The sequence below is a fragment of the Lolium perenne genome, chromosome 5, assembly GCF_019359855.2.
Source record: "Lolium perenne isolate Kyuss_39 chromosome 5, Kyuss_2.0, whole genome shotgun sequence".
Lineage (NCBI taxonomy): Eukaryota > Viridiplantae > Streptophyta > Magnoliopsida > Poales > Poaceae > Lolium > Lolium perenne.
In genome coordinates, this window is record NC_067248.2 from 82,791,746 (window position 1) to 82,863,834 (window position 72,089).

General features: G+C 42.3%; 4 protein-coding genes across 4 annotated transcripts; 2 read left to right on the forward strand and 2 right to left on the reverse strand.

Moving 5' to 3' along the window:
* The first annotated feature begins 15,594 nt into the window (after positions 1 to 15,594).
* Positions 15,595 to 19,654, forward strand: LOC127300702 (serine/threonine-protein kinase D6PKL1). Its single transcript, XM_051330856.2, has 3 exons — positions 15,595 to 15,752; positions 16,323 to 18,066; positions 18,667 to 19,654. Exons 2-3 carry the CDS (start codon positions 16,532 to 16,534, stop codon positions 19,499 to 19,501), a joined length of 2,370 nt encoding a protein of 789 aa, XP_051186816.1. The 5' UTR covers positions 15,595 to 15,752; positions 16,323 to 16,531; the 3' UTR covers positions 19,502 to 19,654.
* Positions 19,655 to 32,343: 12,689 nt separating this feature from the next.
* LOC139831534 (uncharacterized) lies at positions 32,344 to 36,809 on the forward strand. The gene is made up of 4 exons (XM_071820830.1): positions 32,344 to 33,799; positions 33,938 to 34,177; positions 34,789 to 36,007; positions 36,548 to 36,809. The coding sequence occupies exons 1-4, from the start codon at positions 32,344 to 32,346 to the stop codon at positions 36,807 to 36,809; spliced, it is 3,177 nt and encodes a 1,058-aa protein (XP_071676931.1).
* Positions 36,810 to 39,077: 2,268 nt separating this feature from the next.
* Positions 39,078 to 39,946, reverse strand: LOC127300704 (light-harvesting complex-like protein OHP1, chloroplastic). The gene is made up of 3 exons (XM_051330858.2): positions 39,724 to 39,946; positions 39,400 to 39,522; positions 39,078 to 39,290 (listed from the first exon to the last, which is right to left on the reverse strand). The coding sequence occupies exons 1-3, from the start codon at positions 39,862 to 39,864 to the stop codon at positions 39,222 to 39,224; spliced, it is 333 nt and encodes a 110-aa protein (XP_051186818.1). The 5' UTR covers positions 39,865 to 39,946; the 3' UTR covers positions 39,078 to 39,221.
* A 441-nt stretch (positions 39,947 to 40,387) lies between these two features.
* Positions 40,388 to 46,666, reverse strand: LOC127300703 (uncharacterized). The gene is made up of 15 exons (XM_051330857.2): positions 46,432 to 46,666; positions 45,386 to 45,480; positions 45,179 to 45,292; positions 44,267 to 44,371; positions 44,117 to 44,188; positions 43,706 to 43,818; positions 43,464 to 43,598; positions 43,317 to 43,385; positions 43,115 to 43,202; positions 42,949 to 43,020; positions 42,770 to 42,870; positions 42,433 to 42,550; positions 42,281 to 42,340; positions 41,142 to 41,252; positions 40,388 to 40,722 (listed from the first exon to the last, which is right to left on the reverse strand). The coding sequence occupies exons 1-15, from the start codon at positions 46,598 to 46,600 to the stop codon at positions 40,615 to 40,617; spliced, it is 1,530 nt and encodes a 509-aa protein (XP_051186817.1). The 5' UTR covers positions 46,601 to 46,666; the 3' UTR covers positions 40,388 to 40,614.
* Positions 46,667 to 72,089: the final 25,423 nt, after the last annotated feature.

Consider the following 72,089-nt stretch of genomic DNA (forward strand, 5'->3'; position numbering starts at 1 on the left):
CATCAGTACTGCATTAATTTAAAAGAATTAAAATGTGAAAAAAAATTTAATTCTAAGGGAAGATAGCCATACAGATATTAAAAAATATGAAACCCAAAATTAGCATAATATCTATAGATGCATATATTACAAACTTAAAAGTACACCATGTATATAAGAATTAAGACAAACAGAGAATTTTATATGCACACATACTATTGATATTATGTCATTTCCTGCGTTTCTTGCAGGTGAATTGGGGCTGGGAAGAGAATTTGTCCTTTTTGGAGATGTTCTTGTTCCAAACAAATCAACCATTCGAGCAGAAGGTACATGAACAGCATGGAAAGTTGATTGAGGATCTTGGAATGCTTCTTCATTTATACTTACAGACTGCCTTTGTGCTAACTTTCTCATATATTCATGTCTAAGCACCTGACAAAAACCAATCCATGTTAAGTGAGTGTGATACAGAGAGGAAAGAAAATCATACTTGATTGTATTAAAAAAAAAACTAGAAAAACAAATCACCTGTCCTCTTGGACTTGCAAGCCAACTTTCCCTGAATGATAATGATGGTCTACCATCATCAATCTATTATACAGAAAATAGATAGTTCAGATGGACATATGTAAAATAAAAATGTGAAAAGCACACACAAGCAAGTGCAAGTGGACCTATGATTAGTTGCATATTACTTGAAGAAATGTGCAAGTGCACAAACAATACAATAATTATATACGACAAGCAAGTCAAATTGGAAAAACTAATGATCACAACAAATGTAGAAGGGAACCCATATTTGAGTTGCATGCTCCTTGAAGAAAAGTGCAACTCAAATATGTGCAACTCTTATTGGGTTGCACGTTTTTTTGAGAAACGTGCAACCTGGGGTTGAGTTGCATCTACCTCGACGAAAGGAGTAACCCAATGTAGACACTACACACACATAATTCTCAACAATAAAAAGAAAAAGTGCAACTCAAATATGTGCAACTCTTATTGGGTTGCACGTTTCTTTGAGAAAGAAGCAACCCGCGGTTGAGTTGCATCTACCTCGACGAAAAGGAGTAACCCAATATAGACACTACATACACATGATTCTCGACAAATAAAAAGAAAAAGTGCAAGGAAACCTATGATTAGTTGCATATTTCTTGAAGAAATGTGCAAGTGCTCAACAATAAAGCAAGTCAAAATTGGAAAACCTAATGATCACAACAAATGTAGAAGGGAACCCATATTTGAGTTGCATGCTCCTTTGAAGAAAAAGTGCAACTCAAATATGTGCAACTCTTACTGGGTTGCACGTTTCTTTGAGAAAGAAGCAACCCGGGGTTGAGTTGCATCTACCTCGACAAAATGAGTAACCCAATATAGACACTACATACACATAATTCTCGACAAAATAAAAAGTGCAAGGGAACCTATGATTAGTTGCATATTTCTTGAAGAAATGTGCAAGTGCACAACAATAAAGCAAGTCAAAATTGGAAAACCTAATGATCACAACAAATGTAGAAAAGGGAACCCATATTTGAGTTGCATGCTCCTTTGAAGAAAAGAGCAGCTCAAATATGTACAACTATTATTGGGTTGCACGTTTCTTTGAGAAACGTGCAACCCGGGGTTGAGTTGCATCTACCTCGACGAAAGGAGTAACCCAATATAGACACTACATACACATAATTCTCGACAATAAAAAAGTGCAAGGGAACCTATGATTAGTTGCATATATCTTGAAGAAAAGTGCAAGTGCACAACAATAAAAGCAAAGTCAAAAATTGGAAAACCTAATGATCACAACAAATGTAGAAAAGGGAACCCATATTTGAGTTGCATGCTCCTTGAAGAAAAGTGCAACTCAAAATATGTGCAACTCTTATTGGGTTGCACGTTTCTTTGAGAAACGTGCAACCCGGGGTTGAGTTGCATCTACCTCGACGAAAGGAGTAACCCAATATAGACATTACATACACAAAATTCTCGACAATAAAAAAGTGCAAGGGAACCTATGATTAGTTGCATATATCTTGAAGAAAAGTGCAAGTGCACAACAATAAAAGCAAGTCAAAAAAGGGAACCCATATTTGAGTTGCATGCTCCTTTGAAGAAAAGAGCAGCTCAAATATGTGCAACTCTTATTGGGTTGCACGTTTCTTTGAGAAACGTGCAACCCGGGGTTGAGTTGCATCTACCTCGACGAAAGGAGTAACCGTATATAGACACTACATACACATAATTCTCGACAAATAAAAAAGTGCAAGGGGACCTATGATTAGTTGCATATATCTTGAAGAAAAGTGCAAGTGCACAACAATAAAGCAAAGTCAAAAATTGGAAAACCTAATGATCACAACAAATGTAGAAAAGGGAACCCATATTTGAGTTGCATGCTCCTTGAAGAAAAGTGCAACTCAAAATATGTGCAACTCTTATTGGGTTGCACGTTTCTTTGAGAAACGTGCAACCCGGGGTTGAGTTGCATCTACCTCGACGAAAGGAGTAACCCAATATAGACATTACATACACAAAATTCTCGACAATAAAAAAGTGCAAGGGGACCTATGATTAGTTGCATATTTCTTGAAGAAATGTGCAAGTGCACAACAATAAAAGCAAGTCAAAATTGGAAAAACTAATGATCACAACAAATGTAAAAAGGGAACCCATATTTGAGTTGCATGCTCCTTGAAGAAAAGTGCAACTCAAATATGTGCAACTCTTATTGGGTTGCACGTTTCTTTGAGAAACATGCAACCCGGGGTTGAGTTGCATCTACCTTGACGAAAAGGAGTAACCCATTATAGACACTACATACACATAATTCTCGACAAATAAAGTGCAAGGGGACCTATGATTAGTTGCATATTTGTTGAAGAAATGTGCAAGTGCACAACAAATAAAGCAAGTCAAAAATTGGAAAAACTAGTGATCACAACAAATGTAGAAGGGAACCCATATTTGAGTTGCATGCTCCTTGAAGAAAAGTGCAACCCAAATATGTGCAACTCTTATTGGGTTGCACGTTTCTTCGAGAAACGTGCAACCCGGGGTTTTTAGACAGTAGTTACACATTTCATTTGTTTAGTTGCACAAAAATCTTCAAAAAGAAAATATGTAACCCTGTTAGGGTTGCACTTTTCTTCAATAAAAAAAAGAAAGAGGAACTATACCCTGCATTGGCAAAAACAGAACAAAAATGTAAAAAATACCTCAAAATCATCAATGCCGATATTCTCAAACCCATCATAATCATGACTCGAGTAACTTTGAATTCTTGACTCATAACTTAATTCTATATTGTTGTTGGTTGCAGATAACTTGTTGTTTAAGTTTCTGCCTGACAATAACTGGGCTTCATAGTTATGTGTTCTCTGACCACATTGGATGGAACTGCTCTTGCGACCAGATGAATTGTCTATCAATGTTGGTGAATTTTCTTTTCCTTCTTATAAAACAAAAAATGAAATAGTTAGATAGAAGTATTTGGGATAAATGTGGTCAAATTCAAACCAAGTAGCAAAACTGAAAACACATGTTATCTCTTACCCATGTTATTGATTCCTGTAAACATTGCATGAAGTTTGTGTGGAGTTGTAAATTCTGAGTTGACAGCTTCTTCCGCTTCGTCCTTCTTGTGCGATAAGACATGATTTGTGTGAACTGGATAAAAAGAAATGAAAAATATAGAAGTTATGAGGTTAGTTCAAAGAGAAGATAAAAGAAAAAAAGCATGGCTTAAAAAAAATAGAAGGTTTGGCACATCAAAAAGTACCTTCGGATGTGTGTGCATCACAATTCAACCCTACAACATCTTTTCCATTGTTCAACATGTGGTCTAAGCTAGCGCTATTACCATATGATTGTTCAGCAACAAATTTTTCTTTGCATTCAACCTAGAGATAATAAAAGAAAAAATAAACATGAGATATGAACATAAAAAAGAATTATTCAGAAAAGAAAATAAAAACATATGTTCTTCCAACCTTTCTTGTTTGATGTGGTAGCTCTGGGTCTTTTATTTGTAGCTTAAACAATGCACTATTAACATCGTGCATAGGTTCAACATGAATTTTGTCAACATTTCCAGGCTCTACAAGTCGTGAAATTATCTGTATTCATTTATTTAGAAGAAGGACAACATATTAAAAAAAGCTATTAGAATGAAGAAATATTTGAAAAATATACAGATAGTAGTATGGAAAGATAACTAACCTGATCTGTTGTAGCAATGATTGGATCGTTTTGAAGTTGCTTGGTCTCTGGAAGTTTTTCTTCGTGAACCAAATTAGTTGCATTTGCTGAATTATTAGACTGTTGGCTGCCAGAACATCTAACAGAGTTGCCTGTGATGATGAAAAAACAGAGAGAAGAAAAAACGTTTAGGCATAGATTAGCTCAAATGTGGTAGCTCTGTGTCTTTTATTGACAAAACCAACCTTGATTTCCTTCCTGGTTTTTGCTTGTATCAGTTGAGGGCAGTTTCAAAGTGTCACCAGACTCCAAAATAGTACCAACTGATAAGTTTTCATCTTGTGAAGAGCAATTCAACTTTTCTGTGCTTTGTGAACATATGCATTTATTCTCTACCAGGCATTGTAGTACATTAATCAGCAGATCTTGAACTTTGGAACAATTTGAGTGTGTTTCATTTTGTGCAAATTCCTCAAATAATGAGGATATACTGGTTTTTACCTGCTTCAAATATACACCAGAATAAATGTAAGTGCACGAAAACAATCAAGTAATGAAATCATTTTAGAGAAAGGCAATGTGTTGTAACTATTAATAAAGAGGGAGAAAATAGTAACCTTATCACCCAAAGTGGATTGTTGGAAAGAATCAAGAGACAATCTAAAATGCTCAATAGAGAACCCACTGGGAGCAGCACTGGACAAAGAAGCTTGTGCATAACATGTATCCTTAATATCATTGATCTTTTTCAAGGAAAGAAAAAGGAAAAGACAGATTAATTTCTCTTACATATATACAAGAAATACATTTAAATTGATAAGAAAATTATAAGCAAGCAGTAACATATGAAGTTCCTAGTTGTTTGATGTACAAGCAGTAACATATGAAGTTCCTAGTTGTTTGATGGACAAGCAGTAACATATCAAGTTCCTAGTTGTTTGATAAGCAAACAAAAAATCATCTCATTCCTATTTGTTTGATGGACACAGATTTATACTTACTTGCAGCTTGCCATAAAAGTTGTCCTCATCCATGTCCCACTTGATGTATTCTTTAATCATATCTCCTTTCCACACTGATATTCTTGGCAGAGAAGATTGAATTTGGACAGATCCAAAGTCTAGAAAATCAAGATATCGCACCTGATGAAGGCAGATTTACAAATGTTATACTTGAAATGAAAAACTAGAAATAAATGAAATAAGATAAAAATAGTACAAATAGAACATCTGAGAGGCTCACCGCGATATAGAAGTTGCATACAGCTAAGGTTGATGATGAGTTCTGGTATTTCTTGATATACCATAAATTCCACTCTTGAAAGTATTTTGCCCAATTGTAAGTCTTGATGTTCTCAACATCAATGAGGGCAGCAAGATAAGCTGTGCTCGGCTTTGTACTTGAAGTTGGACAGTAGAAAGATGAAAGGGCTACAATCATGAAGCACCTTATGAAGTCAACCTTCTCTTGGCCCTTTTTTATCTTATCGCGAAAGAATTTGATTGTTGGCATTTCTGATAATCCAAATAACTGGAGGAACTCAGCTGTCGTGAACTTGGATTCTTGAGGGACAGGAATACCTATGGCTGGAACACCAAGGACATGACCAAATGATTCTGGACTGATTGGAATAAATTTCTGCTGAAAAGCAAATCCTTCTTTCTTTATATCAACATGATCAGCTAGCCATTGAACAAAGGACCATGGAACAGTGCCACTGGTGAGATCAAGTATGGCTCCAAAATCTATTTCTCTTAGATACCCCTTCTGGTTTTCATCAAAATCTTGCATAATCTGAACGAGCGAGGTCACATTATATCTGCTTTTTGCTGATAAAACATCTTTGTCAACAACTTGTCTTCCTTGTCTTCTATCTCGAACAATTTTCTAATATATTAAAAATACAACAAAGAACCTATAAGTTGCATGGTACAGATCATAAAACAGAAAATCAAAAAGGAAAATAACTGCAAATATTAAAAAATAAATTAAGAACAGATTGACAACTCACCGTCCTTTTCTGCTTGTGAATATTACTAGGTCTGCGCTTTCGTTTTAGACTTCTTTTTATCTAAACAAGGTTATATTAACATGAATAAGGTTATTCTTTTCATATATATATATTTTGACCAATAGATGAACAATAAAAATTATAAAAAACAAAAGTGGATGAATCTTACAATTGAACTCACAGCCTCTAGTACAATTATTTCTTCTTCAGAGTCACATCCATCCTAAGAAGTTTCAGAGAAAGTATAAATTGCATGAACAAAACCAATTGAATGGCAGAAACAAATAAAGTAAATAATAAGCAGAGTTATAAAAAATTTCTTACCTCATCGCTACTATCAGAGTTACGGTTTCTCTGCACAAGATGTGTGTCATTCTGATTGATCATAGAAATCCCTTGTTCTGAAGCTTTTTCCATTGTTCTAGTCCAATTCAAAAATAGAAACACAAAATAAGGTCTTCTACATACTTTTCTGGATCAGTAAACCACATGATAATTAAAAAGAAAAATACAAAAACAAAAAGATGTAGGTCATGAGGAATCAGCTAGATATCAGTCATGAAAAAAATAACACATAGAAAACATGCCACAGACAAAGTCACCCCCATCATAAAACTACGATTCTAAGTAGTTGGCTAGCCTCGCAGACACATAAATCCTAAGGATTGCAGTTTAAGAACAAGTAGACAGTAGGAATCCAATATGCATGTTTCTTGAGAAGTTGGTGCTCATATATGCATTCTCATATAAGCTATTGTTGTGTCCCTGTAATTCTAGTTACATGATGTGTACCAACTACTCAGAAGACAAACAAAATTGGTCACATAATATGTGCCAAAACAAAATCATGGTTACTGAGGCATGCTATGGTCACTACCTACTCTTATAGCATGCTATGGTACTGACAAGCAAACACTGTCACATGACAAGAGCAAAATACACAAAGGAAGACATAACACAATCAATTTTGGTATCAATTTTTCATGATGGAGAAGTAGTGAGGAATCCCACACACTCAAAAAGCAACAGTCAAATCACGACTACACAAACCCCTCCTATGGTGGACAAAAATGGGACACATGCACACACAAATCGTCCCCCATATCAGATCTCCGATGCTTCAAATCATCAAGTTATGGAGCATCCACAGTCAAAAATGCCTAGAGAATTCAAACGCGCGCTCGAATCGGGAACCCTAACACGCGGAGAAGCTCGAATCGGGAACCCTAACACGCGGAGAAGCAAATCGACGCAAGCTAGGCGACAGGTCCGTGCAGACGACGGCGTACCTGATTCGGCCAGACACGTACGGCGACGGTGACGCGGACGGCGACGGCGACGGCGAGGGGGAGGCGATGGCGAGGGGGAGGCGACGACGACAGGGAAGGCGACTGCGACGGGGAAGGCGACGGCGACGGCGAGCTCGCCGACCGCCTTGAGACCGGAAGGGGAATGCTTATCTCCACCGCTCGGCGGAAGTGGAATGCTCCATTGAAAATGAAACGACGACAAAAAAAAAACAGAGGCCCAGACAGGCAGACAGACAAAGCCCAACAGGCCGATGTGCGTAACGGACACTGTGACCAGCGCGAATCTTAAAGCAGGATCCAACGGTGGAAAAAATCGACTGAGACATAACATATTCTCAGTCACCTGAGACATAGCAAATCCGTTATATATGAGGTTTCCGAGAACTAAGTTCTCTATATCCATGGAAGCTTTAATGTAGGCAAACAATGCTTTAGTCAGTTAGACGTTTTCCTGATTTGTAGGAAACAGATTTCATATATTCCAATGGTCCAAAGGAAACTTTAAGTACATATTGCTAGCAATATTTCCTATACATGAGTTATACTAGTTCCATATTACACAACTGTATTAGAAAGGTCCAACATGGCACACCATTCTTTCTATCATATTTTCCGAATGTAAATTATGGTATATTTTGTGATGATTAATTTGTGCAACATGGTAGGCCAAAGAAATATTCAACTGGAAAGCAAAAGGTGAAAACTTCCCGTTATTGAACACTTACACTTCTGCAAGCTACTTTTGGTTACTAAGCTTTTGTTGTGCAGTGGTATAAATGAAGGTTTTGAACACGTATTACCAGAAAGAATTCAGGTATGTCTTAAATAAGTAAATCTGAGAAATGTAGACAAGGTAAATGACACCATGTTTAGAAACCATCTTTTACTTGTTCCAGTCCTTTGTACATAAAACAAGTTGGATGGCTAATCTATCTAAATTCAATGTTGGAGAGAGGTGAAGATATCTAGACAGAGAAATAAATTCAGGAAGATCTTTCGATTCCCATGATGAAACCTAAAGAGGCGAGTCCTCTACATGAAGAGTTCGAGCTGGACAACATCATACACATTGTTCATTCTACTAGCAACAACTAAAATGATTTTCATGACTAAGAAGTAAAATGGTGGTGGTGGTGACTATAAGCACAATAACAACAATGCTTAAAGAGGTGTTTTCAAGAGGTTGGCTAAAAAGAAGAAAGGATGATAGTTGCGTCTTATATTTATGAGAGAGAAGAGAGAGAGGGGGAAAGAGATAAGTAACCCAAATTATATCCATTTTCCCTTAACTAGATTGTGTTGCTATTAAAATGTTCAAATATTTACGCGCATTATATTTATATTTTTTGTGTGAAGAAAAACTAACAATACGATCCGTAGCAACGCACGGGCATTCAACTAGTCGTTGTTAGTTATTCACCCAATGGCAAATCAAATTTATTGCACTTCCACCTCTTAACTATAACATTTCTGCTAGAGGCTCATAGTCGTACTTCTCTCCTCCACCACTATTTTAAGTAGGACCTACTATCTATCTCTTCCTTTTTTCGATAATTATTATGAAAAGGCATATAACACTACTAGGAAACAGCTAGCTCCAAGATTGCTTGTAACATTGGCGCACCACTAAGACGTGCGCCACTGCTACGAGATTACCAGTGGTGCCCCACGAAAAGATATGCGCCACTGCTATTCTTGGGCCTAGTTGACCCACTCCCCCACACATACCAATGGCGCACAACACCTACGTGCGTGACTGCTATACCATAGCAGTGGCACACCTACATGTGGTGCGCCACTGCTAAGTGAGGACCAAAATCCTCCCCTCTCCCCCCATGGATCGCCTTTTCTTTTTTGGAAAAAGAAATAAAAAGATATAATTTCAAAAAATAAAATCATTCGAGATGTTCATGTGTTATGTGTTCTAGTTGTTAGAGAAATTAACAAACATGGGTTTTGTCATATTTTGCAAAATGGCGCCATGTTTCAATAAAATAGCTCTGGATTTTGCATACGACATACGATGAAAAAGTTTTATATGAAAATTTATCTACAGAAAAAGTTACAATCTCTATGGACTAATGTTTCCTTGAGTTATATTTGTATGATTTATCCATAGGTAATGGTTGAATCATATGTTCGCTTCAAGGTTGCAACACGAAGAAAATGAAGAAGATCAAGTGACAAGTATGTCTTGAAGAATAAGATGGAGTGAGCTCTCATGTGTATCTTCAAGACATCAACGATGAAGAAAGAAATAATGAAGTGCAAGCTCAAGATGATCCATCTCAAAGAGATCATATGCTTGAAGCTTGCTATCCATACGGTGATCATGGATATATGAAGATATGTCGAAGAAGTGTCTCTCTCATATTGGAGTATGCGGGAGCAATCCATAAGACTTCATCAAGCAAGCACAATCAATAAAGGCAACCCACCTTGTTGCGGTTAAGATCATCATCATTTAGATCAATTGGAATGTGCAAGGTTAAGATTTATTCTTGATAAGGTTTCTTTCTTATCAGTCTCGTGGCGTCGCGAAGCTGAAGTAAGAGACACAAGGAAACAAAAAAACTTGTCCGAGGCAAAGAAAGCCTCATAAATTAATAAGAAAATTATTATGTCTGTTAGGGATAATCCTACTTTAACAATATCCCTCGTAAAATGCTTCTATATTAGAGGAAGAAAGCAGTTTTCGATAACACATAGAAATATGCCACATACTGATTACAGTAATCCAGTTGAGATACTGGAACCAACTTCTAAGTGTGAGTGCGAGATCGGTTTATAGGATAGGTGGCCGTACTATCAAGAAGACTCTTGAATGAGTAACTTGATCGTATCATTCGAAGAGAGCTCGAACATTTGCATCCTTGGCATCATTTAATGGTTTTATTTGGATCTTATCCATGTGGTGATTTACAGCTTGTGGTGGTTTCCACGAAAAGCTCTAGTTCGTCCAAAATGGATTCCACATGAATTACTTGTTGTGTTTTCGACATTGCAGTTTTTATTAGATCTTCGTGTTGAGAGGTTTCACCTCTAAATTCATGGAAAAATATACCCCACTAGTTATGGGGCAGCTCTTGTCATTATCTTTCCAACAAAATTGGTTCACTTTAATCGGAGTTTCGAAACTCAAGATAGTGTAGCTTGTGTTTTAATTGTCGGGGGAGCTCCAGACCGGAGACTCCGTTGTGACTTGGACCGGAGATTCGTCCCTCAAAGGCCGGAGATTCCTCGGAAAGTCTACAGACCATGGATTTTGGGCAGAGTTTCAACTCTGCCTCACATGAGACTTTCGTTTCCCACATGAGAGAGTCGGTCTGGAGACTCCGGTGCTCCAAGGCCAGAGACTCCGGGGTAAGTTACCTGCAACAACTAATTTTTTGAGGATGCTATATAAAGCTCCCTTCTTCACCAAGAGGAGGTCGCAGTTCCATTTTCTCTCTCCTCCATTTTTGACCTTGTGGAGCTTGCCCTGGCTCACCATTCCTCATATGCTTCTTCAATCTTTTTGAGGGAAAAGTGAGAGGAGATCTAGATATACATTTCCACCTATCAATATCCTCTCTAAGGAGGGGTGATGGTGCTGCCGTGGAAGTTGGCAATCTCGTTGGGGAATCCCAAGAGGAAGGTGTGATGAGCACATCAGCAAGTTTTCGATCCCTCAATAAGAAACCAAGGTTTAATCGATCATTAGGAGAAAGGCGTGACTTCTGAAGGTGTTGCTAGCTGACTATTGGCAGGGGCACTACCAGCGTTAGCAACAAAGTGGAACCTGCACACGGCACAACCAAAATACTTTGCCCTAACTTACAGTGAGGTTGTCAATCTCACCGGTTTTGCTGAACACAAACGATTAAACATATCGAGTGGAAAGAGATGTTTGCAGTAATTAAAGAGAACAATGCTTGCAGAAAGTAAACAGAATATGATTGCAGTAGGTGAATTTATTAGTGTAAAGGAAAAGGATCGGGGTCCACAGTTCACTAGAGGTGTCTCTCCATAAAGATAAATAACATGCTGGGTGAACAAATTACAGCTGGGCAATTGACAGAATAAAGACCATACATGACAAGATGATTACTATGAGATTCGTTTGAGCATTACAACATAATACATAGACCGTAATCCAACTGCGTCTATGACTAATAATCCACCTTCCGTTTATCGTCCGAACCCCTTCCAGTATTAAGTTGCGAGCAACATATTATCGCATTTAGCAATGTGTGTAAAGTAAACAATAGAATTACCCTTGGATAAAACATTGTTGTTTTCTCCCTAGTAGCAACATCACATCTACAATCTTAGAAGTTATTGTCACTCTTTCAGAAAACTAGAGGCATGAACCTACAATCGAGCATAAATACTTCCTCTTGGAGTCACAAGCATTTACTTGGCCAGAGCAACTACTAGCAACGAAGAGCATGCAAGATTATAAATAACATATGACAAGTATATATAATCAATCTCAACATAGTATTCCATATTCATCGGATCCCAGCAAACACAAAATGTAACATTACATAAGGATGATCTTGATCATGTAGGGCAGCTCACAAGATCTAAACATGAGGTACAAATTGGAGAAGACAACTGCTATGGACCCATAGTTCAGGGATGAACTACTCACGCATCACTTCGGAGGCGGGCATGGCGATGTAGAGGCCTCCGACGATAATCCCCCCCTCCGGCAGGGTGCCAGGAAGAGCTTGAGAACCCTCCCGAGCTAGGGTCTACGATGGCGGCCGCGACGGAATTTTTCGTGGATGGAGGCTCGGGTGTTTAGGTTTTTCCCGAGATCGTGAATAAATAGGAGGAAGAGCGAGGTTGGTGGCTGCCTTACGGTAAAATATTGACTTCGGCTTTTGTTTCTTCCAATTCCGAGAATATTTCATGTACAAATTTTCTGAAATACAAAACAGCAGAAAACAGGAACTGGCACTGTGACATCTTGTTAATAGGTTAGTGCCGGAAAATGTATAAAAAGTGCAACGAAGTGTAAACAAAACATGTATAAATTGGTGTAAAACAAGCATGATTCATAAAAAATTATAGATACGTTTGCGACGTATCAGCATCCCCACCTGCTCGTCCTTCAATAGGTAAGTGATAACAAAATAATTTTTGAGATGACATGAAGCCAACACAGTCTTGATCAAGTTATTCTAAAGTATTGTGAGCTGGGATCAAAGTACTCTAAACATAGGCATGATAGACATAATTCTAACAATAGAACTTAGCAACTATGTTATAACATGAGAAATAACTCAAACAAAGGATCATGAACAATTATGCATTGAAAGCAACTGTTTGTTTATGAGCATAGAGAAAACATAGCAAAGTGGTACTCAACATGTCCTTTATGAAGTTGCAAAACATAAATGCTAGGACACCTTTAAAGTTCAAATGGTGACTAGATACAAGTAATTTAAAAACAAGCAATAGCATAATTATGAATCAATCAATGCACATTATACTAAGAATGACAACTATGCTCTCTTAATTGGTGCGTAAAGCAAGAAGGTGAAGACTCAACATAAAAGTAAAAGAAAAGTCCTTCATAGAAGGAAGCGAGCAAATTAACAAGTTTTATAAACCTTCCAAAAAGTATGGTAGTCATTATCTTTGAGCTCTCATTACCTCTATCATAAGCATCTTGAATGGTTAAAGTTATTGTGGGGGAAAATATGAGTTATATGCTTGACAAATCACAAGTTGAAAATCTCGTGCCCCTTGAATACGAGTACCTAAACATCATGCTACTCAACTTAGGTCCCAAATAAGTTCTTGTCATTGTAAGTATACATGTATCATCAAGAACGCCAACGGGGTACCTCCTGCCCCATGATATAGAAGTACGTACTCCTGCCTAGGAGCAATCCCATGCCAAAATGACAAGACAAACATGCAATGAGCATCTCAGCAATCCTTTTATTTACTATGGGCATAGCTTTTTATTGAAGATGTTTCATAGAATGCTCACTATGGTTCGCTGTAAATTTCCACCATGAATGATGCATGTCATATGTTGGTGGCAAACGACATGAAAATATGATTCAACTTTTGATGATTCCTTTTATAGTTTGAGGTTGATGGAGAATTAAGTTAGTTCTAGAACAACTCATAAGATTTGCATCGAGGTTCGTGCACATTAAAATTGTACATAGGTGTAGAAGTACAATTACACGTTGTATGCATTTGCACATTTTTTTTCCAATTACACTTGAATCGCACATGAAATTGGGTGATTTACGATATTCATGTTTTTTTTGCCTTTTGCCTTTCGCCTATTTTTTATTTTTTTTATTTTGTTAAACTTATGTTGCTATGTGTATCTTAGTTATGCAGAGACCTGGTGTAAGCTTTGAATTGTATCGTCGCGATACTGACTTATGAGTAGTAAAACCCTTTTATAAATAGGTGAATTTCCGGTTGTGATATTGCCTTGGATGTTAGAACTTATAATTTTGTGCCCCACTCTGAATGGCCAAACATTTTCCATGTCCAGATCTTGATTTGTCCTGTGTTCGTGGCATGAAAGTGTGATTCAAATTTTGACTATTCCTTTTATAGTTTCATGTTAACCGAAAATTAAGTTCGTTATAGGTCAACTCCAAAACCATTAGATTTTTGTTGATATCCGTGCACATTGAAATTACACATAGGTGTAGAATTACATGTGGGTATGCAATTGCACATCATCTTTTCAATTACACATGAACTGAGCATGAAATTGGGTGACCGAGAAAGTTAGTTCTAGATTGACCGAGTACTAGTTAGCGTCATCTGATTATTAATAGAAAAAGGTGAGGTTTATTGTGTAAAACACGAGGGCCTTCTGTTGAATTGGTGAGGTAGATAGTTCACCCAAATGTCCGAGCTCTGGGACAAAGGCACCCCACGTTAAGGATGGATATAGGGAAATACCGTAGCCCTGGAAAGATCTTGGACATGGGAGCCGGCATGAGAGCAACATACGGAAAGACAGTAGATGTGTGATCGAAAGGCCCAACTATTTTAGATTAATAATGCGGGCCAGGTCTTGAACTTAAGGGCTACTGACTCTAATATCACATACAGTACTGAATTAGTGAGCCGGTAGTTCACTTAAAAGTCCAAACTGTTAAAAAAGGGATGGTAATATATTTATTTCAACAGAGACGATACATTTTGTAAAATATTAATGTTGAATTGCATTTTCGGTCTAATGGTGGACATACTTGCTTATTGCTAGAGCATGAATGAATGAGTAAAAAAGAAGTAATACCCCACGATTATTTATTAATGAATAACACTCTAGCCATTTTTACATGTTAAAAACTATCACTAATACACCTCTAACTCAGCAATGTCACTTTCATATAGTACATGTCACCTTCTTCTACTAAATCTCATGCGTGTATGAATATGACACGTCCTCATTCCTCACCAGACGATGGCAAATTATTTGATTCTTCACCTCAACTTCTTCTTTGCCCCATTGAAGCATCTTCCTTACAAAGTCTACCAAAATCTAGTAATCCGTGCAGATCTTTTGCCACCATGGTAAGTAACTTGTTTTCCTCGAAAGAGACACTTGCAAGTAACTTCACATTCTCTAGAGTGATCTGATCACCATAAAACATGAGGTGCAAGATTGGACATTTGCCCAAAGATATTTGATTTTCAGTGTTGTTTCATTTGTGAGGAAAGCGATCTGTGACCACTTTAGCGGTGCTCATGCGTAATGTTGATTCACATAGCTTCTTTTGCGGGAACCCTACTGAAGATGCTTTGAGTAAAGTTTACAAGATTTTGAGCGAGAGATAACAAGTACTGCACCCGACGCCAAAAATCTCAATCTGTACGAGCTCGGTGGCAGCTGATCCAACGAAATACGGCGCTTCCCTTCACACGGTCAGAATGGACACCACAAGGTGGAACCTTCCGCGGTAGATAATCCCAACCGTCCGTTGCAAAATCTGACGGCTGCGGAACCGCCGATGGCGGCACACGACGTGCTCCATCCGTGGTCTCTGCAGAGAGGATCCAGGCCGATTCCGTCTTCGTGGGGCGCATCCACCCTCTTCTTTGTCTAACCTCTCTCCCTCTCTCCCCCGAGTCTCTCTCTTCACCTTCCCCGAAGCCGCCATTCCCAAGATTAGCATTTCAGCGCCGGAGCTCGACCTCCCAGAACCCACCCAACGCCCGAGCTCCACTCCGCTCCGCTCCTAGTCACAGCTTCGAGATCCGGACTGGCATTTTTCCAGGTAAGCGTCGTCGCTCTGGAGTAACTTGTATGCTCTCAAATCCGGCTCCTCTTTCGTTGTTCACGGCTGTGCTCGAATTAGTCGCCAAATTTGCTGCTGCAGTGGAGCTCGTGGAGGCTCCTGCGGAATGTGGCCTCCACGGTTGCCGGATCTGGAAGCCAGTTTCCTCTGCTCATGGAACGCAATTTTTTATTTTTGTTTCCTTTCCTCGAAATTTCGCAGATTTAGCTGCATCCATTCGCGCAATTTTTTTTCCCGTTCTGGGTTGTTGGTTGCGTCTTATGTTCCGGGAGAATTGAGCTGAAATGAGGAGTAAAAATGGCTTCTTGCTGGAAATCTGGCCCTCTTCCCCCAAAATGTTCGCTTCCAGCGTTCTTGATTTGAGCTGCCTATGTTCCCCGGTTGTGATAGGAACGCTTCTGATTGCATCTGTACCTTTCTTCTTGGACTCTTGCTTATCAGCTGCCTTTGGATTTTTCCTTTCCTTTACGAATTTATTTATCAGCAGTTTCGGAGATGTAACTATTGCCATGTCTCGATCACTAACTCTGGATCTCATCATCTTTGCAGGGTGGTCACTGCCCAAAATATAATAATCATTTTTTTGGTTGAGTCTCCGAGCTGCGGAGGCTTTCCATCCTAGACGACCACTTGGTAAAAGGCACAAGTGTAGTTGTATCACCTGCCTGCCTGCCTTCCATGGCTTTGCCTGATGTGAGCTAGATAAGCCGGCATACTGTCTGTCTGTCTGTCTGTTGAATCTGTCTACTTGGAGGGTGATGGGGTCGTCTGGTTGCAGCTCTGAGATAGTCGAGTCCAACGAAGAATTGGACAAAGCGCCTGTTTCTGGCTCCAGCTTGCTGCATGTTAAAGTCAAATCTGAGGACAAAGATGGAAGGTGCCGTGGTTACGCTGTCGAAGATGAGCTCGACCAGCTTCTTAAGGCAATTGATAGCAGGACATACCGTCGAGCCCTTAGTCCTGGTCAGGCCGGTGCGGATTCTTTTCTCAAGAATGCTCAAAGGAAAACATCTAGGTCAGCTTCATCTCAAACTGCTGGCATCGGGATATGCTCTAAGCCTGTTAATATGAAGCAGGCGCTGAGAAGGCTTTGCATTTCCCAGGCATCAGAAATGGCTGCGATGAAGAGGCTGTCCATGTCGCCTGGGTCATCCAGTTCATCAGAAGCTGGAACTATCCAAAGGCTTTATGCCTCGTTGATGGTCCAGAGCAGTGATGGAAGCCTTGTGCATGATGATGACAAGATGAACTTGATTGAAATATCAATCACTCCACAAAATATCAGTAAGAATTCATCCAGAGGAACAAGTGACTACAGTGAAGACTGTGATTTCGAGACAGCTGATGGAAGTGCAGTCACCTCCATGCATTCTGCGTCTTCTACCTCAGCTGATATACGCAAGGTCAGAATTCAAGATGTTATCAGTGGTGACACTAGAGAAAGCGAGAGCTCTGTTGTGCAAAATGGAAAATTGGGTGGAAAAGTTTCTGCAGATACTGATGATACTTCTCCCAGACTCCCTATATTGAGCAAACCCATCACAACATCCCGGCTTGTGAAGCCAGCTTTTCGATGCAAAGCCAGCAGTAAGAGTAAAATGAAAGAAGAACAATCTTCACTTGGTAATTCCTCCAATAGTACTAAATTCTGCTCTTCAAAGGAGTCCATTTCCCTTGCATCAACCAGCTGCTCGTCGGCATCCAGTGTTACAAATCCTACCAGCTGTGTGGAACAGGAGACAAATCCAGGCCCAGAAGAATCTGATGAGAGATCATCTGAATGGTTGAGAACAGAGGAAAAAGGCGAGTGCTCCCAACATTCGAAGAGCAGTGTTAGTGAGTATGGATGTAGCACTAGTATCAGTGATGAGAGTCAATTTGGCTTGTGCAACTATAACAACAGGCCCCATATGGCGAAGGATCTCCGTTGGATAACCATTCGCCAGTTGGCATTGCAACAGGGATCCTTAGGACTTGATAATTTCAAGCTTCTGAAGAGGCTTGGATGTGGGGACATTGGGACTGTGTATCTTGCGGAGTTGGTTGATTCGGATTGCTTGTTTGCCTTGAAGGTTATGGATATTGAGTACCTGATTAGTAGAAAGAAGATGCTGCGAGCACAGGCTGAGAGAGAGATACTTGAAATGCTTGATCATCCTTTCCTTCCCACTCTTTATGCCCATTTTACCACAGACAATCTCTCATGCTTGGTCATGGAGTACTGTCCAGGTGGTGATTTGCATGTTCTTCGTCAAAGACAGCCCGGTAGAAACTTTCCAGAGCCATCTGCGAGGTACATGTCATTGAGTACTTAGAGCTTACTAACATATCGATATTTACTACTCTGGAAATGTACATGATTAGTGTATTTCCTTTCATTACTTCGATCAATGAGTTTGCAAATCGGAACTTGACTAGTGCTTACAAGTTCAAATGTTCTGCCAATGCACCACCTTATGTTGTCTAAGTTTACAAAAGCAGTTCTTGATGTTCCAAAAATTTACTTTGCTACTATGCATGCTAAAAGTTTGAAAACAAAGATCTCTTTGTAGTTACAGCGTAAACGCATGTTGATGTTCATCTGAATAAAAGCTGTTTTAGTCTCAATATACCTGATAACCTGAATAGTCTTAAATGTACCATTACTCCACCATAACATCCTTTACTAGTTTGTTGTTTTTGTCAATCTTATGTGACCAGCTTTGCTTTTTTCGGTGCCAAGGATCATATCATGTGTTAGATTCCCATGAAATGTTACCTACTCACGTGCTACATCTCTTATTCTTAGCGTCTATTATCACTTCATCTATGATTGTACATACTTGTGTGCCACTCTCCAGATAAGTAATTAGTAATGCATCTGTTGTGTACTAATAAAATCATTGGCTTTCAGGTTTTATGTTGCCGAAGTTCTCCTTGCGCTGGAATATCTTCACATGCTGGGAGTCATATACCGTGATCTTAAGCCAGAGAATATCCTAGTCCGTGATGATGGTCACATCATGCTATCAGACTTCGATCTCTCTCTGAGGTGCTCTGTTAGCGCCGTGCTCCTCCGATCATCGTCTGTAGCAGCAAATCACCAACCAAAGAAACATGCAGGACCTTGTGCTGAGAGCAACTGCATGAATTCGTCATGCCTCCAGCCCACCTCTTGTGCCCAAACATCTTGCTTCAGGCCACGTCCCTCGATACCTAAGCCACGGAAGCCTAAATCTTCCTTGAAGAGACTGCCTCAACTTGTTGTAGAGCCTACAGAAGCACGCTCCAATTCCTTTGTTGGCACACATGAGTATCTCGCACCAGAAATCATCAAAGGGGATGGCCACGGGAGTGCTGTTGACTGGTGGACTTTCGGTGTCTTCCTATATGAACTTCTATACGGTAAGACACCCTTCAGAGGTCCTGGAAATGACGAAACATTGGCAAATGTTGTTTCCCAGAATCTCCGGTTCCCCGATAACCCAGTTGTCAGCAGCAATGCCAGAGATCTCATCAGAGGGTTGCTAGTCAAGGAGCCAGAGAACAGACTGGGAACGTTGAGAGGAGCAGCCGAAATCAAGCAACACCCTTTCTTTGAAGGCTTGAATTGGGCCTTGATACGATCTGCTGCCCCGCCAGAGACACGACCTTGCGACGTTGTGACTCTTGCGACAGTACGGAAGAAGAAAGAAGGCAAATGCCTAGACTTCAGTAATGCCGAGGAGGTGGAATTTGAAGTTTTCTAGTGAGGTCTTGGTACAGTTTAGTAGAATTTCCGCCGTTAGTCTACAAATTTTCTATTGAGTAGCCAAAGGCTGGGGGTGTACATGTACATTCTTGTATGTTCATTGTTCAGTTACTACTATGTTCCTGTTAATAGATCACACAATCAAAAGGAACGATCAGAGCCCATCACATCATTGTTGCTGCATAAGGTAAGGGTTGATCTGCTTCTGTTGTGCAGTCAAACACTGACGGAGCATGTTAGTCTGCTGCTTTGCTGTTTTGTGCTAACGGCAAAAGAGAAATCGAAAGTGGAAGAAAGTATGAAAGCACCGCAGTTTCATCTTCAAGATAAAAAAGCTTAGGAAACCAGAATGAGAAATGTAGTAAACCAATTTAACAGAAACAGCCTACTTTGTGAAAGTTCTTGCAAAGATCTCAGGTTCTTTCGTGCAGAAACTGATTTTCGAGTGAAGAGAAAAACCTTAACGACGACCACAAAGCAATAAAATTATCTGCATTCCCTGCAGTGTGTATGTTTGTCTGTTCCTCCCTAGGATCCCATCTTCCAAGGCATCATCTCCGCATGGACCCCATCATCAGATGCTTGTGCGCCAACCACATGTGGTGTTGGATCCAGAAACTTTCAGATGTAAACAAGGGGGGCTGGACACATGAACTTCAGTTAGTTAATTCCTGAAGTTCGCATTTCCAGCAGAGCTGGGAATACGATGTGATTCTGAACTTTCAACTCGTTCCACATCCTTGGTGAGGTTTACATTGCAACTAACCGCCATGAACGGTCGGAAGAGCCCCAATGGCATGACAAGGACGCTGTCTTGTGGCTTTGGAAGCTATAATTTTCTGTAGGCATGACCGACACTGCCATGATTAGCGTAACAACTAACCATACAGTAATCGAAACGGCAACTGCATTCTTTGACAAGATATGTCAGATCTAGGGGGCACATAGGGTTGGGGGCAAGGTTCCCTACTTAGTATATCTGATTAGGTGTTTCGTCTCAATCGATCCGATGCATGTTTAACCAAGTAAATCATCCTCCTCTATTATTTGCAAATGATAGTAGCTTCAGCTTCTTTTATTGTATATATGTCTCATAGTGAGAGAAAAGCGAAATTTACTACCACTGTACACCCTTACTATACCCTTTCATCTGTAGGAGTAGTACATAAGTGATCAACTCAGCTCGAAGGCAGATCTGAAAGTTGAAAGGCCTCACTTACCCTTTTTTGCTTTAGGCACGGAAACGTGTACAAAGAAAGTGGACGCCATGAAAGCCTTGAGAAGGTTCAGTTATGTTCCTATCAAACTGTCCAGGCAGATCACTTTGTAGCGTCCAATGGAATCACTAGGCAGTTAGGGAAATATCATATATCCACTCCGCTTTGAGGATTCTTTAAGAGTGTGTTGAAGTACAAGTCTTGTAGGGGATTCAGCACCCATGTTCTTGCAATGATTAGTCCCATCCACCCCTACAAGAACTGTTGGTACGCTCCACACCAGAATGTATTCAAGCAAAAGGGGGAGCTTTCATCTAGAAGATGGGGTTCAGAAGAGTGGGCCATCTGTTTTAAGACTGTCACCGTGTGAAGTTCGTACTTCACTCATTGTTCGCAGCGTGTTGTAGTTGCTTTGTACTTGCAATCATGTCTTCAATACAAGTTATGGTGCACCTTGATAAACTCTTGAAAAAAAAAGTGGACCATTGGATCTTCGCGGAGGTGGATTCATGGATGGTGGATTGTAGTGGAGGTTGCAAGTTTGCCTTGTACGTGATGGTTGGGCCGGTAGCAATAACCAAGCCACCGGCAACAATGGTTGAACGGGGTTCACCCAATTATTTAGTCTTCTCGGTATTCTTCACCGAAATAGTTTTCTCATTGATTCAACTGTTTTATAGTACATATATGGTCTCAGCTGATTGATTCAGTAGAAGGTATATGTAATCTTGATCTTTTCGTTGTTTCGGTTGGCATATCAATCTTGTAAACCCTAGATTAGGTAATATAAATCGTAGCGTGAGTATATTCATGTTGTTCTTGTGATTGGTCTGAATTTTCCACGCTTAGGCTTATCAATTGGTATCCGATTGTGGTTCTCGGAGGCGGTATGGATCTTGAGCGCTGAGTAGTTGGGTTCTCTCGTAAAATCCTTCTCATATGTTCATGGTTTCGGCAGCGGTGTAGTGTTATAGGATGCGGCTTAGCGGCGGTGGCAACGTTAGAGTGCAAACATGTCAATTGGGCTGGTTGCTGCAAAAATTTATGTGATAGAAAAATTCCTCACTTGACCCCTTTTAGTGCATCACACGGAGGCGGGAGGTGCTGGCGGCGGTGTTGTTGATTGTAGGATCTGGTAGAATTTGGTAAAAAAAAATGCCACTTGTTTTGCCAGATCATCTTGTAGTGAGGTTTGTCCGTTCCTTGCGAGCTTGAAAAATCCCTCACTTGCATCGTGGAACCGAAATAGTCTTAGAATTCATCCGCCCTTGCGATAGCTTCCCTTGCATCATGAAACCACCAAAAGAGTCTTAGAATTCATCTGCCCTTGCGATAGCTTCCCTGCAACTAGATGTCTGCACTCTACAAAGGTACAAAGAGGAAGACAAGGAGTACTTTGAGTTTACACAATTTTTCCAAGAAAATTTTGAAAATATACAAGAAAATTTTAAAAATACACAAGGGTAACTGCCCTAAGTGTGTTTGTGGTAATTATTGACAATTCTTAAGGGGTAATGTCTTCACTCAGTTTTATATGAAGGAATATTCCATAGGTATTGCTTGAAGACCATGTGGCCACTTCATAGTGGACTTGCCCAACTTAAGTCCCAACAGTGGTGTGGGCTTTACAAATCTTGCTAACCCTCTTCTTGGTGTTCAAGGTTCCAGCTGCCAGGCCATGTTCATCAACAAGCAGCGACTGCATGGGGGGCCGTCGGCTTCATATCCGCATCCTGTGTGTAAGTGGGTGCTAGCTAGGTCTCAGGAACTAAGGACATATTGTCATGGGTATCAATCAGGTCTGGTCGAAGTCATCGAGGGTGTACACCTAGGTAGGGGTCAGTTACAAAGCCGGCATAAATCAGTCGAGGTAGAACGTTAATACAATACACAGTTGCAATATTATATGTAAATGTAGCACACAAGCATGTACATTACCAAAATTACGACTAGATCTACCATGAATACTTACTAATATGACACACGTAAGGTTGATTTCGTCCAGATCTACATATTAAGTACTGAAACAATAGATGGAATAGCTATCTTCAAGCACAACAATAGCTACACGAAAAGAAATCGTGCAAATAGAGCAAAATGTACATGTACTAAGCAAGATTGAGTAAAGATTACTATCTACAACCTACAATCTGGCTCAGATACCAAATCAACTACTCCGATCTACAACATGCTCACAGATTATACATAGCTAGGGTTAGGAGACTCACCGTCATCGGAGAGGAACCGCTTGCCAAGCTTGGAGAAGACGTGGAAGCCCGCGTCTCCGCCTCTTACCTGGCCATCGGTGAACCTCTGCCGGCACGGAGAGCTCAAATTGGGGGGGGGGGGGGGGGGGGGGGGGTGTGGAGACGATATTTTGGGCGGTGATCCGTGTGGTGATATAAGGGGTTCAAATCAGCGGGACGTGACGAAATTTCTCCCGCCATTTTTCGTGGTTGCGCGCGTGCTCGCGCCATCTCCAAGCTTGCATGGGTGGAGCGAACCTTTTCCCCTTTTCGGCCGTGTCGAGTTTGGCTCGCAGGAAACCGTGAAATCAAGCGTTCATCCGTGTGCAAGAAAAATTGTGTTTGAGAAACGTGCCGGCCAAAGTTTTGAGACGAACCAGCTTATCAATCAGCCATTTTTTAAAACTCGTTGGAAGCGAGAAAATGCATTGTGAGCAACCAATTAGGCTCTCAGTTTCTTCTCTGGTCATCCTTGTTCCATACCGGGCGATCTCATGGTCACAAAGTCCGACGGCGCCCCCTTGTAGGATCGCGCCCAGGGCCAGCGCCAAGGAGCTGAGCTGCTGATTCTGCTGCGATCAGAACCAGACAATCACCGATTCAACATCTATCAGGTGCATCATACCTCCGAGTTGTAGCCATAATACTCCATGCTGAAGCGGACCGGCCAAGCCTTATTTGATATACTCTCTATCTTAATTTACTAGACATGCACATGTACCTAGATCATCAATTTGATCCATATAATATAAATTAGGTAACACAAAATATATCATTAGAAAGTATAAAAACTAAAGTTTCTACTAAAGTTTCTAATGGTATATTTTTGGCAATATATATCTTATGTTAAATTGATTAAATCGACGATCTAGTAATACGTGTAGGACTAGTAAACTGAAACAGAGGGAGTAGTGTACTTTTAATCTCCATTGAATAGTTAATTACATTGAAGAGCATACTTTATATAAAAGTGCATCCATTAAATTTGTTATTTTCATATTTTTTGTGCTTATGTACCATATATTGTGTACTTGCAAACCATGTCTTCTACAAAATCGGGTTAGAAAGACTTTGCATTGACTAGACAGCTCTTGAGAGTGACAAGATGGAGAAGATTGATTATGAATATATCACTAAAAAGAACACTAAAAGAAATATTTAATTCTTGGTTATTCAAAAGATCATTTTATGGGCCTCTTATTTAATTTCGCACCGGGGCCTCCAATTCCTGAAGACAGCGCTGTTCATGGATCCTTGGTCTACTGGCGCCAAGAGGCAAGCCTATGTATGCAATAGGAAAGGATTCCACAACCACAATGCAGCCAAAGCCATCAGTAGGATGAGTGACCACATCATCAGATACATTGATGGGCAGCATGCAGGACTTGTTGTAGTTCGCGGCCCAACCAGTAGATTTGCTGAAATTCTAGAGTAATTTTTTTAGAGCATCCAACTGACTAACCCCAACAGGTAAGATTTATAATACTCCATCGGCATATTATAATATAGATTTTTTAGATTAATAACAGGGGCTTACTCCTAACTCCATTGCATGAAGCCCATGCATACAATAAAATTAGGAAATCAGGGTCCCGTATTTGAATGGGCACCTGGGTGTCTCCTCTGGCAGAATATTTGATTGCGGACTGAAGAAGATCAGCAGACAAAACAAACATAAGTGCGGATAAGGGGTTTGCTTGCCCGACCCCTCTCTTGCACATAAACTGCTTGCTAAGAACACCTTTGAGGAGGACAAAGGAGGAACCAGTTGATTGGAATGAACTGGTTCAGCGGTTGGATTCCTTGATCTTCTGCGGTTGGATTCCTTGACTAGTTGCTTGGAATGAACTGGTTCAGCGGTTGGATTCAATCCGGTTGGTTCAAGGGATTGATGTGTTTCGTTGAAGCCTCACTAAGAATGGTGTATTCTCCGTAAGCTCCATATACAAAGTATTATGCATTCCGATTCAACCAGTCGTAAATAATAGAAAAACATTTGGAAGATGAAGAACCGCTGAAAACAAAGGTCTTTGCATGGTATCTTCGTCGAGGGGTGATTCTTACTAAAGATAACCTTGCAAAACATAACTGGCAAGGTTGTACGAAATGTGTGTTCTGTCACAAAGAGACAATAAAACATTTTTCCTTCAATTGCCGGGTTGCTAGGTCTATATGGTCAATCATTCAGATAGGTTCTACCTTGTACCCACCTCGTAGTATTGCAAATATTTTTGGTAATTGGCTAAATGAGGTGGATTGTACAAAACGATTATCAGAGTGGGAACGCTTGCAGTTGCATGGTCGTTTTGGCTATGTAGAAATGACAAGGTTTTTGATGACAAAAATTCTTCTATTATGCAGGTCATTTACCGGTGTACAGCTCCGTTCATGGGCGCCACTTCATCGTTTGGAGGATAGCGACCTCTTTATGGAGGTGTCTTCGCGGTTGGAGAATACGGCCAAGAAGTTTATTTCCCAACATGGGTAGCTGCATAGCCGCAGGATCGAAGCCAATGGAGCTTTAGACTAGTTGGTTTTTTTTCCTTTCGCTTTCACTTTATTCTTTGCTACATACTAGACTATCAAACGGCCATGTGCATCCTGGTTATGCAGAGACTGGATGTAATGCTTAAAACTTTTTGAGTAATAAAGCGTCCTTTATCGAAAAATTCCCTAGTTCATAGCCTCACAAAAACTTTCTCCAAAGTTCTTGCAAGAAGACTAGCACCGGTTCTTCCAAATATTATTGGGGAAAATCAAGGAGCTTTTCTGAAGGGCTGTTCTTTGCACGATAATTTTAAGCTGGTTAGGGAGCCGACCAAGTTTTTGAGGAATAATAAGTACAAAAGTATATTGCTCAAGATTGATATTGCGAAAGCCTTTGACACAGTGGCTTGGACGTTCCTGCTAGAAGTGCTTCAAAGGAATGGTTTTGGGTTTAGATGTAGGAATTGGATATCCATTCTTCTAGCATCAACCTCTACAAGCATTCTTTTAAATATGACCCCAGGGCCGAAAATTTGGCATGCAAGAGGTTTAAGGCAAGGTGATTCCCTCTCACTGATGCTCTTCATTATCATAATGGATGCTCTCAGCCTTTTGTTTGCAAACGCTGAAGCTTTAGGCATCATATCTCCTTTTCCAGCCGGTCGTGAAATACCCCAACGCCTCTCGGTTTATGCCGACGATATGATAATTTTTCTTCAAGGCTCGGCCTCTGAAGCAGAAGCAAAAATGTTCAAGAGCTCCATCTGTCAGATTCTTGGCGGTCATGAGTGTTAGAATACATGTACATGACCCGTTTGACTCTAGGTACGGTGTAGTACACCGACCTAGGTCAACCTTGTATGACGCCACGGTTGGGGCTCTTCCAACCTATATAAACATGGAACCCGGACCCTAACGGGCACACCGGTTAAACCCTAAACTTAATATGGTATCAGAGCCCTCCTCTCCCATGGCCTAGCCGCCGCTCCAAAAATCCTCCACGATCCTTGATCGGAAGCCAAGATCTCCTCTACGATCTCTTGATCGGAAGCCACCACAACCTACTCTACGATCTCTGATCGGAAACTCAAAGCCATACCCACGATCCCTGATCGGAAAATCCTCAACCCACGATCCCTGATCGGAAAACCCTCAAAAACCCCTCTACGATCATCAGATCGGAAGACACACTCTTGTCTCAATGGCGTCGTCGTCGTCGTCATACACTGGCCCGGCCCTCGCTACCGCCTTGGGTCCTCCTCCCTCCCAGAAGCTCACACGGGCGAACTTTCTGTTCTGGAAGACCCTGGTGCACCCTGCCCTTCGCGGTGCGCAAGTGCTCAATCTTCTGGACGGCACCGATGCTGCACCGCCAACACATCTGGAGGTTGAGGACAATGATGGCAAGAAGAAGATAACCCCAAATCCCGACTATGCGTCGTGGGTTTCACGGGACTCTACGGTGCTCGGGTGGATTCTCAACTCCCTCTCGCCGGAAATCCTTGCCCAAACTATCGGCGTCGATTCGACCGCCGCCGTCTGGGCCACAATCACCAAGGTCTGCGGCTCCAGCTCCCGCTCCAAGATCAACCAGCTGCGGGGCGCCCTTGGCAGCACCAAGAAACTGGAGTTGACCGCCTCTGCGTTCTTCGCCAAGATGAAGGGGTTCGCGTCCGAGCTCGCCGCAGCCGGGAAGCCAGTCCCAGAAGATGAGATGATCGGCTACATCGTCAACGGCCTTGACGGCTCCTACAACGATGTCGCAGCCTCCGTCAATGGTAACAATGACATCACTCTCGATGAAGTTTATGATCAAATTGTTGCACATGATATGCGACAGGATATGCTCTCTGAAGCTGGACAAAACGCGGGGTTTACCTCCTCCGCCAATGCCGCCTTGCGCCGTGGCCAGGATACTGGGCGCGGACGCACACGCTCGCCAGATCGTGGTGACCGCGGTGACCGCGGTGATCACGGTGACCGTGGGCGCAAACAACGTGATGATCGCCGTCGTGATGATGGCCCGGTCCGTCGTGATGGTGGACAGCGATGGGAAGAGCGTCGCCCTGTGCGGCGTGACGATGGCCCTGTGCGGCGTGACGATGGCCCTGTGCGGCGTGACAATGGCGGCCCTGAGCGTCGCCGTGACAATGGTGGCCAACGCCGCCGCGGGCATGGCCGTGCTCCCACCCCGTTTGTGGACGTCACGTGCCAAATCTGCACGATCCACGGACATCCTGCCTCCGATTGCTGGTGGCGCTACAAGGATGATGACACTGATGATGAGGATGACACTGGACGTGGGAAGAAGAGTGCACATGTTGCATCCTATGGGGTGGACAGCAATTGGTACACTGACACGGGAGCCACTAACCACATTACAAGCCAACTGAACAAGCTCACCACCTTTGACAAGTACAAGGGCCAGGGCCGTGTCCACACCGCAAATGGAAATGGTATGGCGATATCACATGTTGGTCATTCTATGTTGCATACTTCCCATAGTACATTGCACTTAAATGATGTTCTTCTTGTTCCAAATGCATCCAAAAACCTCCTGTCAGTCCATAAACTTTGCCTTGATAATAATGTCTATATTGAATTTCACCCTTGGTTCTTTTTGATTAAGGATCAGGCAACGCAAAGGACTTTGTTTAAGGGACCATGCTATGGGGGTCTCTATCCACTAGTGCCCCTCGCTACTGGGTCATCCAAGCAAGCCTTCATCACAATAAAGCCGTCTTCATCTACATGGCATCGCCGCTTAGGACATCCCTCCTCCTTTGTGGTGCAGCAGATTGTTAGGAAACATCAACTCTCATATAGTCCAGAAATAAATCCTTATGTTTGTGACTCTTGTCAACTTGCCAAGAGCCACCAGTTGCCATATCCTGTGTCCACCAGTGTGTCTACAGTTCCTTTTGAACTTGTATTCTCTGATGTATGGGGCCAGCACCTGTTTCTGTTAGCAAACATTCATATTATGTAAGCTTTATCGATGATTTTAGCAAGTTTTCATGGATTTATTTGTTAAAGAAACGCTCTGACGTCTATCAAGTTTTTCTCAACTTTCAAGCCTATGTTGAGCGCAAATTTGAGAAGAAAATAGTCACTATGCAAACCGACTGGGGAGGTGAATATGAGAAACTAAATGGCTTCTTCCAGAAAATAGGCATCACTCATCACGTGTCTTGTCCTCATGCCCATCAGCAAAACGGTTCCGCTGAACGCAAACATCGACACATAGTTGAAGTAGGTCTCTCTCTACTTGCTCATGCCTCCATGCCCTTAAAATTCTGGGATGAAGCCTTCCTCACTGCCACATTTCTTATAAATCTCCTTCCTAGCAAAATCATCCACAATGAGACTCCTGTAGAGCGTCTTATCAAAGTTAAGCCAAATTATGAATCTCTTCGAATTTTTGGGTGTGCATGTTGGCCCAATCTTCGTCCCTATAACAAACGCAAGCTTGCTTATCGGTCTACAAAATGTGTCTTTCTAGGCTATAGTCCTCTCCATAAAGGCGTCAAGTGCTTGGATGTGACCACATGACGTGTTTATATCTCTAGAGATGTTGTGTTCGATAAGAATGTCTTTCCCTTTGCGTCTCTTCATCCAAATGCTAGTAGACGTCTTGCTCAAGATATTCTTCTTTTACCCACATCAAATAATGCATGTACTCATGGGGATACTCAATTATTCCTGTTGTCACTAACCCTGCTCAGGATAATGCACCACATACTACTGTGGAAGATCATGCTCTTGAAGACGATCACAATGACGAAAACCTCACTGAAAATGGTGAAGAAATGAGTGAAAACAGTGCTAATTCTGATGCTATAGAAGAAGACGAAGTGGGCAGCGGATCCGAGGCTGATTTGCCTGCTGTTCCATCTCCTGACGGTGCAGATCCCAGGGAGGATTCCCCTGCACTGCGTCAGCCTGACAATGATGCTGCTGCGGAGCAGCAGCTGCCGCCACGCGCTTCGGCTCCACTACGCGTCTACACGCGTCGCCGGTCTCCGTCGTGGGGCCCGCCAGCAATTAATGCCCCGTCTGCGTCCTCTCTGTCGCACCGGCAGGCGTCTCGATCCCCGTCGCCACCTGGTCGGCCTGGGTCCCTGCCAGAAGATCCCCTGCTGCATGCTGGTGGCAGCACTGATCCCGAGGAGGATCCTCGTCAGCCCTCTGGATCTTCTGTGCCTCCTGCCGTGGTAACAGTTCCTGTATCAGGAGTTCGCACTAGGCTGCAAAAAGGTATTAAACACCCGAAAATTTACACGGATGGTACTGTTCGTTATGGTATGCTTGCATCTTCAGATGAACCTCGTTCTCTTGCTGATGCTTTGGCAAATCCATATTGGAAACAAGCAATGGAGGAGGAATATGAGGCATTGCTTCATAATCAGACATGGCACTTGGTACCTTCTAGCTCCAATAAAAATGTGATTGATTGCAAATGGGACTATCGTATTAAGAAACGTGCAGATGGGACTATTGACAGATATAAAGCTCGTCTTGTTGCAAAGGGATTCAAGCAAAGATATGGTATTGACTATGAAGATACTTTTAGTCCTGTTGTTAAAGCAGCTACTATTAGAACAGTCTTAGCTATTTCAGTCTCTCGAGGTTGGAATCTGCGGCAGCTAGATGTCAAGAACGCGTTTCTGCATGGTGTTCTGGAAGAGGAGGTTTATATGAGACAACCCCCAGGTTTTGAACATCCTGAATCTCCCAGTGTGCAAGCTAGATAAAGCTCTCTATGGTCTTAAACAAGCCCCTCGAGCATGGTACTCTCGTCTTAGCTCCAAACTACATGATCTTGGCTTTATACCCTCAAAGGCAGACACGTCTCTGTTTCTATATCAAAAGTCAGGTATCACAATATTCATGTTAATCTATGTTGATGATATTATTGTGGCAAGCTCCTCAAATGATGCTATAACTGCCTTAGTCAGTGATCTCAATGATAATTTTGCTATCAAGGATCTTGGTGACTTGAATTTATTTCTGGGTATGGAAGTCAAGAGAACTCGTCGTGGACTATTGCTTACACAAGAGAAATATGCAAATGATCTACTTGAAAGGCTCGGTATGCGCATATGCAAGCCGGCTCCCACACCACTTTCCGCTACAGATTCTCTCTCTCTCTCTCTCTCTTGTTGATGGAGAACCGCTTGGTCCTGAAGACAGCACAAAATATCGCAGTATTGTTGGAGGACTGCAATATCTTACACTTACAAGACCTGATATTTCCTTCTCAGTAAACAAAGTATGTCAATTCCTTCATGCTCCAACCACTGTTCATTGGAAAGCTGTTAAGATAATTCTCAGATATGTCAAAGATACGGTCAACATGGGTATTACCTTCCAGCCTTCTTCATCTACACTCTTGAGTGCTTTCTCTGATGCAGATTGGGCTGGTTGCCTTGATGACAGAAGATCTACAGGAGGTTTTGCAATCTTTATAGGACCAAATCTGATCTCTTGGAGTGCCACAGTGTCACGTTCCAGTACTGAAGCTGAGTATAAGGCATTGGCCAATGCAACTGCCGAAATGATTTGGGTAGAGGCACTCCTTCGAGAACTTGGAGTTCGTTTGAGAGAAAGGCCCTGCTTATGGTGTGACAATCTTGGTGCTACATACTTATCAGCTAATCCAGTATTTCATGCACGCACTAAGCATATTGAAATAGATTTCCACTTTGTTCGAGAACGAGTGGCTGCAAGGAGATTAAGTATCAGGTTTGTGTCTAGCAAAGACCAGGTTGCAGATGGTTTCACCAAGGCTCTTCCAGTCAAGAATCTTCATGAATTTAGGCGTAATCTAAATCTTCTTAGAAGCTTAGATTAAGGGAGGCTGTTAGAATACATGTACATGACCCGTTTGACTCTAGGTACGGTGTAGTACACCGACCTAGGTCAACCTTGTATAACGCCACGGTTGGGGCTCTTCCAACCTATATAAACATGGAACCCGGACCCTAACGGGCACACCGGTTAAACCCTAAACTTAATAATGAGCTCGCAGAGGAAACAGGTACAATCCTTAACTGCAAAATTGCAGAGCTGTCGATACCTTACCTTGGTCTTCCACTTCATCACAGAAAGGTGAGGAAAGAGGACTTGGCGACTTGCAAGTTATAATTGACAAGATCAGGCGCAGATTGGCTTCGTGGAGAACTTTCATGCTCACCCAAGGTGGGAGATTGATTCTTGTCCAATCAGTTCTAAGCGCAATGGCTATTTTCACCTTATGTCACTAGATCCTCCACCATGGGTTTTTTAAGCAATTGACAAGACCAGAAGAGGTTTTCTGTGGAAGGGAACGGATGCTGTGAGCGGAGGGCAGTGCCTCGTCAATTAGCCTACAGTTTGCCGTCTGAAAACTATGGAAAGTTTAGAAGTACTTAACTTTGAAATAATGAGCGTTGCCTTGCGAGTTAGGTGGGTTTGGAGTCTCAGAACATAGGCAGGAAAGCTGGCGGGAACTTGCTTCACCCATGGACGAGCAGATTAGAGAAATGTTCAACGCGGCGGCAAGGATTGAAGTTGGTAATGGAGAGAAGTGCTTCTTCTGGTTGGACAAATGGCTAAATGAGATTGTTAGACTGAAGACCTGATAAGGATCATGACCTGGTCCTCCTCTATCCGTGCGTGCATGCAGGCCATGCACCACGTCGATCACGCGTCCACCCGCCTAGCTAGGATCTGCAACAGCTCCCTGTTGCCGTGTGTGTGCGTGTGTACTTCTCTCCCCTTCCTCTTGTACTTCTTCTATAAATAGCACTGTACAAGATCGGTTTAATATCAAGCAATATACAGCAGTGCATATTTGCACTTTCTACCTGAGTATCCACTCTTACATGGTATCAGATTAGCACGATCCTATGGCCGACGACGCAGGCAATGCCGCCGCCGCCACGGCCGGACTCGCGGCGCCCGCCCTCGACCCCAACACTGGCGCCCCCGTCGCCATCAACCCCGCCGCGGCCCCTGGCGCCCTTGGCGCTCCCCTGGCCGTGCCGCCCGCCATGGCCCTTCCTCAGGTTCCCCATGTCCCTGCTCCAATCTCGTTCTACATGCGCGGTGTCCAAATCCGCAACATTCTTCCCTTTACCCTTGATCTCTCCACTGGTTCCTACAACCAGTGGCGCACTCACATGGAGCTCGCCGTCGAGGAGTATGGCGTGCTCGACCATCTGACGGCGCCCGCGCCCGCCGCTCCTGACGCCGAATGGCGCACCGTCGACCTAATCCTGAAACGGTGGATCTACGGATCCATCTCTCGGGAGCTCACCGGCATGATCCTCGACACTACCAAGACGGCGCGGCAGCTCTACGTCGCCCTCGCCGAGATCTTCCTCAACAATCGTCGTCACCGCGCCGTCCACCTCACCTCCGATCTTCACGACCAGCGCCAAGGCAGTCTTGGCATCGCGCAGTACTGCGCACGGATCAAGACGATCGCCGACGCCCTCCGCGACTGCGATCAGGCGCCGACCGACGACACTCTCGTCACCGTGCTCACGCGCGGGCTTCACGAACGGCACCACGTCACCGGCAAGATCCTCCTCTCCAACTCCGGCCGCCTCTCTTTTGATGACGCCCGCAACATGCTCCTCCTTGATGAGATGCAGGGCCGCGCCACCGATCGCGTCGCCTCGCAGTCTGCCCTGATCGCCCTTGGGCGTGGTGGCGGCGGGCCTCCCGGTGGCCACGGTGGAGGCGGCGTTCCTCCGCCCGCACCTGGCTTCCCTCGGCCTCCCGGCACTCATGGCGGCATCGGCACCTACGGCGCCAACTACGGCGCCCCATCCTCGCCGTCTCCGAACCAGGGGAAGACTAAGCGTAAGCGCGTCACCAACAACGGCGGCTACACCAACTACGGCGCTGGATCTCCGCAGCCTCACGAGCAGCGGCCCTGGACCGGTTACGTCCAGGCCTGGCCGTACGCCGGCCCTCGTCTTCCAGGCCTGCTGGGCCCTCGTCCTCCTCAGGCTCTGACGGCCATGCAGCCGCCCCCGCACTACGCCGTGCCCTACCCAGGCCCGGCCTACGCTGCCCCACCATCCGTGCTCCAGCACCCGCTGTACCACGTTCCGCCTCCACCGCCGCAGCAGCTGCTCTTCCCTGCACCAGGCCAGGCCTTCGGCACCAACCCTCCACCGGACTACATCCCGCCGCCGCAGCAGTACACCGTCGCCAACAACACCGGCGCCTCCACCAGCAACTCCTTCGAGCAGTCCGCGCTCATCGGCGCCCTCAACGACCTCTCCATGCAGGGTCAGTCCGGTCCCTGGATCGCCGACTCCGGCGCTTCGGCGCACATGTCTGCCAACCAAGGTACACTCACTTCCTCCCGACCTGTCTCTCATATGGCACCGGTTATAGTTGGCAATGGAAGCACTCTCCCAATCTCTCATCTAGGGCATACTGCTATCTCTTCATCTGATCGTCCTCTCTACCTCCAAAACGTTTTAGTCACTCCTAATATTGTCACCAATCTGCTATCTGTTAGACAATTTACCACTGACAATCTTTTATCAATGGAGTTTGATCCTTTTGGTGTTTCCGTGAAGGACCTGCGCACGGGAGCTCTTCTTCTTCGCTGCAACAGTGACGGAGACCTGTACCCTCTCTTCTCGCCGGTGACTGCCTCGTCATCTTCACCACCAGTTGCCTACGTCGCGGCCTCCGCTGACTTATGGCACCGCCGGCTCGGTCATCCCGGCGTTTCATCATCTTTAAATAAAAATTTTCGTTGTAATAAGATGATCCATAGTTGCCGTGCTTGTCAGATGGGCAAGCATGTTAGATTACCCTTTAGTTCCTCTACTAGTTTCACTTCCGCTGCATTCACCCTGATACATTGTGATCTCTGGACTGCACCATTTCCTAGTGTATCCGGTTTTAAATATTATTTGATCATTGTTGATGATTTCTCCCATTATATGTGGACTTATCCCATTCGCCTCAAATCTGATGTTCATTCTACTCTTTCTCACTTTCACGCATTCGTCCGTACCCACTTTCATACTACCATAGGTACTATCCAATGCGACAACGGTAGAGAATTTGATAACAACGCAAACCGTTCCTTTTTCGCCCCCTTTGGCACCATCTTGCGCTTCTCATGCCCCTACACTTCTGCGCAAAACGGAAAGGCGGAACGCGCGATCCGAACCACAAATGACGTTCTTCGCACCATTCTCCTTCAAGCCTCCATGCCACCAGACTACTGGGCTGATGCCCTTCACACAAGCTCGCACCCCGCTCCATTCCTTGCGTTTTTATTGGCTATGCTCCTGAGCACAAGGGATATCGCTGCCTAGATCGCACCACAGGCCGCGTCTACACAAGTCGCCATGTTACCTTCGACGAATCTGTCTTTCCCTTCGCCGTCGACCTCACACCTGACCACGTCGACTACGAGTTTGATCATGGCCCTGACCCAGACCCTCCACTGCCCAGCCTACTTCCCCCACTTTTTCCTTCAGATCCGCGCCCTGCCCCGACTCCTGCCGCGCCACAGAATTCGCCCACGGCAGCCTGCCATGACCTCCTGCCAGCCCCAGACTCTGCCACGGCCACTCCCTCTGCCGCGCCAAGCCCCATGACACCCGCGCCTAGCTCCTCCTCCTCCAGCGCCAACTCATCTCCCCCGCCGGCGCCATCCAAATCTATTCCCACCCGCGTCTCTCGACAAGCTCCGCCCCCATCCCATCCGATGGCTACACGATCTCACCACGGCATTTTTCGCCCTCGTCGTCTGTTCAATCTAGCAGCCACTTCTTCTCCCTCTCCCATTCCCTCCAACTACCGTACCGCTCTCAATGATCCTCATTGGGCAGCCGCCATGCGATCAGAATTCTCCGCTCTCATCGACAACTCCACTTGGCAGCTAGTTCCTCGTCCCTCCGGCGCCAATGTCGTCTCGGGCAAATGGGTTTTTCGCCACAAGTATCACTCCGATGGCACCCTCGCTCGCTATAAAGCTAGATGGGTCGTCCGTGGGTTCTCTCAAGAACACGGCATCGATTACGACGAAACTTTCTCCCCCGTCGTTAAGCCTAGCACCATCCGCATTATCCTCTCTCTCGCCGTCTCCTCTCACTGGCCCATCCATCAATTAGATGTTAAGAACGCCTTTCTCCACGGGAACTTGTCCGAGGTTGTCTATTGTCAGCAACCCAAGGGTTTTGAGGATCCCTCCGCTCCATCTCATGTCTGTCTCCTTCGCAAGTCTCTATATGGGCTTAAACAAGCTCCTCGTGCGTGGTTCACTCGCTTTGCCACCTTTATCACCTCTGTTGGCTTCGTCGCGTCTAAATCCGACACTTCACTCTTTATATTCCACTCCTCCTCCGCCGTTGCATACCTTCTTCTCTACGTCGATGACATTGTCCTCACCGCCTCCTCCGACGATTTCCTGTCGAAAATTATATCTACACTTAGCGCGGAGTTTTCCATGACTGACTTAGGACCCCTTAGTCATTTCTTAGGAATTTCTGTTTCTCGCACATCCAATGGCCTTCATCTTTCTCAGCGACAGTATGCCCTTGACCTCATTGATAGGGCCGGTATGCATGATTGTAACCCTGTCAAAACTCCCATCGATTCTGGATCCAAGCTTTCCCTTCACGATGGCGATCTTCTTGACAACCCTACTCACTATCGCAGCCTCACCGGCGCTCTTCAGTACCTAACCCTCACTCGGCCTGAGATATCTTACGCTGTTCAGCAGGCATGCTTATTCATGCACGCTCCTCGGTCCTCTCATCTCAATCTCGTCAAACGCATCATCCGATATATCAAGGGCACACTAGATTTCGGCACCTCCATTACTCCTTCTTCCACTTCCTCCTTAGTTGCCTATTCCGACGCCGATTGGGCCGGCTGCCCTGACACTCGGCGATCTACCTCTGGTTTCTGCGTTTTTCTCGGTGACAACCTCATATCTTGGTCTTCCAAACGCCAACTAACCGTGTCCAGGTCGAGCGCTGAAGCGGAGTACCGCGCTGTTGCACATGTTGTCGCTGAAAGCTGTTGGGTCCGTAATCTCCTACAGGAACTGCATTGTCCCATCCACAGGTCTACAGTCGTTTATTGCGACAATGTATCTGCTGTTTACTTGTCCGTCAACCCTGTTCAGCATCGGCGTACTAAACACATTGAGATCGACATCCACTTCGTGCGCGACAAGGTCCAGGTTGGTGAAGTACGTGTTCTGCATATCCCGACGGCATCCCAATATGCCGATGTGTTCACCAAAGGTCTTCCTACTGCTGCATTTGTTGAGTTTCGCTCCAGTCTCACCGTCCAGGAACCTCCCGTTGATACTGCGGGGGGGTGAAGACCTGATAAGGATCATGACCTGGTCCTCCTCTATCCGTGCGTGCATGCAGGCCATGCACCACGTCGATCACGCGTCCACCCGCCTAGCTAGGATCTGCAACAGCTCCCTGTTGCCGTGTGTGTGCGTGTGTACTTCTCTCCCCTTCCTCTTGTACTTCTTCTATAAATAGCACTGTACAAGATCGGTTTAATATCAAGCAATATACAGCAGTGCATATTTGCACTTTCTACCTGAGTATCCACTCTTACAGAGATGACGATCGAATAAATAGCACCTGCCATTTACAAGATGATCCATCCAAACATTAAAGCCAGGAGAACGGTTGCGGATGCTATTTGCAATGGTAGATGGATGGATGACATCAACAAACCACTTACAATACAAGCTTTCTCACAAATCCTAGCCATTTATGAAGAGATTAGAAACTTTCATCTACATCAAGATGTTGAAGATAATTGGACTTGGCTTTGGGAAGCAAAATAGGAGTACACAGCAAAATCAGTCTACACTGCGCATTTTCCTGTTCAGTTTCTTTTGACTTGGCTAATGCGATTTGGAAATCGTGGGCGCCTCTTCGATGCAATGTTGCGGCATGGTTGTTCATCAGGGGGGAATTTGGACAGCTGACAGACTCGGAAAAAGAGGGCTACCACATAACGATAAATATGTGTTTTGTAAAACTGAAGAGGAGAACGTCCAACATCTGTTCCTAGGTTGTGTGGTCGTCAGCATTATTTGGGGTTCAATTCTAAACTGGGCGGGGCTTAGCAGAATTGCTCCTTCGACTAATCTGAATCCCAGGTTGTGATGGCTTCATGCGAGCAGCAATCTTCAGAACCCGGACAAGAGTAAATTCAATACCCTAGTGATGCTCACGTCCTGGAGTATCTGGCACGAACGAAACGGACGGGTCTTCAGAAACGAGCACAAAAGCGTGCAACAAATCATCTCGCAGATTAAAACGGAGGCGATCCAGTGGGCGTTGGCTAGCCGAGGTCGTTTCAGTATCTCCATGGTTGTGGATTCAAGCTAGTTGCAGGTTGTAGATACAGGCTAGTTAAATTCCTGTTTTCAGGTTGTTTTCTACTTTGAGAAGGTCAGTCTTATTTCTAGCAGTTTTGTTAGCTAGTTGCATTTTCTGAACCTGCCTTCTCTGTTGTATCCGTGTTGGCCGTGTACTCTTGCCTTTGGGCTGTTTTTCTTCTATTTATTTTTTCACATGTAGTTCTCTTGCATGGTTCGAAAAAGAAAATCAGTGTGTCCGCCCGTATTTTGTTCAACGTTGAGCTAAATACCAGTAAAGCTTGCTAATTTTAAATGGATTTGCTAGGTCTCAGGTGACTGAGAATTCCTTATGTCTCAGTCGACCTGCAGAGCCGTCCGATTTACTTCATCGTGACAATTTCGTCAGCACACAGCGAGACAAATAGTAAAGCGCTCGACTGTTGAGGGCTTGAGGCGCTCCCCTTATTCCTGATTGTTCATTCAATATGCCCTGAACAATATCCATTTCCCCCCTTCGCTGAAACATGCTTGGTTCCCTATATTCCCCTAATGAAGGGCTTATTCTTCACATGATACTAGATAAAGGTGTTTCAGTTTTACATATGCATTCGTGTTAACCAAGGCGGAATTGTCTTTTATACACTTAAAGGAGCTCCATAAGGTGAAGTTAAGAGAAAGACATACAAGTATCTGAAGCACCATATCCAATCTTGAAAAATATATCCAATCGCATGTATGCACCTAAGACTTCTTGGCTTCTTGCCTCTGGTTATAACATATTGAATTCTATGAACCTAAGACCTAACTAACTAATTCACCCAAAATGTTAAGTTGAAGAAGATTGCCACCAAATAGAGGCTGAGCTACATGGATCCCTTTATTTTCAAAAATATGAAAAACCATATTTTAGAGTTTAAAAAAAATCGGGAAACAATCCTGGATGTATTCAATGATGTATATAGCACATCCCATGTTTTTTCATATTTTTTTTGAAGATTATAAATAAATATGATTTTCGATTTTTCAAAAATAAAGGGCTCCCTATAGATCAGCTTCCGTTTGTCCGTACTCGCCAAACAATTCAATCCCACATTACCACCTATATGAACATTAATTTAGCATGACCATAGAAAGCTTTGTCTTTTTCGTCAGAACTATGGACAGCTTCAGGTATTAACTGTTTGAACTATCGCACAGTTCATCAGAATAATTGACGAGCAACAGAAACCCCTTTGCTAATCATCACTATACAAGTGAGTGTAAAATGAGTAACAAGTAATGGAATGTTAATAGTTTGACTATGTATTTAGTACAATATATATAGCATGGCCACTGATGGCTACAACCGTTTTCTGCGACTCATATATGAACATCAGCAGCAGAGAGGCAGGGAGTGAGAACGAACTACAAAGGAATGTCGAGGCCTTTCCCCACTTCGAAACCAATTATCTCAAGAACACCTTTGTTCAGAATCTGAAATCAAAGCCCCCCAAAAATGCATCAATCATTACACATGCAATGAAGCACTCGAATTATCGCACCACTTTTGGGAGAGAACTTGTGATAATTCATAATTCCTTACCAGCTCAACGATGAAGGTCCCGATGAGGCCCATCATGCAGGCCCTGGAGTTCCAGACCTCCGCGGTCTTGGTGAATCCTAGGAACGGCTCACTGAGCTTAGGCTGCGCCCTTGGCACTTGAACCTGACAAAAGGACGGAAGATTTAGTAACTTAATTACCCATATTTCTGAGCCCTACACATGAAACAAGCACTCAAATAAACGAGGAACGGATGTGGCATCGCTGAATGCAGAGGCCGAGATCCCGGGAGCACCTACATCCTTCATCTAGGAAAACAAAACAAGAATTGAGAAAGTAAGAAAGAAGGCAGCCATGCAACTTACTCCTGCAGGAATCTTCACAGCCCTGACTCTGAAAGTTGTAGTTCTTGGTGAGCAGGTAGCACCATTCTTCTGGAATCTGTGGCTGCGAAGGGTTTGAACTGACAGGAGAGATGGTGGGCAAACTGTGGAGATCACGGCCATTGCTATTGCTCCTTCTCTGTTCTCTCCCTGTGTTCGTGTGTGTGTCTGCGTTTCCTCTTTCTGTTAGTTATCCTCTTGCTCGAATGAACGTACACCAACCACGGCTAGAGGCTTGCCAGTTGCCACCCGTCAAGGTGCATCTTTCAACATGCACCTCCAGTTTCTCCGGTATCCTCCGTGGACACACCTGGGCCACAAAGCTTGCCTGGGGATTCTGCCCTAGAAACTTGTTTCCTAAAGTCACCATGGTGCGAACTTTTGCTGCGGTACTCTCTAAACTGATAAGGCTAGCTGTGCGCATCCTGTTTATGCACCACACGTGCTGAATGGCGATTTGGCCTGGATCCTTGGTAATGGAATCTATTTTCCAAAAGTACACAGATTCATGACAATTCCAGGGAGAGGACATCCAATATATTTTAACTACTCCCTCCTGGTTTTAGCTCATTTTCGTTCAAATTTTAACTAAAACCTTGACACTTATCTTCATTAATACAACAACTGAACAAGCAATACTGGACAATTTCAGGGACAAGACATCCTGTTGTCTGTCGCATTTATATTTTGATATGCACAAGTAACATGTACAGATTTAAACCTAAACACGGCACTCTTAGTTACACTCACTTTGACTCACTAATGAGAGAAAATAGCAGAGCTTAGATCATTCCATCAGGATGAACATGAGCCTTCTCAGTTCTTGCGTGTGCTAATAATATACAGATAAATACATTTGCTCTGAGGCAGAACTTAAGAAACAGAGTTCTGTTGTGCTCGCAACACCATTTCTTCAGTTGTGGTGCCTATGATCTCATTGGCTCGCTTCAACGGAGCACATAATATCCTTCCAATCGAGTCCTGGGGAGCACAAATTCCTTTTTTAGCATGTAAGAGGATACTACCTAGGAATAGACTGTAGTTTGGATGGTATTTATTCAGAGAATGACTGTTCACAAAAATGGTGGAAAATTCCCTGCTATGTAATGAGCATGTAAGGTATGTATATCCATATGGAACTCCAATTATTCCCATTTTGTTCTAAAAGCACTAACATGACAGGAAAAAAATAGGAAGCAAAGACAACTGTGGGACATGCACCCTAGGTAGCTACTTTTATAACTTGAAAAGGTTTTAACCGCCACACACGTGACCACACATAGAAATAAGTTCCAGCACCCCAAAACTATCCAAGATGATCCAAATTTCAACTGTCGACTTCGATAGAGAGAGGTCCTTGCTAGATATTTGGATCAGAATGAATTGGTAGAAAGCTTTACCCGATGAATGATACCAAGCTTCTCTAACTTCTTTACAGCATCATGGACATCAAAATTGCACTCAGCGGCGAACTCCTCTTTAATTAGCTCTTCACATTGCAAATCAAGATCCTGGAGGAAACCAACACATAAATAAAATATTGTAACGTTCCTAAGTTCACATTTGTGGGTCCTAAGATAGAAAAGAAATATATGAACGAATTTTGTTACATAAGCCCACATATCTGTGCCAATGATGACCGAGAAATTTCGTGTTGCAATAACCTTGTACAAACAGCGATCTGTGGTTACCATGATTGGGCATCTAATATCTGATCAGGACAATAGTTTATTTCAATATCTGATCTGCTAAGGATGTTGGTTTCCAGTTTTCATAAATGAGCATGGATGACCCATCAATAAATAACGAAGTACCATGTGGTACACGTGGTGAGCAACTAAACAATTGTTAAATAAATAACTAAGTGGGATCCCATCTAAGTCCCACTTGCAGTATATTTTGCTTTTTTTAGTGTAAATTTTAACACCAAAATTTAAACTAGAAAAACAAAATGCACTGCAAGTGAAATCCCAGTGGGATCCCACCTTGACACCAAATAACACCTACACAGATACCATGCACAGGGGTGGATCTCTGTCCTAACCATTGATGATGTTGCACGCTGATGACATGGAGAAGCATTGGAAACAGAACCCAAACTCAGGATAACACATGCTATAAGGTCAAGGTGTCATATATTGCAAGAAAGCATTGGCCGTGTACACTACTCCCTCCATTCCAATGAATATGGTACTTTTTTCCACAGATGTGTTTGACCATGAATTAAACCATGTATGGAAGGAATATTTGATATAAATTTGGTATCCTTAGAAAGTGTTTCTCAATACGTATCTAGAAATATCAGTTATGTACTATATAATCAACATATCAAATGCTTGTGCGCCTTATTCATTGAATGGAGGGAGTAGAAGACAACAGCTACACGAGCTGAAGTTAAAATGCAGAAGGGAAAACAAGAATTGGATAAGTAATGAAAAAATGACATGATAGAAGAGATACCAAAAACGACAAAATTGATACAAATACTAAAAGAAATAAAAGGAAGTCATGTCACATAACACTAGGTATACATTCTTACTTGTATAGTTGCCTTCCCTTGCTCCATTAAAATATAGTAACAAATTATGACCTCTTTAACCTGTGTGAAAAAACAATGGAATATCATTACACATCACATCTTAGATATAGGTAAAACTTGTACTGCAAGACAATCATTCATTTGTTTCATACTTCTTGTTGTATCACATCATCACATAAATGAAGAAGTGTTCCTTTCCCACTATCAAGCTGCTTGTCATACATTGACTTCGTAATCATGTTCTGATATAATGTCATATTTGCCTGAAACCTGTATTACAATAAACGAACACATGGCATACTACCAATGATAAATATTTACAAGATCATACTTAGTACAGTAGATTAAAAAATTGCGCATACAAAGATTAGCAAGCTTTTAGCAGCAATTGTTTACAGAGCAATGTGTGAGCCTTCTAAGGATGTTACCCTCTTCAGAGAATGATATTTATCGATGCCTGAGACTGAAAGAAATCAATACAGAACTTACGTGAAGTAGATCTTAGCACAATATCCAATCACACCAGACATGATTGCAATGACAACCCATACATCAGCTTTCGGCATTTCAAGAGAACCAACAAGAGTGACCTGCAAGTAACAAGCAGTTGAAACAGTAAAGTATTGCTATAAAATCATTTAGGGAGAACCAATATAGTGGGAACATACCAAACCGATAACAGCAGAAACAAGAAACTTAACCCAATCCATTGGTGTTAAAGTGGGGTTCTTCTTCTCTGGCTACAAAATAAGTTCCAGTTTCAGGTCCACAGTAACAAACCACTGAGAAAAAGGAGCACCTAAAAAGACGCTGAATACATATGAATTATCTTACAAGAACAATTTCCATGTCAGCCATTGGAATGTTTTTGAAATGCTTTACAAATATTCCACGGTCAGGCTTAGTTTTCGTACCAGCCCTCCTGTACATGTAATAATTATATAACAACAGTAACCAGAAATTAATATCACTATATTAACACTTACTGATTAATACAAGAAATTTTCATGAGTATACAGCTTCGGTAAAAACCTACCTGTAAACCACAATCATCCTATCAAATGTAGGTTCTTGAATTGTCATCTTATGCGTCAGGTTTTTTATGCTGTTACAAAAAAGATAGGACTTCATAAAATTAAGTCCAACTGTACTCTACCAAATTTTACCGGTAAAACTATTTAACCTTAGCTCAATTTTTTCGAGCCGGATGCGCTCAACAAATAGCTCTTGTTCTTCTGAGTCTTCAATAATTTCGTCTGTCTTCTTAATATCACTTCTTGGCTTTGACTGCGGTTTCTTCGAGAATAATCTATCAATTCTATACATAAAAAAATCATCACTACCATGAATTACAAGTTTACAACAGTTCTGTAATCTGGATTAGACTTGTTGAAGAGGTAAAAGATGTTCAAACAAGTTTAGTACCTGGTAAAGCTTAGCAATGACCTCCAAACTCGGGATATGATTACATCGATTTTCTCCATGACAAAGTAATCAGTTGTACGGTCGATCCCAACGCCACGACGGAAGACAATATACTACAAGGTAAACAATATGGAATATAATTGTTGAAACATATAGTGCATCTTTCCCAAACTAATTTGGGTGAGCTGGTTTGTGCATACAATTCAATGTGGTATCAGAGCCAAGAGGTCATGAGCTCAAGACCCAGCCAATGCTCTATGAATAAAAATAGTTGCGGTTTACATTGTCAAGCTTCATGCACTAGCCAACGCAACTTATCATGCGCTACTAATTATAACTCCCTCGAATTAGAAATATAATCCATGCGATCAAGAGAAATTGGCAAGTTAGTTAGCAAGGCACGAAGATTACCTTATCAGCAAATGAAGGCAGATTGGCATGTGGGTGCTCTTTAAAGTATGTTGTCAACAACTTCTTGTCTAGCTATATTTGAAGGGAAGAAATTCAGTGCACTGAACATGTTCTTTCTTATGCTTACTTAGAAAGGCTATAATTCTTAACCTTAGATTCATCAACTGTGATGGGAAGGTTCAAAAGATATCGTCCAGACTGCGCAACATCATACTCTTCATCAGATAACAACTTGAAGTTGCTCTTTTCCATTATCTGCTTGATACAGTGAATCCAAATAGTGGTAGCTTAATTATCCAGCAAACTAAATAGTAAATATGGCAAAAACTTCATTACTATGATGTCAACATCTCTCATCATCAACCAATTAGCTTCTTAGTTCAAAGGCCAAAAGGTAATTGCGTCAGTTTCCTATCAATGCAATTTCGATCCACACCTTTCCGAGGGAACTCAGAAAGCAAACCAACTTCAACTGAACCCAATAGCCCAATGAACACAGAAAGGAAATGAAAACTATCTTTCCAAAAAAAAACATGCATTTTGATGCAAAATTCAGCCAACAAACCAGGGAAGAAGTACCAGCCAAACGTACTGAGGATATAGCGACAAAACACCCCAAATTATACCTTTGTAGTTTTTTATGGAAAAGCAGTACGGGAAGTATGGGAGGCCTCAAATGCCTGATATTCAAACTTCACATCTCATGAATGTTTTTCTCCCCAGAGTGTCAAGGTTATCTCTGAGTTTTCTGGCATGTACATGTTATATAGGCCTTTCAAAATAATATTTCACTCAACTTTTTTTTGTGAAGATTGAATGCAAGAACAGATACAAAACCAAGGGAGGTCTACATGAATCAGGACAGGAGAAATATATCAAACCTACTACATTAAGCAACCAAATTTACATGTGAATTAATAAAGCCATAAATACGTACCATCTACTCTAAGAGGATAAAATTGGACAATGAAGTTGTAGCTCAATGGTACAAGACTAAGTATATGAAGAATACTGTGTTCCACAAGGGGCCCTATGGTATGAACAACATTTTGGTGTGCCAACCTGGAAAAGATATGTCATGAAGTTGAATTCAAGAGTATCAATCTCATGAGATGGCAGATTCTGCTGCTCCAGCCTCTTCTCACCAGAAACAGGATCAAACAGAGAGTACAGTTGCTGTAACGAACAGAGCACATAAAGATATAAGAACCTTGGCCTAGCATCATAAGGAAATCTCGATTGATAGAATCAAATGGAACGATCACCTACCATTAGATCCTCAAACTGCAAGAGATACCAAGCCCGGATGGTGTACTCCACCTTCTTGCACAGCTTCAAGAACTCATTACGATCCAAATCATGCTCTAAGCATAAATGAAAAGAAATGGAATGAATTATGGGGAAGAGTCCAGCTTACGATATTTCTTCATCTAAAGCATGAATGAACACAGAGGCATTGATAATGATCAATACTACGTACAACACGTGTGCTACTAATATCCTCTAAGGGCCTATCATTTGTAGTTGTGTATGTCTAGTTGGGGATCATAAATGAAGAACTTATAAGCTTCTTGGATTTATAAGGGGAAAATTGAATAGAGGACGCCGTTATTTTCAGGTCTTTGCTGAAACACACCACCGAAACACGTCTTTGCCCAGTACCATTACAATTTTGTGGTACATTAGCCAAAACACACCGTGTAGCCCAAAATGGAGAGTTTGACATTTGGCTTGGGATGACAATCTCCTTGCCCGGTTTTGAACAGTTTTTTTCTCTAATTAAAATTTCCGCGACAATAGAGGTTGTACCTAACCAGACTTTTCCTCTAATTCATTTTTTTGGCAATACAATCTGTATGTGTCAATGTCGGACATTGATATGCCAAAAAAAAACTCGGACAACATTTAGCCTGAACTTGAACCAGATTTAACACAGGCAACAGTTGTTGACCCAACAGATTCAGCATAGCTATGTATAGCAACAGATTTAACACAAGTTTATAACTCAGAAAAGGGTTAACGTAAGATGCCACAAAATGACAGGTGTAACCACATGTTTAACACACAACAAGTTCAACTAGCAAGTAACGATTTGCATATGAACATTCGGCGCTACTTTATGGGCTTTTTGACCTCCAACTTGCGAGTTGTTTCTTCATGGCTTTATTAGGCTTAGCAACAACTTTTGACTCCTTACGCATAGCAGCATCCAGTTCCAATAGCTTCTTGCTGCTACCATATCACAAGATGGAAAGCGAGGGAGGCGGTGACCCAAATTAATCCGGTCGCTTCTAGCGTGAAGATGGGTTACTTACCAATGAGTTCGGCGAGCTTCATGACGAGCTTGGGCTTGATGATGGGGATCACCGCCTCCCTCTCCATCCGCACCACCTCCCTCGCCACCCCGTCCTTCCTCACGTCCCCAATCGTCATCCCCGCCTCGGCCTCCTGCTTCTTCTGCTTCTCCTCAGCCGCCGAGTCCATACAGACAAGACCGGCGGCAGCACGCGCGTATACAGCGAGGGTTTGGGGGAAGTTGGTATTCCGGCGACGAGGGGGGGAGAAGCGGCGGTGGAAACGAAAGCGAAAAGGAGTTTGGGAATGCGATGAGGGGAGACAGAGAGAGTCGCTGTACGGTCCACGTCGCGTCCGTGTGCCTTGCGAATAACAAAGGAGGTAGGGCACAGCTGGAGCTGGTGGTGCGCCATGGGGTGGACCTAGCTTAATTATTGTGCCTCGGGGACCACGTGGCCACAACGATGTCTGTCGGAGTGCTCGGACGAGCAAGTCGATAGGTATGCGGCAGAATGGGAAAAAGAGAACAAAAGAAATTCGAAAAATAAACTTTTGGCAAAATAAATTTACAAATCTAAGCTGTATAACAATGGTGAGGGCTTCATGGTTGACATGATCAATGAGGATGTCACTCAACAAGAAGGCTAGTGCATCGGCAATCATCATTGTTTGGGAACACGATGGCTTCTCCTAAACCCAAGCTACATCCGCGACACTAGCCGCAACACTTGCCACAACCGTTTTCAAGGGCAATAAGGTGAGCCAAAGGACCGCGAGCTACACCACCGAAGAGGACATGTTGCTATGTCGTGCTTCCATGGTGATTTTACAAGATCCACTATGCGGTGCCGAGCAAAAGGGATTGGCATATTGGCGACGGGTGGGAAAGTACATCTATGAGCGTAGGAAGTTCCCGCCAAACCCCTTCTTTAGTGATCGAAAATATCTCTCCCTTCGAAGAGATGGGCCTTCATCCATGCCGAGTGTAACAAGTTCCAAGGTTTGTGCAATACAGTGAAGAGAAGAAAAATAAGCGGGCTCACGACCGTTGACTTGGTAACACCTCTACCTCTCTTGTCAATGTACATTGCATATATGTGGGCATGTGTCATGGATTGTCGTGCATATGTGTAGGTTGTTCACGCCTTAGAGAACTACAAGTCAGCCAACGGTAACAAGGCGTTCACATTAAGCCATTGTTGGATATTGATCAACGATACCAAAAAGTGAGAAACTAGCTATGCCTTTTGGAAAAAACTCGGGAAGGTGAAGAAGAAGGGCAATGGCAACACGTCAACAGACGGTGCCATCGACCTTGACAATAGTGGTGGCGCAAAGAGAAAGAGGCCACCACCAAGAACTTTACTGATCTACATATGAGAGCTCTTGACGTGAAAGAGGTGTTGGAGATATGCCCAAGAGGCAATAATAAATTAGTTATTGTTATATCTTAGTGTTCATGATAATGTTTACATCTCATGCTATAATTGTATTAACCGAAACATTGATACATGTGTGTTATGTAAACAACAAGGAGTCCCTAGTAAGCCTCTTGTATAACTAGCTTGTTGATTAATGGATGATCATGGTTTCGTGATCATGAACATTGGATGTTATTAATAACAAGGTTATGTCATTAGATGAATGATATAATGGACACACACCCAAATGAGCGTAGCATAAGATCAAGTCATTAAGTTCACTTTGCTATAAGCTTTCGATACATAGTTGCCTAAGTCCTTCGACCATGAGATCATGTAAATCACTTACACCGGAAGGGTACTTTGATTACATCAAACGCCATTGCGTAAATGGTTGGTTATAAAGATGGTATTAAGTATTCGGAAAGTGTGAGTTGAAGCATATGGATCAATAGTGGGATTTGTCCATCCTGATGACGGATAGATATACTCTGGGCCCTCTCGGTGGAATGTCGTCTGATTAGCTTGCAAGCATATGATTGGATCATAAGAGATGACATACCACGGTACGAGTAAAGAGTACTTATTGGTAACGAGGTTGAACAAGGTATGGAGATACCGATGATGGAACCTCGGACAAGTAAAATATCGCGTGACAAAGGGAATTGGCATCGTATGTAAATGGTTCAATCGATCACTAAGTCATCGTTGAATATGTGGGAGCCATTATGGATCTCCAGATCCCGCTATTGGTTATTGCTCGGAGAGGAGTCTCGACCATGTCTACATAGTTCACGAACCGTAGGGTGACGCGCTTAAGGTTCGATGTCGCATAAGTAGATTCGGAATATGAGATGGATTCCGATGTTTTTGTTCGGAGTCTCGGATGGGATCCAAGACATCACAAGGAGGTCCGGAATGGTCCGGAGAATAAGATTCATATATGGGAAGTCATTTTCAGGGTTACCGGAAAAGTTCAGGATTTTTCGGTATTGTACCGGAGGTTCTAGAAGGTTCCGGAGGGTACCATAGTGGGGCCCACCTATCCCGGACGACCAACATGGACCGGAGGGGGTCACATAGGCCCACATGGGACAGGCACACCAGCCCCCCAAGGCCCATGTGGTTGTACCAAGTGGATAAGATCAAATCCCTTGAAAATAGGGGCTTAACTTGGGGGGGGGGGGGGGGGGGGAAGTTGCCCCCCTTGTTTTGGCCGACCCAAAGGCTTGGAGGGGGGCCAAGGCAGCCCCCCACCCCACGCCTATATAAGAGGGAGGGGAGGGCTGGGGCGCATCACATCATTCCCCAAGCCCTAGCCGCCCCTCTCTCCCTCCTTCTTCTTCCTGCGCAGGCTTGGCGAAGCCCTGCAGGAATTTATCCTCCACCTCCACCACCACGCCGTCGTGCTGCTGGGATTCCGAGGGGATCTACCACACCTCCGCTGCCCGCTGGAACGGGGAGAGGATGGGCTTCATCGACACCGTACGCGCGACCGAGTACGGAAGTGCTGCCGGATTGCAGCACCGGGGACGATCATCTACACCAACAACGAGATTAATCTCGTAGGCTTTGGAATCTTCGAGGGTTAGTCTCATCTCCATCTCGTTGCTCCGAACTTGTATATTAGATCTTGGGTGTTCCATAGATTAGATCTTGGATTTATTCGTCTTTGCGGTAGGAAATTTTTTGTTTTCTATGCAACGAACCCCAACAGTGGTATCAGAGCCATGTCTATGCATAGATCTGTTGCACGAGTAGAACACAATGGTTTTGTGGGCGTTGATGCTTTTGTTGCTTTAGTTTGTGTACTTTGCATCTTGCGGGATGGTGGGATGAAGCGGCCCGGGCTAACTTTACATGACCGCGTCTCATGAGACTTGCTCCACGCTTGACATGCAACTTGTATTGCATAAGTGGCTTTGCGGGTGTCTGTCTCTCCCACCATAGTGAAGATTCCAATTTGCACTTTCTATTGTCAACACTAGTATCACCGTTGTGGTTCATGTTCGTAGGTAGATTGGATCTTACTCGAAAACCCTAAACCGCGTAAAATATGCAAACCAAATTAGAGGCGTCTAACTTGTTTTTGCAGGGTTTGGTGATGTGATATGGCTATGATGTGATGATGATTATATTTGATGTATGAGATGTTCATTATTGTATTATGGCAACCGGCAGGAGCCTAATGGTTGTCTTTAATTTTTGTTAAAGACATGCGTGTCTTTTCATCATGTAATAGCTTTATTTCAAGTAGTTGTTATAGTAGCTATAAGTGATGGACAACCATGAAGCGGCGCTATGGAACTTGGTGCAATGCTGGTGATGATGGAGATCATGATCGTGTGCTTTGGAGATGGAGATCAAAAGCACAAGAAGAAAGGCCATATCATATCACATATTATGAATTGCATGTAATGTTAATCCTTTATGCATCTTATCTTGCTTAGATCGCGACGGTAGCATTATAAGACGATCCCTCACATTAATATCAAGATAATAAAGTATTCTCCCCTCGTATGCACCGTTGCTACAGTTCGTCGTCTCGAAGCATCTCGTGATGATCGGATGTGATAGATTCTACGTTCACATACAACGGGTGTAAGCCATGTTGCACACGCGGAAATACTTGGGTTTGCTTGACGAGCCTAGCATGTACAGACATGGCCTCGGGACAACGGAAACCGAAAGTTGAACACGAGTCATATGGATGATATGATCAACATGTTGATGTTCACCATTGAAGCTACATCATCTCACGTGATGATCGGTTTTGGTGTAGTGGATGTGGATCGTGTGCCACTTAACAACTATGAGGGATGTTGTATTAAGTGGGAGTTCATTAGTAATTAGATTAAAACATGAACTAATTCTCATGAACATAGTCTGAATAGTATTTTGAATTAAATTTGTAGAATTGGCATCCGTTATCTACCATGCGCTAGTCTTGTAATTGAGATAGAAATACTGTTAAGTCTGGCAAGTAACTTTACGGACTAGTACTGTATTGTTAAAGAATCAAGATATGATTAAGTCCTAATGCAAACTTTTAGTAAACCTCACATTGATGATTCAAAGAGCAATGGTTTCAATTAGTACCTTAAATCATCTTGTCTCTGTGAAACTTGAAGTTCAAATCCGTTTGAAAAGTAAGGAGCTGGAAATTTTGTTTTCAGAAATAAGCAAGGTATGAGATATATGTGATATCTAAGACCTTATTGCAATATGATAGAATATAATCTAGTGAGACTACATAAACTCATAAGTTTTATGGGAATGTACGAAGGTTGAAGACGCTAGACGTCTCAATCCTCCAACTATTGGGGAACTAACAATATTCGCATATTCATGAAGTGATCGTCCTTAGTATGCACCGTTGCTAAGACTCGTTGTTTCGAAGCATCTCGTGATGATCGGGTGTTATAGATTCTACGTGTGCATACAACGGGTGCAAGCCAGATTTGCACATACGAATACTAAGGTTAAACTTTACTAGCCTAGCATGTACAGACATGGTCTCGGAAAGTCGTCATGGATAAAATTATGAGTGAAACTGTTCATCATATTACAAAGTTACTAATAGTGAAATCTGGAACACTTGTCATATGATGATCAACTTCAAAGTAAGAACATCAAGGTTATTGGTATTGACCAATGGATCTAGAAGTTATTGAAGGTGAAGTGTTTTTCTAAGAATGAAGAGAGCTAAAAGAGAAACTACAAAAGATATTTTGGCAGAAAGAAAGAAAAGAATAGAAAGTCTAGCTCAGGTGTATATACATGATATACATGTTATGGATGTTTTCCTTGTTTTGTCACATAATGAAATTCTTGGGTATTTGTACCAGATTGGTTAGTATGAGATTTCATACAATACAACGCAATACAAGAATACGATGCCCTAAGTGACTGATAAGGAATATGGTAATAATGCACGTCTGGAACATAATAAAGTGTTATTATGTTTGTCGTTGACATTCTTAGCCCTTAGAATTTATAATAAAGAACTTAATAATTGTTATTTTTCTCTGGTCAAATGAAAACAATGAGTTGTTCAAATTATGACATTACTCCATGTACGATGGATACGTTATTATAAATCTTAATGGTGAAACACACATACATAACACTGACGCTAAAATGCCATAAGGCAAATGATTTGAATTCCACTTATTTGTGGAACCGCCATTTAGGTCATGTTAGAAAGGAACGCATGAAGAAACTCCATGCAGATGGATTTTTGGAGTCATTTGATTTTTGAATCGTTTGGCACTTGCAAATCTTTTCTAAAGAGAATGACTAAAATACCGTTCATAGGCCAAGAGTTGAACGGGCAACTAACTTAGTGGAAACATACATGATGATGTATGTGGTTCATTGGGCATAGTTGTGTGCGGGAGATTCTTCTACTTCATGAAAACTTCCAACAATGAATTGAGTATATATATGTGGATATATTCGATAAGGAAGAAGTTTGAAACATTTGAATGGATTCAAATAAATTTCAGCATGAAGTGGATATCATCGTAATAGAAAAGTCAAATATCTATGATTGGATCATGGTGGAAATATTTGAATTACGAGTTTTAGCGAACATCTAAGAGAGTTATGAAATTATTCTACAACTCACATTTCTTGGAGTATCATAATGATGGTGGAGTATCCAAGAGATGTATCCAAACCTTGTTGGATTAATGATGAGATAATATAAAATGACGCCATTATATTTTTTTGTGGATTATGCTTAAGAGACTACCGCTTTTACACTGAATAGAGCATCATCATGATCCATTGAAATGACACCATATGAGTTATGGCATGGGTATAAACCCTAAATAGTCCTTTCTTAAATTTTGGTATGCATAGCATAAGTAAATGAGTTTACAACCAAAATCGGATAAATGTCTTTGTTGATTGTCCCATAAAATTGATTGGGAATTCTTTCCACTATAAAGTCAAAGACAAAAGTGTTTGTCGATGTTTCTTACTTATTTCAAAGAAATTGTTTCTAGCGAAGTATTTGAGTGGGAGGACAATGAAACTTGATAAGGTTCATGAATCTGAGCATGATGATCAGAGTAGCACAGCATCGAAAATGGTTCCGGAAGCAGCTACGAAGATCATGGCTCCCATGTCTACAAAGTGTTATAGTCATGGAGATCAAAGTACTTATTGAACCTTGTAGATGTGGTTTACTTTGTGATCAAATGAATGATTTGTGGACAAAGGATTGATTTTGAACAATGATAAACCAACTACATACAAAGAAGTTATGATGGGCCCTGACTCCGTTAAAATGGCTATGCGCCATGAAATCCAAGATAGGTGAATACTTTTTGAAAGTAAATGGATCTATAAAATAGATGGACTTGGATGAAATATCCTTAAAGAAGCTTGACTTATCGAAAAGTTGTTTGCGACAAAGTTCAAAGAGTTGACTACGATAAGATTAGATCTTCCGTGGAAATGCTTATAGTCTATGTGGATTATTCTAGTAATCGCTACATATTTCTTTTATGAGATATGATAGTAGGATGGCAGAAATACACACTACAAGAAAAGTTGCCATGGCCGACGAAGTTGAAGTCGCGCCGTGGTTGCTGGTGTACCATGGCCGACGATTTTGGTCCCTCCGTGGTGCATGTCAAAACTTTTTTTTTCTCGTTTTTGAGGCCACCTAGCCCGACGAAAGCGGCCAAAACGTGGCGTATGGTGGCCCGGGACGTGGTGCATCTCGAAATCTCGGGTTCGCCGGCCGAGTCAACGCAAATCCGCACCGCCGAGGGATGTAGGGCCCAGATGGCAGCCTCTCTGGCATTGTTTTTTTTCTAGATCGCGCCATCTCGTTCAACGTTCTCCGATCGAGCCGTTTACGATGCAGGATCATGGGTCCCGCATGTCATCCTCTATGAACCAAAATTCTTTCTATTCTTGGATTTTTTTGACCCCCTGATTTCTGGCTACTTCCTTTTTCTTTTGATCCCTTGCCGCCTTGGAAACGTTGAGACCGCTGCTGCTAAATGGGACCCGCATGTCATCCTCTATGTGCAATCAACTTTCTTTTCTTGGAGTTTTTTTTGGCACCTCAAATTTGGTCACTTGCCTTTTTCTTTCGATCCCCTGCCGCCTCTCAAACGGTGATACCGCTGCTGCTAACTGGGACCCGCATGTCATCCTCTATGTACTATAAAACTTTCTTTTCCTGGATTATTTTTAGCACCTCAAATTTGGTCACTTGCCTTTTTCTTTCGATCCCCTGCCGCCTCTCAAACGGTGATACCGCTGCTGCTAACTGGGACCCGCATGTCATCCTCTATGTACTATAAAACTTTCTTTTCTTGAACTATTTTTGGCACCTCATATTTGGTCACTTACCTTTTTCTTTCGATCCCCTGCCGCCTCTCAAACGGTGATACCGCTGCTGCTAAATGGGACCCGCATGTCATCCTCTATGTACTATAAAACTTTCTTTTCTTGAATTATTTTTGGCTCCTCATATTTTTTCACTTGCCTTTTTCTTTCGATCCCCTGCCGCCTCTCAAACGGTGATACCGCTGCTGCTAAATGGGACCCTCATGTCATCCTCTATGTACTATAAAACTTTCTTTTCTTGAATTATTTTTGGCTCCTCATATTTGGTCACTTGACTTTTTCTTTCGATCCCCTGCTGCCTCTCAAACAGTGATACCGCTGCTGCTAAATGGGACCCGCATGTCATCCTCTATGTACTATAAAACTTTCTTTTCTTGGATTTTTTTTGGCACCTCATATTTGGTCACTTGACTTTTTCTTTCGATCCCCTGCTGCCTCTCAAACGTTGATCCCGCTGCTGCTAAATGGGACCCTCATGTCATCCTCTATGTACTATAAAACTTTCTTTTCTTGAATTATTTTTGGCTCCTCATATTTTTTCACTTGCCTTTTTCTTTCGATCCCCTGCCGCCTCTCAAACGGTGATACCGCTGCTGCTAAATGGGACCCGCATGTCATCCTCTATGTACTATAAAACTTTCTTTTCTTGGAGTTTTTTTTGGCACCTCATATTTGGTAACTTGACTTTTTCTTTCGATCTCATGCCACGTTTGAAACGTTGAGGTACCTGCTGGCTCATGGGACCCACATGTCATCCTCTATGTGCTATAAAAGTTTCCTTTGTTGGATTTTTTTTCACCCTCTGATTTTTGGCTTGCCTTTTTCTTTTGATCCCCTGCCCCCTTTGAAACGTTGAGTAAGCTGTTGGTTCAAGGGACCCGCATGTCATCCTCTATGTCCATCAACTTTCTTTTCTTGGATTTTTTTTCACCCCCTAATTACTAGCTACTTTCTTTTTCTTTTGATCTCAAGCCGCATTACAAACATTGAGACCGTCACTGCAAAATGGGACCCACATGTCATCCTCTATGTACAATAAATCTTGGATTATTTTTGGCTCTGATATTTGGTCACTTGCCTTTTTCTTTCGATCTCATGCCGCCTTTGAAACGTTGAGTAAGCTGTGGCTCATGGGTCCCGCATGTCATCCTCTACGAACAATAAAAGTTTCCTTTCTTGGAGTTATTTTTTACCCCTAATTTCTGGCTATTTGCCTTTTTCTTTTGATCCCTGCCCCCGTTGAAACGATGAGGACGTCATTTGGTGTCGGTCCCACATGTCATCCTCTATGAACAATAAAAGTTTCCTTTGGTGGATTTATTTTTGACCCCTAATTAATTTCTGGCTATTTCCTTTATTTTTCTTTTGATCCCCTGCCGCCTTGGAATTGTTGAGAATGCTGCTGCCTCATTTTTCTTTTGGTCCTGTGCCGCCTTGGAAACATTGAGACCGCTGCTACAAAATGGGACCCGCATGTCATCCTCTATGTACAATAAAGTTTCTTTTCTTGGATTATTTTTGGCTCCTGATATTATGTCACTTGCCTTTTTCTTTCGATCTCATGCCGACTTTGAAACGTTGAGGATGCTGCTGCCTCATGGGTCCCGCATGTCATCCTCTCAGAACGATAAATGTTTTCTTTTCTTGTATTTTTTTACCAACTGATTTTTGGTTTTTTTATTTTCGATCCCCTGCCGCCTTTGAAACGTTGACTCCGCTGCTGGCTCATGGGTCCCCGATGTCAGCCTCCCCGTACAAGAAACATGTGATATTTTATTTTGCAGACAATAAACGTTGTATTTCGCTCTGAGCTATTGCAAACGGATAAATTAAATCTTTATATCTACATAAACAAACTTATATGTTGAATCTCCTTGTTTTTTGTTTTTGCGAAGCATAGGACTTTCCTTTTTTTTTGAGAAAAATCCGACCTTTCCTGTTTTGGAGTGGGCTGAAATTGTACGAGTCAAAAGGCCCAGCAGTATAGTTCGAAGGCCCAGATGTCCAGATACAGCCCAATTAAAATCTTTCTTTTCTTGGATTTTTTTCACACCCTGATTTCTGGCTACTTCATTTTTCTTTCGGTCCTGTGCCGCCTTGGAAGCGTTGAGACCGCTGCTACAAAATGGGACCCGCATGTCATCCTCTATGTACAATAAAGTTTCTTTTCTTGGATTATTTTTGGCTCCTGATATTATGTCACTTGACTTTTTCTTTCAATCTCATGCCGACTTTGAAACGTTGAGGAAGCTGCTGGCTCATGGGTCCCGCATGTCAGCCTCTATGAACAATAAAAGTTTTCTTTGTTGGATTTATTTTTTCCCCCTAATTTCTGGCTATTTGTCTTTTTCTTTTGATCCCCTGCCCCCTTTGAAACGATGACGACGCAGCTGGCAAGTCGGTCCCACATGTCATCCTCTATGAACAATAAAAGTTTCCTTTGATGGATTTATTTTTTACCCTAATTAATTTCTGGCTATTTCCTTTTTTATTTTGATCCCCTGCCGCCTTGAAATAGTTGAGGATGCTACTGCCTCATGGGTCCCGCATGTCATCCTCTCAGAAAGGTAAATGTTTCTTTTCTTGAATTTGTTTACCAACTGATTTTTGGCTTATTTTTTCTTTCGATCTCCTGCCACCTTTAAAACGTTGACGACGCTGCTGGCTCATGGGTCCCCAATGTCAGCCTCCCCATACTGCAAATCCTCTTTCTGCAAAGGTTGTATTTCTAGATAGATAAGGTGGATTCGAATCTGCCATGGTTCAGGCAGCTCAGGTAAGCCTTCTTGCACTAATTAATGGAAGTAGTGTATCGCAAGGTCAAGACATGTGGCTCAGTGTAATGAATCTATATGAATCATGTTGTGGGTTCAATCTGATAGTTCTCTAACAGGTCAGCCAAAATAGAAATTAAGTTTTTTTCTAAAAGGGAAATGCAAATTAAGATGAACACAAACATTAGTTATCATAATAGCTGATCATACATCCATACTTGCTAAGAGCAAAAGCTTGCCGTAGTTTTACCACCCATACAATTAATTAGCGCTCGTATAAGATAACCTTATATAAGTATAACTACAAATGCATTTGCTAAGGGCTCATGGGACAACGAGAACTAGACAACCGCGAACTTTATGACCGGCATGTCACGGTGGCATCGAAAGATCTTGACCTTCAACTTTGATCCAATGCGAAGTTTGGCACCATCAATGAACTTTTTCCACCTGGAAGTAACAGCCAAGCGGCCATCTCTGTGGACTCGACAGTACCGTCCCTCCACGGTGAGACCTTCACTCTCCATGACGAGGGATATCTTGCCCCTTCGGCCAGCATTGAGATCCTTGGAGATACTTTTAGGCAATTTCTGATTCAAAGCAAGAGATACCACCAAAAATTAGTCAATGGCACCAATGCACCGAACCATGTGAGACTTTGAGCAGAGAAGACATCAAGATAAGAGCAGTTATCTTTGTCATATACTCACGAACATAGCCTTCGGATGCGTCCTGGTCACCACACGGGTGGCCACGGAATGAGCCGAGACCTCGGTGATCCGGCCGGGCAGGTGCATGAGCCTGGGCTGGTACACGAGCCGGTGCTGATGCAGAGACTGCTGGGCAGGTGCGATAACGGTGCCTCTAGAGGAACCGGTGCCGATGCAGGAGACTGTTGGGCGGTGCGAAACGGTGCAGCTAGAGGAACCGATCTTCGATGCGAGAGCCTGCCGGGCATGTGTAGTATATGGGGCCTCTACAGAACCAATGCGATGTAGGGGACTGCCGGGTAGATGCAAGAAACGGAGCCGGTACAGAACCGGTGCGATGCAGAGAGTGGGAAGCCGGTGCCGGTGCCGGTGTGGTTGCCCTTTGTGACATCCGCTCCTGTTCGTCAGGATCTGCAGCTTTGATCATGTTAAACCCAGCAAGCTAGAACAGAGGGAATGGTTTAGAACAACTGCTCAGAATGCAGTTATCAAAAGATATGAGTAGAAAAAAGTTACATATTATATTTGGAAGTGTCTCCAACTCTGTAAGTAGTTACGTATATCTGCCCGTTTGAGTTTCTGATCCTCAGCTCGTCGCCCTTCTTCAGACCGTAGTCAAAAGCAAACTTTCTCCAATCATGTCCATACAAATATGTGATGGCCTGCGTTTTGTAGACATACACCTCATAGACCGTGTAGGTGTTCATCAATTTGCCATTGCCATGCATAGTGAAAGATCCTTCATGCGGACACATCTGGTTAATCATTGGACGAAGTTCACAAGGTACTCTGCATGTGAAAATTGATACAAATGTAAGAAGCAGGAAGACTAAAAACAAGACTTTACTATATGCCAATTCATGCTAAACCACTGAGAATACATACCTGTAACTCTGTGAAGGAGCTACTAGAAAGGTAGATAGAGCCATAGGAGGTGTTATATGCGGGGTATGTACATGGGCCCGCCATATTCCCGCAAGCTCGGCATCGGGATGGTGAAGGAAACATGGGAGGTACTACTGGTGCGTAGCGCTGAACGTAAGTGGAAGAATTAGGTTGTGTAAAGTGCATAGTTCAGAGCAATGCAAATGTTGACAAGCAAGTGCATAACACTATGTTACAAACTGAACAGTGAAAAATTAGTGTATGATGAATATAAGCATGCTAATTTGGTGTTTCCGAATTCCAAAAAGCATTAGACAGAGCCGTTGATTATCTCTGAAATATAACATGGCATGTATATGTGGCTTAAGAAAATATACCCGAACCCTTGGATGGTTACGGCCGGCTGATCCTTGGACTTGAGCTTATATAAGCATCCGAAGGTGGGGCCGACAAGAACTTGGTGGCAGCCTCTGCAGATGCCTCATCACAGCAGCTTGCAATCCTTTTGACCAATGAAGGCTTAGCAGTTTCAGTCTGCATATAAAAATTGAAGAGCAACGAGACATCAAGAGTGATATATAAAATGAATCTATGAGACACCGATGCATATAGTGCTGGATGTAAGTGGAAGAATAGGTGTGTGTGTTTCGAACTATTGGTAAGCATTAGACAAAGCCGGCAATAAACAGACAAAAATCAAATCATGTATGAGGATTAAGAAAATATACCTGCTTCTTGAAAAGGGTACCACCCACTGGCCCGTGGCCTTGTGCTTGAGGAGGTTTTCTAAGATGGTGGCAGCACCATCGTCTTCACAAAGCAGCCTCATCAGATCATTTTTTATCCATTTGAGTAGAGGAACAGAAGTTTCATCCTGCATATGAATAGCAACAGAACTCATCATTGATATTTAATAAATCTATGAGATAGACTGATGCAAATAGTGCGGGGTGTAAGTGGAAGAATAGGGTTGTGCATAGAGAACAGTTGACAACAATGCAAATGATTACAAAAGAAGCCAATGGAAATCAACGAGTTTATATAATTGGATGAGACAGATCGAAAAGTGAAAAATTAGTGTATGATGATTGTAAGCAAACGCAGTGTTTCGAACTTTTGGTAAGCATTAGACAAAGCCAACAAAGTAATTAAACAGATAATAATGAAATCATGTATGTGGATTAAGAAAATATACCAGATTCATTAAAAGGTCACCACCCAGTGGCCCATGGCCTCGTGCTTGTAGAGGTTTTCGGAAGATGGTGCCGGCACCATCGTCCTCACAAGAGCCTCATTAGCCCCATTTTGCATCCACTTGAGTAAAGGCGCAGTAGCTTTCAGCTGCATAAGAATGGGAACAGATCTCGCAGTTGATATTGAATGACTCGAGACAGATCGATGCATATAGTGCTAGATGTAAGTGGAAGGGTATGGCCGTGTATGGACAACAGTTCACAACAATGCAAGGGTGTGTTCGGTTCTGAAACAGCGTGGAATGGAATGGAATGGTTCCATTTCGGAGGAATGGAATGGTTACATTTTTGTTCGGTTGGGAAAAATGGAGAGCAGAAGAGATCGAGGTTAAACTAACCAATTGTCTCAAAATTGTAATTAACAATTGCAAATGACATTTTAATCTCAAAGTCGTAATTAACAGCGCCTAATGGTGCTCTTTTTAATCTAAAAATCGAAATTAACATCATTTTATGTTGGGTTAGGGAACTGGAGTAGATGAACATTACCGTATGATGATTGTAAGCAAACGAATTTGGTGTTTCTAAACTTTTGGCTTCGAGATCTTATGGGTTTCAACTCTAGCCTACCCCAACTTGTTTGGGACCTAAAGGCTTGGTTGTTGTTGTTGTTGTTGTAAACTTTTGGCAAGCATAGAAAAACCGATAATAAACGAGAGAAAAATCAAGGCATGTTTTGTGGATTAAGAAAATATACCATATTCATTAAAAGATCACCACCCAGTGGTGCGTGGCCTTGTGCTTGTAGAGGCATTTAGAAGATGTGGGCGGCATCAACATACCGGCAGCCTGATCACCAGCTTTGATCTTCCTTTTGAGTAAAGGCCCTAAAGTTTCGATCTGCATATGAATAGCAAAACAAAAGGCAGACCTCGGCGGTGATATTGAATTACCGTATGAGATAGACCGATGCATATAGTGGATGCTCTTAGCCTTTTGCAGCGTGAACACTAGCTATGGACAGACAAAAAAACTAGTTAACTCAGCTTTGTCTAGATATGAATGTACTACCACCATCCAAAAGCTTAAGCCTTATTTATTTTTGAGAAATCAAAACAAGCAAAGTTTGACCAAAATTTTAGAACATTCTATCAACAAATATAATACTGTGTAGATACCGTAGGAAAATATATTTTATTATCTATTTAATGATATTAATTTTGTATTTTGCATGTTACTGATTTTTGGTAAAAGCTTAGTCAAACATGGTATAGTTTGACTTTCTAAAAATAATATAAGCCCAAAGCTTTGGGATGGAGGCAGTAGTATCTAGAGCTAAAACACATCTAGATACATCCGTATCTGAGATAGTTGAGTCAATTAATTTGGATCCGAGGGAGTATCGATTCAGTACTACATCATGGTAAGTTGGTTAAAAAATTACCCCTGGGCGGTCCCTCGCCCAGCTCGGCGATGGCATTTCGCTTCTTGTGCTGCAGATCGGGCCATGCTCCTGCAGCGGGTGGGGGCGCTATTCTCGTTCCCCATAGCCTCAAGACGGAACTGGAGGTACCAACTGATACGAGAGAATATAGAGCATGGTGTCACAGAGGCTTTACGCACAAACAACTGAAGACATGTGCTACTTTAAGCATATTCCAGAACGAGGAACAGATTGAGGATGCGAGAGACCAGAGAGACACTTAAAAGGTAAAGAGTGGATAAGCAAACGGAGTACCGCTTCGCGGGGCTGGGGACGCAGCTCGGGCTCAGCCAACCGCCCACATGCGTGGTGGCCTTACGCTCCATTGCCCCCACCGCCGAGGTCTTGCCTTTCTGTACAAGCCGACAAAAGATACGGTGAGGATCAGCGAAACTACAAAGGTTGCAAATGTCGACAAATAAAGGAAGAACACCCCAATCCAAGCAAAGGTAGCCCCCGCCCCCACCCCCATCAATCACTCCTAGCTCGAGGGTGACCCGTAAAGACACCCCTTTGCCCGTAATAGGAAAGAGATGCGCAAGATATCGAGGAGAGGAAAAAAGAACCGATCTCGAGAAAGGAGAGAACATTACTAGTCCTACCTAATCCGCTTGGGCTAGATGCAGCTTGCCCCTCCAAGCTGGATGCCTGGACGGTGGAGGCGAAAGGAGGGGATCGAGCTAGCGGCTTGCATCCGTCGGCAATCGGCACTCGATCGGGAGAGAAGGGGTGCTACATAAAGGGGAGGGGTAACATATTTTATTACACAGTGAACTTACTGATGTGACTAGTCATTACATGTCTCACTGAAACTAGGGCCCATAGTGTGGCACCCCAAATTTACTTGAAGCTGCCCGGCGGGACGCATTGGCGCGTCAAGAAACCCCCGAATTGTAGCGGGGAAATGAAACATTTCACAAAAATTCGAAATTCAAGCACACCGCCACGCGCCAAGCACGCGGCTGTTCCTTCCTCTTCCTCGGTTCCTCCTCCCCTATCCGAAAAAACCCCAAATCCCAAGCTCAAACCAAAAAAAAAAACAAAAAACAAATCCCCTGGCCGCCATGCATGTCCTCGTTAACCCGCTGGAGATCGTTCCGGACGATGCGGACCACCCGCCCGAGATCCAGAATTCCGTCCACCTCGAGGCACCGCGTGCTTTGTCTCGCAGCCAGCGGCTTGAGGGCGCTGAAGAGGAAGTTCCGCGGAAAGTGCTCATGGCAACCGTGCAAGCTCACCGGCGTGCTTTGTATCCCGAGAGGAACTGGTCAAAGCTTTGCTATTCGCCACACAAAAAAAATTGCGGGCCAAGATCTGGTCAAAGCTTCGTCGATGGCTTGCCGCGAGAGGCTTGGAGTCCAGAGTCAATAAACTAGCTGCTCGAGGACTTGGGCGGTTTACACGGATTCATATTAACTGACTCAAGTTTGTTAGTCTAGTTAACAAATGCATCTAGATACATCCATATCTAGACAGAATTGAGTCAATTAATATGAATCAGAGGGGAGTACCTGAAAGTGTTTCATGCTACCAACTAATGCGCCCAGAATCGCCGTAGAAGTAATTGTGCTACTACTTGTACGATGAACCGATTGTGTGGGTGTCGAATTTTGCAACGCGATCATCCACCGAATGCTTAATCTAGCGCCAAAGGCGTACAAATCATAACATACTACAACACCGTAACATAAGAGTACGAATCATAAAGTAGCTCAACATTTTGCATCGTGGCTGGGTGGTCCCGAGACTACCGGGACGCCCCCGATGAACTCCGGGTGTGCATCCTCTTCAACGCAAAGCTGTGTACTCGGTCCACGGCCTCCTTCGTAGGCTGGATAATCTCGGGTGCAGGACCTTCGTCTATGAGAGGCTCGTCATCGCACCATCCACAGTGCATCGTGGCTGGGTGGTCTTGAGACTACCCGGACGCCCGTGATGATCTCCGGGCGTGCATCCACTTCAACGCAAAGCTGTGTACTCGGTCCACGGCCTCCTTCTGTAGACTGGATAATCTCAGGTGCAGGACCTTCGTCTATGAAAGGCTCGTCATCAGTACCATCCACAGGTGCATCAAACTGAGATTCATCTTCAAATCTCCCATCAAACTGAGAGACCTCTTTAACTCTATGCTTCGCAATTAGTACATCAACCGATTAGACAAACATCTAAGGGATGCAACCTGAACAAATGCCGTTTTACATATTTACCTTCTCATCCGGCACAAAGCACATGTCCCAGAGCTGAAACCCGTTTCTGAAGCAAGCGCTTTTTCTCTCCTTCCCGTCCATCCATCTCGCAACAAGTTAAATTTGAGTACGTAACCTTGCACAGCAATGCAAACTATTGATTGAAACAGCGGCAACATCAATATAAATAATTAACTACATATGCCAAGACACATACAAAAGGTGAGCAAGATCTGCTTCTCTGCTAAAGGATCATTATATGGTTCACCATGCTAAACCCGCCTAACATATGTGCGGTCCATCCCAAAAATGTGTAAATGATCTGCCACTACAGGGTGAGGCCTCTTCTCACCATTCATACATGTGCAGCGCGGGCAATACACGTCCAGGTTGTGACCATCATGAGCTCTAATAAACCCCATAAAGGGTTGAACACCATTTATATATGAAGGGGAACATAAGTGTCCATGCGGTTTCCAAGTTACGTCCATCTGTTTAATTATGAGATACAGTGGTTGGTGATTAATTTAAGGCGAAGTAGGAAATGTATATCCATCGAGTACAAAACTATACTACATGATTATGCATTTCAGCAATCATGTCGAGTACAAAACAAAAAATGCCCATCGACATTTTAGCAAACAGATCGTGTACAAAACTCTGCCATGGCATTTCAGCAAATTAACGGATCGAGTGCAGAACTGACTCTATATGCCCACGCAAATGAACAAATTGATCGATGACAAATCGAGCGGAAAACTATAAAGTGCCAATTAGTTCGAGCATACTGACGAATTTTTTTAGCAGCATCAAGAAAATATAAATCGTTAGGCTGTCTTGCCCGATACATGATTGAGCTAGAGATAGCAGCCCTACCGTGGATCAACTTGACCGCCGGTGCGTCTCGAGAAGAACGACGGGAGGAAGCTTCTTCTTCGCACGGACGGGACGGGAGGGGAAGCTCTTCGCACGGACGGGGATAAGTTGTGTACGGGTGGGTGGGGGGTCATGCGGCCGGGCCGCCGGGGTGATAATTAAGGTTGGTAGGTGGCGTTTAATGGAGTTGCGTGTGTAATTTGCCGTGCACAAGGTTGAGGAATAGGCGGTTCCCTTTGCCGCGCGCACAATTCAAACTATCCCGCCCATGTAGTTTAAATTCGCCATATTTTCGTTAAATCGACATAAAGTCATGTGAGTGGGGGAAAATTAGCAAAGTTGCTTGAAAAATAGTAAAACTCTGGAATTATCCTTTAAATATGCTCTACTTCGTGTGAAAATCGGGGTGTGGAAGCATGTTGAGCTGTTTTATTTGTACTTTCTTCATTAAAACTCCCATTTTATGCACTTTGGATGGAAAGAAATCATTTGTACATAAATTTTGACAACGCCATTTGCAAACACTAATTGTTTACATGCCAAGATGCACCCATCCACCAAATATATATGTGGCAAAAGTTTATCACAATCTAGCAGATATGCATAATTAGTGAGGGACCCCTTTTGATTTTGTGCAATTTCCACTAATTAGGTAGAGATCGAGAAGGGTTAATTAATTAGGCCATGTTAGGGGTTATGTGTTTTAATAGGTTGTGTGGATTCAAATACAACTTCTTTATTTGTGTGCTATGATTAATCAAAACTAGATCGATCGACTGCGCACACATTATTAGAGGCGCATGCCTTTGCGCACAAAGTGCATGTGTGTGTTGTTGGCCACCAACGAGAGAGAGAGAGAGAGAGAGAGATAGAGGTAGAGAGAGCTACATACGAGAGAGCGATTGAAATCCCCAAATTAAACACATATATATGCATGGCACATTTAATTTAATTAGAGGACCGCGAGGCACCCCTGGCCTGCTTGATGCATAATTAAGTGTCATTGGCCTATATATATAGGGTTTAATTAGGGTTTAGGGTTTAGGGTTAGGAGGTTAGGGTTTAGGGTTTAATGTTTATGGTGTTTAGGGTTTAGGGATTAGGGATTAGGGTTTATTTAGGGTTTAAGGTTTAGGGATCATCGATCGAGTGCGCACACACACATTATTAGAGGCACACGCGCCTTTGCGCATAAAGTGCATGCGTATATGTGTGTGTTTTTTGGCCACCAACGACATATAGATGATCGAGAGAGAGAGATTGAAATCCCCCAAGAATATGTTCAAATATATATTAAAATATATGCACGAATTAATGCATGCATGGTAGGCCATGCATGCACACTAATTATATATATATTATGAGGAAACTTAATCAAATGTGTTTTCATTCGAGAGAACTTGTCAAAATTCAAGTTAATTAATTTATCATCGATAATTATATAATTAATTAATGAATCTCAGGGAGATGTTATACAACATATGATCGATATATAGGCCATGTATATATTAATTGGTTTTAATCTACCGTTTTTGCTAGCTAGCTGCATGCTATATATAGAGCATGTTTTTATTAGATCGGGTTATAGCTAGTATAGTTTAGGGTTATGTGTTTTAATTAACTAGGGTTTGATTAGCTAGGGGTTAGTTATATATATATGGTTTAGGGTTAATGCATGTCACATTTAATTTAACTAGAGGACCGCGAGGCACCCCTGGCCTGCTTGATGCACAATTAAGTGTCGTTGGCCTATATATATAGGGTTTAATTAGGGTTTAGGGTTAGCTAGCTGGGTTTAGGGTTTAGTGTTTTGGGTGTTTAGCTAGGGTCTAGGGTTTAGGGTTTAGTGTTTACTGTGTTTAGAGGGTCTAGGGTTTAGTGTTTAGGGTGTTTAGGGTCTAGGGTTTAGGGTCTAGTGTTTAGGGTCTATGGTTTAGGGTTTAATTAGTGTTTAGGGTGTTTAGGGTTTAGGGTTTAGTGTTTACGGTGTTTAGGGTCTAGGGTTTAGGGTTTAGTGTTTAGGGTCTAGGGTTTAGGGTTTAATTTGTGTTTAGGGTGTTTATAGGGTTTAGGGTTTAGGGTTTAGGGTTTAGGGTTTTAGGGTTTAGGGTTTAGGGTTTATGGTTTAGGGTTTACGGTGTTTAGGGTCTAGGGTTTAGGGTTTAGTGTTTAGGGTGTTTAGGGTCTAGGGTTTAGTGTGTTTAGGGTGTTTAGGGTTTAGGGGATTAGGGATTAGGGTTTTAGGGTTGTTTAAGGTTTAGGGATCATCGATCGAGTGCGCACACACACATTATTAGAGGCACACGCGCCTTTGCGCATAAAGTGCATGCGTAAATGTGTGTGTTTTTTGGCCACCAACGACATATAGATGATCGAGAGAGAGAGATTGAAATCCCCCAAGAATATGTTCAAATATATATTAAAATATATGCACGAATTAATGCATGCATGGTAGGCCATGCATGCACACTAATTATATATATATTATGAGGAAACTTAATCAAATGTGTTTTCATTCGAGAGAACTTGTCAAAATTCAAGTTAATTAATTTATCATCGATAATTATATAATTAATTAATGAATCTCAGGGAGATGTTATACAACATATGATCGATATATAGGCCATGTATATATTAATTGGTTTTAATCTACCGTTTTTGCTAGCTAGCTGCATGCTATATATAGAGCATGTTTTTATTAGATCGGGTTATAGCTAGTATAGTTTAGGGTTATGTGTTTTAATTAACTAGGGTTTGATTAGCTAGGGGTTAGTTATATATATATGGTTTAGGGTTAATGCATGTCACATTTAATTTAACTAGAGGACCGCGAGGCACCCCCGGCTTTGCTTGATGCACAATTAAGTGTCGTTGGCCTATATATATAGGGTTTAATTAGGGTTTAGGGTTAGCTAGTGGGTTTAGGGTTTAGTGTTTTGGGTGTTTAGCTAGGGTCTAGGGTTTAGGGTTTAGTGTTTACTTTGTGTTTAGAGGGACTAGGGTTTAGTGTTTAGGGTGTTTAGGGTCTAGGGTTTAGGGTCTAGTGTTTAGGGTCTATGGTTTAGGGTTTAATTAGTGTTTAGGGTGTTTAGGGTTTAGGGTTTAGTGTTTACGGTGTTTAGGGTCTAGGGTTTAGGGTTTAGTGTTTAGGGTCTAGGGTTTAGGGTTTAATTTGTGTTTAGGGTGTTTATAGGGTTTAGGGTTTAGGGTTTAGGGTTTAGGGTTTTAGGGTTTAGGGTTTAGGGTTTATGGTTTAGGGTTTACGGTGTTTAGGGTCTAGGGTTTAGGGTTTAGTGTTTAGGGTGTTTAGGGTCTAGGGTTTAGTGTGTTTAGGGTGTTTAGGGTTTAGGGATTAGGGATTAGGGTTTTAGGGTTGTTTAAGGTTTAGGGATCATCGATCGAGTGCGCACACACACATTATTAGAGGCACACGCGCCTTTGCGCATAAAGTGCATGCGTAAATGTGTGTGTTTTTTGGCCACCAACGACATATAGATGATCGAGAGAGAGAGATTGAAATCCCCCAAGAATATGTTCAAATATATATTAAAATATATGCACGAATTAATGCATGCATGGTAGGCCATGCATGCACACTAATTATATATATATTATGAGGAAACTTAATCAAATGTGTTTTCATTCGAGAGAACTTGTCAAAATTCAAGTTAATTAATTTATCATCGATAATTATATAATTAATTAATGAATCTCAGGGAGATGTTATACAACATATGATCGATATATAGGCCATGTATATATTAATTGGTTTTAATCTACCGTTTTTGCTAGCTAGCTGCATGCTATATATAGAGCATGTTTTTATTAGATCGGGTTATAGCTAGTATAGTTTAGGGTTATGTGTTTTAATTAACTAGGGTTTGATTAGCTAGGGGTTAGTTATATATATATGGTTTAGGGTTAATGCATGTCACATTTAATTTAACTAGAGGACCGCGAGGCACCCTGCACGCTTGATGCACAATTAAGTGTCGTTGGCCTATATATATAGGGTTTAATTAGGGTTTAGGGTTAGCTAGCTGGGTTTAGGGTTTAGTGTTTTGGGTGTTTAGCTAGGGTCTAGGGTTTAGGGTTTAGTGTTTAGTGTGTTTAGAGGGTCTAGGGTTTAGTGTTTAGGGTGTTTAGGGTCTAGGGTTTAGGGTCTAGTGTTTAGGGTCTATGGTTTAGGGTTTAATTAGTGTTTAGGGTGTTTAGGGTTTAGGGTTTAGTGTTTACGGTGTTTAGGGTCTAGGGTTTAGGGTTTAGTGTTTAGGGTCTAGGGTTTAGGTTTTAATTAGTGTTTAGGGTGTTTATAGGGTTTAGGGTTTAGTGTTTAGGGTTTAGCGTTTTAGGGTTTAGGGTTTAGGGTTTAGGGTTTAGGGTTTAGGGTTTATGGTTTAGGGTTTACAGTGTTTAGGGTCTAGGGTTTAGGGTTTAGTGTTTAGGGTGTTTATGGTCTAGGGTTTAGTGTGTTTAGGGTGTTTAGGGTTTAGGGGATTAGGGATTAGGGTTTTAGGGTTGTTTAAGGTTTAGGGATCATCGATCGAGTGCGCACACACATTATTAGAGGCACCCGCGCCTTTACGCATCAAGTGCATGCGTATATATGTGTGTTTTTTGGGCCACCAACGATATATAGATGATCGAGAGAGAGAGAGAGATTGAAATCCCCAAGAATATGTTCAAATATACATTAAAATATATGCATGAATGCATTGTAGGCCATGCATGCACACTAATTATATATATATTATGAGGCAACTTAATCAAATGTGTTTTCATTCGAGAGAACTTGTCAAAGTTCAAGTTAATTAATTTATCACGATAATTATATAATTAATTAATGATTCTCAGGGATATGTTATACAACATGATCGATATAGGCCATGTATATTTTAATTGGTGTTAATCTACGGTTTGCTAGCTAGCTGCTATATATAGAGCATGTTTTTATTAGATCGGGTTATAGCTAGCTAGTATAGTTTAGGGTTATGTGTGTTAATTAAGTAGGGTTGATTAGCTAGGGTTAGTTACATATATATGGTTTAGGGTTAATGCATGGCACATTTAATTTTATTAGAGGATCACGAGGCACCCATGACCCACTCGATCGATGCACAATTAAGTGTCGTTGGCCTATACATAGGGTTTAATTGGGGTTTAGGATTAGCTAGGGTTTAGGGTTAGGGTTAGGGTACGTTTAGGGTCTAGGGTTTAGGGTTTAGTGTTTAGGGTGTTTAGGGTTTAGGGATTAGGGATTTAAGGTTTTAGGGTTGTTTAAGGTTTAGGGATCATCGATCGAGTGCGCACACACATTATTAGAGGCACCCGCGCCGTTACGCATAAATTGCATGCATATATATGTGTGTTTTTTGGGCCACCAACGATATATAGATGATCGAGAGAGAGAGAGAGATTGAAATCCCCAAGAATATGTTCAAATATACATTAAAATATATGCACGAATGCATTGTAGGCCATGCATGCACACTAATTATATATATATATTATGAGGCAACTTAATCAAATGTGTTTTCATTCGAGAGAACTTGTCAAAGTTCAAGTTAATTAATTTATCACGATAATTATATAATTAATTAATGAATCTCAGGGATATGTTATGCAACATGATCGATATAGGCCATGTATATTTTAATTGGTGTTAATCTACGGTTTGCTAGCTAGCTGCTATATATAGAGCATGTTTTTATTAGATCGGGTTATAGCAGCTAGCTAGTATAGTTTAGGGTTATGTGTTTTAATTAAGTAGGGTTGATTAGCTAGGGTTAGTTACATATATATGGTTTAGGGTTAATGCACGGCACATTTAATTTTATTAGAGGATCACGAGGCACCCATGACCCGCTCGATCGATGCACAATTAAGTGTCGTTGGCCTATACAGAGGGTTTAATTGGGGTTTAGGATTCGCTAGGGTTTAGGGTTAGGGTTAGGGTTAGGGTTAGGGTATGTTTAGGGTCTAGGGTTTAGGGTTTAGTGTTTAGGGTGTTTAGGGTTTAGGGATTTAAGGTTTTAGGGTTGTTTAAGGTTTAGGGATCATCGATCGAGTGCGCACACACATTATATTATTAGAGGCACCCGCGCCTTTACGCATAAATTGCATGCATATATATGTGTGTTTTTTGGGCCACCAACGATATATAGATGATCGAGAGAGAGAGATTGAAATCCCCAAGAATATGTTCAAATATACATTAAAATATATGCACGAATGCATTGTAGGCCATGCATGCACACTAATTATATATATATTATGAGGCAACTTAATCAAATGTGTTTTCATTCGAGAGAACTTGTCAAAGTTCAAGTTAATTAATTTATCACGATAATTATATAATTAATTAATGAATCTCAGGGATATGTTATACAACATGATCGATATAGGCCATGTATATTTTAATTGGTGTTAATCTACGGTTTGCTAGCTAGCTGCTATATATAGAGCATGTTTTTATTAGATCGGGTTATATCTAGTATAGTTTAGGGTTATGTGTTTTAATTAAGTAGGGTTGATTAGCTAGGGTTAGTTACATATATATGGTTTATGGTTAATGCATGGCACATTTAATTTTATTAGAGGATCGCGAGGCACCCATGACCCGCTCGATCGATGCACAATTAAGTGTCGTTGGCCTATACATAGGGTTTAATTGGGGTTTAGGATTAGCTAGGGTTTAGGGTTAGGGTTAGGGTTAGGGTTAGGGTACGTTTAGGGTCTAGGGTTTAGGGTTTAGTGTTTAGGGTGTTTAGGGTTTAGGGATTAGGGATTTAGGGGTTTTAGGGTTGTTTAAGGTTTAGGGATCATCGATCGAGTGCGCACACAAATTATTAGAGGCACCCGCGCCTTTACGCATAAATTGCATGCATATATATATATGTGTGTTTTTTGGCCACCAACGATATATAGATGATCGAGAGAGAGAGATTGAAATCCCCAAGAATATGTTCAAATATACATTAAAATATATGCACGAATGCATGGTAGGCCATGCATGCACACTAATTATATATATATATATTATGAGGCAACTTAATCAAATGTGTTTTCATTCGAGAGAACTTGTCAAAATTAAAGTTAATTAATTTATCACGATAATTATATAATTAATTAATGAATCTCGGGATATGTTATACAACATGATCGATATAGGCCATGTATATATTAATTGGTGTTAATCTACGGTTTGCTAGCTAGTTGCTATATATAGAGCATGTTTTTATTAGATCGGGTTATAGCTAGTATAGTTTAGGGTTATGTGTTTTCATTAAGTAGGGTTGATTAGCTATGGTTAGTTACATATATATGGTTTAGGGTTAATGCATGGCACATTTAATTTAATTAGAGGACCGCGAGGCACCCCCGGCTTTGCTTGATGCACAATTAAGTGTCGTTGGCCTATATATAGGGTTTAATTAGGGTTTAGGGTTAGGGTTAGGGTTTAGGGTCTAGGGTTTAGTGTTTAGGGTGTTTAGGGTTTAGGGATTAGGGATTAGGGTTTCGGGGTTGTATAAGGTTTAGGGATCATCGATCGAGTGCGCACACACATTATTAGAGGCACTGCGCCTTTGCGCATAAAGTGCATGCGTATAGTTTAGGGTTATTTGTTTTAATTAAGTAGGGTTTGATCAGCTAGGGTTAGTTACATATATATGGTTTAGGGTTAATGCATGGCACATTACATATAGTTTAAATCTCAAGAATGTTTATACATGATAGGCCATATGTGCAAAGGAATTTTTTCCTCGTGAACTTGTCAA

Coding starts and splice junctions, on each gene's coding strand:
- LOC127300702 (XM_051330856.2), top strand. CDS start 16,532: ATGGGGTCGTCTGGTTGCAGCTCTGAGATAGTCGAGTCCAACGAAGAA. Junction 18,067..18,666: donor TTTCCAGAGCCATCTGCGAG/GTACATGTCATT, acceptor ATTGGCTTTCAG/GTTTTATGTTGCCGAAGTTC.
- LOC139831534 (XM_071820830.1), top strand. CDS start 32,344: ATGGCCGACGACGCAGGCAATGCCGCCGCCGCCACGGCCGGACTCGCG. Junction 34,178..34,788: donor CTTATGGCACCGCCGGCTCG/GTCATCCCGGCG, acceptor ATCGCTGCCTAG/ATCGCACCACAGGCCGCGTC. Junction 36,008..36,547: donor CTTCATCTTTCTCAGCGACA/GTATGCCCTTGA, acceptor TCCCATCCACAG/GTCTACAGTCGTTTATTGCG.
- LOC127300704 (XM_051330858.2), bottom strand. CDS start 39,864: ATGGCCGTGATCTCCACAGTTTGCCCACCATCTCTCCTGTCAGTTCAA. Junction 39,523..39,723: donor CTGTGAAGATTCCTGCAGGA/GTAAGTTGCATG, acceptor TCCTTTTGTCAG/GTTCAAGTGCCAAGGGCGCA. Junction 39,291..39,399: donor GGACCTTCATCGTTGAGCTG/GTAAGGAATTAT, acceptor CTTTGATTTCAG/ATTCTGAACAAAGGTGTTCT.
- LOC127300703 (XM_051330857.2), bottom strand. CDS start 46,600: ATGGACTCGGCGGCTGAGGAGAAGCAGAAGAAGCAGGAGGCCGAGGCG. Junction 42,871..42,948: donor TTTCTGCTGTTATCGGTTTG/GTATGTTCCCAC, acceptor TGTTACTTGCAG/GTCACTCTTGTTGGTTCTCT. Junction 42,341..42,432: donor ATGATGTGATACAACAAGAA/GTATGAAACAAA, acceptor TTTTTCACACAG/GTTAAAGAGGTCATAATTTG.